The sequence below is a fragment of the Apium graveolens genome, chromosome 4, assembly GCF_009905375.1.
Source record: "Apium graveolens cultivar Ventura chromosome 4, ASM990537v1, whole genome shotgun sequence".
Lineage (NCBI taxonomy): Eukaryota > Viridiplantae > Streptophyta > Magnoliopsida > Apiales > Apiaceae > Apium > Apium graveolens.
The window spans coordinates 295356866-295424934 of NC_133650.1; the positions used below are offsets into that span (position 1 = coordinate 295356866).

Below are 68069 nucleotides of genomic sequence, written 5' to 3' on the forward strand. Positions count from 1 at the left end.
TACAGAAAAATGAGACAATTATGTTAGTTTGAATGCGCATAACTGCTAAGAACCAAAGGCAAGCAATCCTCCACTATTCTACTTCTAGAATTGTTAAAGATTTAAATACAAAAATATTTACTTCTGATTACGCAAGTATTTTCACCTTGACTTGATATTTCGGCATTTAAACTACACTAATATTTTCAGTACAACTTATCATTGTGATACTAGTTGAAATATACTTCTAGTAACTATTATTGTAGAATCCATTACTGTTGTTAAACAATGATTCCTTGGTTGTTTGTTGCACAGTGAGATACACTATTTGATATTAAAATTAATTTTATGGTTATTCCTGGTAAATTTGAACAATAGTTTATTGTTGTATAAAGAATTCCATTTTTACCGAATTCTTATATTCAAGATTGGATGGTTCACATAAGAGGCCGTGGCTAGTCCAGCGTTTGAATATATTACGACATACTTTCTAGAAAAATGTGTTGCCTTCTCTGGTACCCCTGTTTTTGGATGTGCTTCAGCATGCCGGTGTTGCTTCGCGACTGATCATCGAAGTAAACACATGCGTCTTGAGAGATTTCAATCATTTATTAATAATCATAAAAGTCTAAATGAAAGTTTAGTTCTTAATTTTTAAACATAATTTGGTTACAAATTTCTAATGCATTTTCTCTTTGCAATTTACATAGTTTGATTCCGTCAAATTTAAATTATTGCTAAAGTCCATGTTGCTTAATTACCAAAATATTTTAACGAAGAAGTATTGCAAATTATTAAAATCACTTTAATGTTATTAATGAGAACTTTTTAGTTTTATTTGGAAAATCGTAAATGTTTTGAGTCTTTTTAATTGTGTTTTAATATACTTGCGGGACATTTTTTTGCTCATACTTGCATGTTTTAAATTTAATCTTCCAGTTAGGAATAACTTGCGAGATTTAGCTGCCTATTTCAGAAAGAGAAGAGAAATAAATTTTTGGAAGATGGTTGGTTCAGGGTATTCGGGACTAATGTAAGTTTTATTAGTGTAAAGTTGTTGTATATATATTATAGTTGTGTTATCGTATAATTGAGCGTATTATACTTTTTTCGAAGTTATAGTAGTGGGTTAAGTTTTGAGCCTGGAATTGTTGAAAAAGAGTTTCAAAAGAAAGAAAAATATAAATGAAATTTGGAAATCTCTTTTCTAAAACTGTAACCTAAAAAGATTTTGATTTAGTTTGGGGTCGCAAATATTATATTTCAACTGCAAGTAATAGTTTATTATTAAACAATCTATTTTAGTTTGAGGTTTCATCGCGACCACCAAATCCTCTGACCGTGAATTTGGAAATGTTACATTACCAGATTCCTCCGTCAACACTGGGTACAATTTATGTTCGAGACTGTATTTCTCCAACAAATAAAAAATATTTTTTTCTCTAGCTAATTATTTTAAAAAATCTTGATTAGCTAAGGTATGTAGTTTTCAAACAAGGTTAATATAAGATATCTTAACGATTAATATAAGATACTTCCTCCGTCTCTTTTTAGTTGCCACATTACCTTTTTTAGCGGTTAAATTGATTAATTTTTATCAAAAATTAAATATTACTCTTCTTTTATTTAAAAAACTGAAAATAATCCAATCAAATTAGGTTAAATGTAGTTTTTAATAATATTTTTTTTATTTTTTAATTATAAAATATTAATAAACTTCGGTCAAAATCTGATCAAATTGATAGCAAAAAAATCAATTTTAACAATTAAAAAGGCGGATAGAGTATCTAAATGAATAGTGTTAAATATCTCAAATTGGATTCCATTCTTTCCCGAATAACGTAAAACAATACTGAACATATTTTAATTTGGGTGCCATACACACGGGGTTTTTTTATAGAAAAATTATAATCAATAAATATTGACGTAAACATCTTAGAAATATTTTGAAACTAATTCGGGGTTCATGACATTTTCCTATCTCAATATTCTCCTGTACAATTAGGGGCGGATTCAGTAATTATATTTCGGGGGACACCGACCATATTTTGTGAATACACCCTTATATTTTTGAAATTTCGGGGGAAACTTTCATATATTTTTTAAAAAATTAATGTTAAAAAAGATAAAATTTTATTTTATACTAGATCCGCCCCGTGTACAATTGATTATGCCTTTAAAAATGGTGTCGCTTTTTGTTGGTTATCCATCGCGTGAAGCTTGTATGGTGAACGAAACTATTTCGTAGATTCTTTTCTTTCCAGTTTAGACTTAGAACTATTGAGAGTGACGAGTGACTAACTTCTGTGTGGCAGTCTGTAAACAATACGTACTAACAATCAATGGGAGTGCACAATTCAGACAAAAAAAAGTGGGAGTGCACAACAGTTGTCGAGCAAAGCTTCAAGATAGTATTGATGTTTCCATAAAAAATGAGTAAAAAATATAGAGCCTGATAAATGTTCATAAATTAGCAAAAATATTGGTAGAAGTTTAAAATGATAGGTTGATGGTCAAGCTTATTTTCTGACTTTTGAATAGGCGACGCATGTCAAGTTCCGTTAACTGTGCATCATTAATTAAATAAAAATAAATTAAATTATAGGATGATGGCTAACTTTTACCCATCTTTTCAAATTATTGGCTGGAAAAAATATTTTTTTCTATAATTGATATACTTAACATGAATTAAAAAGGAGAAAAATATGATGAATTTAAAGAGTTAAAATGATTAAAATTTTCTTAAATTATCAACATTCCCTAGTTTAAAAATGATAAGTTGATGGCCATATTTTACTCGCGCCTTTTAAAATTGTGGCCGCCATCAAGTGTCGTTTATGCTTTTCTGCAATTTAGACTTCATTTTCTAAAATTTAACGACATATATAGTTAACCATTCTGCAATTTAGACTTCAGTTTCTAAAATTTAACGGCATAAACGGCACTTGACGGCGGCCACAATTTTTTTTTCCGTAGGGAACTCGCAGCCGCTACCATTCGGGTGCGCAATGGGTAAACCCTAAGGCTCACGCAATAGCCCGTAAATCACATGAAACTAGATAAACCGTACTTAAATGAAATGCTCTGGTTCAGGAGGCATAAACATAAATTCCTTCTCACGTGAGATTCGAATATATGACCAAGAAGATAATTATCCCCTCTTTAATCAACTGAGTCAACCTTTGCGGGTCAGTTTTAAAAGATGCAAGTAAAATATGACCACCAACTTATCATTTTTAAACTCGGGCCAACATTTTGATAATTTAAGAAAAGTTTAGGCATATTTTTACTTTTAACTCATAAAAAATAGGGTTAATTCACTTTGCGCTCTCCTACTTTGTTTCAAAAACAAATTTGTACCAGAATTTTGGGAAACTCAATTTACACCCCTATACTTCAACTTGGGATTCATTCTGCACCTTGTTAGATATATTTGATAATGTCATGAATAATATGATTTGTGTTTAGTTTTCAGATCTTACTTAACAGGACAAATCAGTACTTAACTGGAAATCAACATTTATACTGAAGTCAGAACTTAAGTTGTCAGAACTTAAGTTATCAGGAGATATTTATCAGAAGATAATATCAGGACTTAAGGACACTTTCAGATAAGGAAGGCGGCTGATTGAAAGGAAAGAAGATCAAGACAAATGCAAGAAGAGATATGCATGAAGAAGGAATTCTATGAAGAATAGAATACTTGGAAGAAAAGATAACTAGTTGATATATTTTAGGAAGCAGAATTATATTCCATATCAATTAGAGATTATCTTGTAACTGTGTAGTATATAAACACAGATATAGGGTTTACACTATATGTGTTATCATAATCGAAGTTATTATTTATTATAACCCTAGCAGCTCTCGTGATAATTTGTTCATCACTGAGAGAGGACAGTTCCATATTATAACAGAGTTTAATAAAGCTTGTTTTCTGTTACTTGTGTTCTTTGATTCGATTTGATTGTGATAAACACCGTATTCAACCCCCTTCTACAGTGTGTGTGACCTAACAAGTGGTTTCAGAGCAGATCTGTTAACACACAAACAGTTTAAGATCCGGAAACAATCATGTCTGAAGAAGAACAAACTCCAACCAAGCCCACCAAAACTGAAGAACCTCCAAAGACTCAAATCCATAGTCGATATGAGACTATTAGAGTTCCCATACTGAAACCATCTGAATATTCCATATGGAAGGTGAGGATGTCTATGTTTCTGGAAGCTACTGATCCAGAATACCTTGACAGAATCAATGAAGGACCACACAAGCCAACCAAACTCTCTGTTGTAGTTGCAGGTGAACCAGCAAAGTCTGTACCAAAGGAGAAGAGTGATTACACTGCTGAAGATATCTCATCAATTGCTAAGGATGCTAAGATACGACATTTGCTGCATAGTGCCATTGATAATGTAATGTCAAACAGGGTAATCAACTGCAAGACTGCAAAGGAGATATGGGATGCCTTGGAAACAAGATGTCAGGGAATGGATACGATTAAGAAGAACAGGAAGACAATACTCACTCAAGAGTATGAACACTTTGACTCAAAGGCTAATGAGTCATTGACTGATTTATATGATAGATTTGTCAAACTCTTGAATGATTTGTCACTGGTTAATAAGGAGTATGATCTTGAAGATTCAAACCTTAAATTCCTGTTAGCTCTTCTTGAAAGTTGGGATTTGAAGGCCACCACTATAAGAGAAAACTATAATCTTGAAGAAACAACTCTTGATGAAATTTATGGGATGCTCAAGACTCATGAACTTGAGATGGAATAAAGAAACAAGAGAAAAGGAAGGTGTGAATAAAAGTAATGATTATAAGCCTGTTCCTAATGCTCCTAGAAAGAAATGTTATAACTGTGGAATTTCTAACCATCTGGCTTCTTTTTGCAGGAAAAATAAGAACATAAACTCCTTACCTTCAAAGTCAGGAGTTAAGAGTCAGTCTGTTAGATATAGACCACAAAATTCTTGTTTTCATTGTGGTAGTTTATGGCATTCCATTTATACTTGTAAGGAATATCATAGTTTGTACTATGATTATTATCAAATTAAACCTTCTTTAAAGAAAGTTAGCATTGTTCATTCTAGTGTAAGTTCTGATACAAAGTCTGATAGTGTAAAAGCTGATAAGAAAAATGTTAACATAAACTCTGATGCTAAATCCGCTGCAAATATTAACAAACTTAATAAGGCCAAAGGATCCAATCAAGTCTGGGTCCTTAAAACTAATCATTAGTGGTCTTTGTGATTGCAGGGCAACAGGAAAAACATCCTAGTTCTGGACAGTGGATGTTCAGGACATATGACTGGAAATAAAGCCCTGCTATCAGACTTTGTGGAGAAAGCTGGCCCAAGTGTTTCTTATGGAGATGGCAACATGGGAAAAACTTTGGGATATGACAATATCAATCTGGGGAATGTCATCATTGAAAAAGTAGCTCTGGTCTCAGGACTTAAACACAATCTGCTCAGTGTTAATCAAATATGTGACATAGGTTATCATGTAGATTTCTTTGAAGAACACTGTGAAGTTGTAAGCAAATCTACAGATAAAGTTGTTCTGAAAGGATACAGGCATGGTAACATTTATGAAGCCAAGCTTTCAACAAGTACTGATGGTTCTGCAATCTGTCTGTTAAGTAGAGCATCAATTGAAGAAAGCTGGAATTTGCACAAGAAACTCTCTCATTTAAATTTCAACAATATAAATGAATTTGTTGTTAGGAATATGTGTATTAGTTTGATGATAAGTTAAATAAAATACTTAAGTAGAAATCTAGTGTTTGTAGCCTCAACGGATAAGACCATCTTGGCTATCCGTTAAAGGAGTAGCTTTACTTAGCAATAAGTTTAGTATTGTAGCACATTTCATTCTCTGGATTCAAGTTGTAATTCTTAGATGTTGTAGGAAATTATCCGTCATGTTGACTACTAATGGATATGCAAATAGGAGGGCTAATTGTAAATATTTCATGCCTTGTAATTTTGTATAAGTGAAGAAGTATCAACGGATATTGAAGACCTTCAACGGATAAGAAACAAAGCTTCAACGGATGTCTCTAATGCTTCAACGGATAATATCCATCAACGGATAAGTGCTTCAATGGATAAAGACTTCAACTGATAATGCATCAACGGATAAAGCTTCAACGGATAAAGCCTCAACGGATAAGGCATCAACGGATGAAAGCTTCAACGGATGCTTAATTCATTAGCAGTTGATAGTGACAATTCACAAGCTGACAGAGGCACATGGGTTGACAGAGACAAACTGGAATGTGGAAGCCTCTAGGAGGAATCAAGAAGATGCAGCATTTCCATTCTGATGCAAACAAAGAAGTATTCAAAGATCTACAGCCAAGCCTAAATTGCATTTGATAGAGAAATGAAGAAGAAACATGTGAAGAATCTTTTTAATTATATTTTACAGTTTTGTCTTCACTTGTAAACTTGGTGATATATATAAACCAAGTAGCAGCTAGTAATTAGATAAGAATTTTCCTGAGCTGTTTAGAAATATCCAGAGAGAAAATCATCTAGTTTGTACTAGGAAGTAGCTGTGATTTAATTCTTTGAATCACAGATTTTCTGAAATAACACATCTCTGGTGGAACAACAAATCCACCAGAAAAGTTTTTAAGTTCTTTGTGTTCTTTACATTTGTGTTTGAATATATATCTGTCTGTATCAGCTTCAAGCAATTCACACACATTTGTTCACTTAAACACTTAGCCTTAGAAACTACTCAAAACTTGAAAAAGTTTTGAGATTTACATTCAACCCCCCTTCTGTAAATCTCATTGTTAGTCCACTGGGAATAACAATTGGTATCAGAGCAAGCTCTTAACATACAAAGAGTTTAAAGATCTATTCTGCTAACATCATGAGTAAGAAGGATATTGGTGTAAAGATTCCAATCCTGGAAAGAGATAACTATCATCACTGGAAGGTGAAGATGCATTTACATCTTCTCTCTCAAGATGAAAGCTACATCAACTGCATTGAGAATGGTCCTCACATCCCACACAAGGTGACAACAGCTGCTACTGCAACAGTTGCTGTTGGACAGTCTATTCCCAAGCCAAAGGCAGAATGGACTGTTGAAGATATTGAAGAGGTCCACAAGGACAAGAAAGCCATGAACATTCTGTTTAATGGCCTGGATCAAGATATGTTTGACAATGTCATCAACAGCCAAACTGCTAAGGAAATTTGGGATACTGTGCAGCTTATCTGTGAAGGCACTGAGCAAGTTAGAGAAAACAAAATGCAGCTTCTCATTCAACAGTATGAATATTTTCACTTTGAAGAAGGAGAATCATTGAATGATACCTTTAACAGATTTCAGAAACTGTTGAATGGATTGAAGCTGTATGGGAGAGTGTACCAAGTCAAGGACTCCAATTTAAAATTTCTAAGGTCTCTACCAAAGGAATGGAAGCCTATGACTGTTTCTCTAAGAAATTCTCAAGATTATAAGGTCTTCACACTTGAAAGATTATTTGGAATTTTGAAGACATATGAACTTGAGATGGAGCAAGATGAGCTGTTGGAAAAGGGAAAGAGAAAAGGAGGATCAGTTGCACTTGTAGCTGACAGTGAGAAGGTTGAAGCCAGGAATGAGGAAAAGACAATGCCAAGTCTCAAAATTGGCACAAGCAAATCAGAATCAAGCAAGGGTAAAGAGCAAGTAGCTGAGGATGAAGACAATTCCAGTCAGGATGACTCTGATGATATTGATGAACATCTGGCTTTTCTGTCCAGAAGGTTTGCAAAGATGAAGTTCAGGAAAAATTCAAAATTCACTAAGCCAAACAAAAACATGGTGGACAAATCAAAGTTCAAATGTTACAACTGTGGACACTTTGCAAGTGAGTGTAGGAAGCCAACCTCTGATAAAAAGAAATTTGAGCAAGTTGATTACAAAAAGAAGTATTTTGATTTGCTCAAACAAAAGGAAAGAGCTTTTCTCACTCAAGATGATTGGGCAGCAGATGGGGTCAATGAAGATGATGATGTGGAATATGTCAACCTAGCCCTGATGGCTAATTCTGATGAAAATTAAACTAGTTCATCAAGCAACTAGGTAATTACTACTGATCTCTCTCAGCTTTCTAAACATGAATGCAATGAAGCCATAAATGATATGTCCAATGAATTATATCATTTGCGTGTTTCCCTTAAATCACTAGCTAAAGAAAATATTAGGATCAAAGAGAATAATATGTTTTTAAGTGATAGGAATGCTGTGTTAGAGAATCAGGTAATTAAGCTTGAAAAGATTAAACTTAAATGCTTGACTGTTGAGAGTGAACTAGAAGAAGCTGTTAAGAAAGTAGAAATTCTTTCTAAACAGTTAAAAAGTGAGCAAGAGGTAATCAAGGCCTGGAAAACATCTAGGGATGTTAGTGTTCAAATTGCCAAGGTTCAGGGAATTGAATCATTCTGTGAGGATGCCTGGAAGAAAAACAAAAAGGAGTTAGAATTAATTGATGGATTGTCAACGGATGTGGAATCAATGGATGATGAAAGTTATTCATTGAAGGAAGAAAAGGAGCATCCGTTAAAGGCTCATCAATTAAAACAGGCAAGTAATTTTAAAAATAAAAACCTTAATAAGAAGAATGATTCTACTCTCAAGAACTTTGTCAAAGAAGGAGCTAGCACATCCAAAGATGCCAGTAAGGTGAATATAGGACACATGACTTTGGATCAGCTGAAAAATAGGCTTAAGTTGGTTGAGGATATGAAGGAAATTAAAAGAAAATCTAAATGAAATGGGAAGGTAGGGATTAATAAACATAACAATTACACACCTGATAGGTATGCTCCTAGAAAAAGCTGTGTGCATTGTAAAAGTGTTAATCACCTATCTGATAATTGCAAATCTGTTAAAAATTCTCCCATGCCTTCAAATCCCTCTATGCCTAACATGTCTATGTCACCTCTGCATGTCATGCCTGTTATGTCTCATCAGAATCCCCATGCACATTTTGCAAACATGCCATATATTAATAATCCTTATTTTACTGCATTTAGTATGCCTCAAATGCCATGCAATATGCCTATGTGGAATAACATGTTTGCACAATCTATGCCTTATCAAATTCAATCAAATGTGCTAAATGATTCTGTGACTAACCCTACACTTCAACCAACCACATCTGAGATCAAGGTTGACCCAAAGTTACCTAAGTCAAAAGATGTAGGAGGAATGAAGTCTAGGAAAAAGACTAACAAGGCTGGACCCAAGGAAACTTGGGTACCAAAATCAACTTGATTGATTTTGTTGTGTGCAGGGAAAAAGAAGGAATCTATGGTACTTGGACAGTGGCTGTTCAAGACACATGACAGGAGATTTCACCCTGCTCACAGAGTTTAAGGAGAGAGCTGGCCCTAGCATAATCTTTGGAGATGACAGCAAAGGATTCACTATGGGATATGGCTTGATTTCAAAAGAAAATGTCATCATTGATGAAGTTGCATTGGTTGATGGTCTCAAACACAACTTATTAAGCATCAGTCAACTATGTGACAGAGGAAATACTGTTTCCTTCAATTCTGAAGCCTGTACTGTCACAAGTAAAAAGGACAATAAAGTGGTTCTAACTGGAGTTAGAAAAGGGAATGTGTACTTAGCTGACTTCAACTCTACAGATGCAGAATCCATTACTTGTCTTTTCAGCAAAGCAAGTGCAGTTGAAAGTTGGCTATGGCACAAGAAGCTGTCCCATTTGAATTTCAAGACAATGAATGATCTAGTCAAAAAGGACTTAGTTAGAGGAATGCCTCTAGTGGAATTCACAAGGGATGGACTGTGTGATGCTTGTCAGAAAGGAAAGCAAAAGAAAGTATCATTCAGTAAGAAGCTTGAATCTGCAATTGATGAACCATTACAACTGCTACACATGGATCTTTTTGGACCAGTCAATGTATTGTCAATTTCAAGGAAAAGATATTGCCTAGTGATTGTTGATGATTTCTCTAAGTTTTATGGGTCTATTTTCTTGGATCAAAGGATGAAGCTAGTGAAATCATTATCAATCATATCAAGCAAGTCAACAATCATCCTGATTTCAAAGTAAGGAATATTAGGAGTGACAATGGAACTGAGTTCAAGAATTTAACCATGAAGTTGTTCTGTGAAGAAAATGGGATCATGCATGAGTTCTCAGCTCCAAGGACCCCACAATAAAATGGTGTGGTGGAAAGGAAGAACAGATCACTAATTGAAGCTGCAAGGACAATGCTTGAAGAGTCAAAACTCCCAACTTACTTTTGGGCTGAGGCTGTTAACTGAGCATGTTACACTCAGAATATTTCTCTAATCAATCAGGCAAAAGGCATGACTCCCTATCAATTATTCAAGAGAAGAAAACCAACATTAAACTTTCTGCATGTCTTTGGTTGCAAATGTTACATCTTAAGGAATCAATCTGATCACAAAGGAAAGTTTGATGTAAAGGCTGATGAAGGAATATTTGTTGGTTATTCTGCTGGAAAATCATATAGGGTCTACAATCTAAGAACCAACATTGTCATGGAATCTGTGCATGTTGTGTTTGATGATTAAAAGATTGATGGACTAACAGATGAGGGACATCATGAAGGACTCAAATTTGACAACATTGAGATATATTGTGATGATAGTGAAGATGAGAATGATGAAGAAGGCATCTCAAGAAGAATTCAGAATCTGCCTTTGGCTAATGCACAGAATGCTGCATCCGTTGAAAGTCATAATTCAGCTTCCGTTGAAAGAAGCAATGCAGCATCCGTTGAAAGACAAAGTGCATCATCCGTTGAAGTTCATAATGAAGCATCCGTTGATCACAGTCTGTCAACGGATAATCAATTTACTTCATCAGTTGATAGAGCTCCCAATTCCTTTCAAAGGATCAGCAACTCAGGGGGAGTTTCAACCAATCAACATTCTATCTCACATCATGACAATACTGAGGCAACCTCATCTAGAGCTAATCTACCACCTCAAAGGAAATGGACCAAGAATCACCCTTTTGAACTGATCATTGGTGATGCTACATCTAAAGTGCAAACTAGAAGGGCTACTCAAGATGAATGTCTGTATAGTAGCTTTCTATCACAGGAGGAACCTAAGAGAGTGGAAGAAGCTCTATTGCATCCAGATTGAATTTTAGCAATGCAAGAGGAGCTAAACCAATTTGAAAGGAACAAAGTATGGAAGCTGGTACCCAAGCCAAAGAACAAGAGTTCTATTGACACAAAATGGGTATTCAGAAACAAGATGGATGAAAATGGCATTGTCATAAGGAATAAAGCCAGATAGGTTGCTAAAGGCTATTCTCAATAAGAAGGGATAAATTTTGATGAAACATTTGCTCCAGTTGCCAGACTTGAGGCCATCAGAATCTTTCTAGCCTATGCAGCCCATGCCAATTTCAAAGTCTATCAAATGGATGTCAAGAGTGCATTTCTAAATGGGGAATTGGAGGAAGAAGTTTATGTAAGCCAACCTCCAGGATTTGAAGATCCAAACTTTCCAGACTATGTGTATTATCAGTTGAAAGCACTCTATGGACTAAAGCAAGCACCTAGAGCCTGGTATGAGACTTTATCAAAATTCCTTCTAGATAATCACTTCACAAGAGGTACTGTTGACAAAACTCTCTTCCTTAGAAATGTTAATGGCTCTAAAATACTTGTTCAAATTTATGTAGATGATATTATATTTGGATCTACAGATGATAAGCTTTGTAAAAAGTTTGTTAAGTTAATGCAAAGTAAATATGAAATGAGCATGATGAGAGAGCTAACTTTTTTCTTGGTTTACAAGTTAAACAAGTTAGTGATGGAATTTTCATTAGTCAAACTAAATATATTTATGATCTTTTAAAGAAGTTTGACTTAATGGATTGTTCATCTGCAAAAACTCCCATGGCCACTGCCACCAAGCTTGAATTAAACAAGGCTGAAAAGGCTGTGGATATTTCAAGTTATAGAGGCATGGTTGGCTCACTTTTATATTTAACTGCTAGTAGACCTGATATAATGTTTTCTACATGTCTCTGTGCTAGATTTCAAGCTGACCCTAAAGAATCTCACTTAGTGGCTATTAAAAGAATCTTCAGATATCTCAAAGGGGCTCCAAATCTAGGAATTTGGTACCCTAAAGAGTCTGGTTTTGATCTAATTGGCTACTCAGATACAGATTATGCAGGCTGTAAAATAGACAGGAAAAGCACAACTGACACCTGTCAATTTCTAGGGAACAAGCTTGTGTCATGGTTCAGCAAGAAGCAAAATTCCGTTTCTACATCAACAGCTGAAGCTGAGTACATTGCTGCTGGTAGTTGCTGTGTATAGATACTATGGATGAGGAATCAGCTATTTGACTATGGTTTGACTGTTGACAAAATTCCAATATTTTGTGACAACACAAGTGCCATTGCCATTACTGAGAATCCAGTGCAACACTCAAGAACCAAGCACATTGACATCAAGTACCACTTCATTAGGGAACATGTGATGAAAGGTACAGTGGAACTTCATTTTGTTCCAAGTGAAAAGCAGATTGCAGACATATTTACCAAGCCACTTGATGAATCAACATTCACAAGATTAGTAAGTGAGCTAGGTATACTTAATTATTCATAAATTTATGTCCTCTATATAATCTGCTTTGAAGCCTGAAATGAATTTGCTGCAAGAACAAAGTTGGCTTTTTAGTAAAACTTATCTTATCAACGGATATTCCCTATCCGTTGAAAGCCAAAATTGTTCTATCAACGGATGTTCATTATCCGTTGAAAGACAAATACATTTCTGGTAATTTTATCCCTCAACGGATAAAATAGTGTTGATCATCAACGGATAACTATTTACCTTATCCGTTGAAGTGTCACATCAGTTACTTTCAGTAAGTCACAGCCGTTGATTTCTTTACTTAACCGTTGATACAGATATACACTGTTGTATATATTTGTTTTAAAGGCAGTTTAGAATTTCTACAGTTTTATTTATCCTTGAACGGCTGTAATTTACTTAAAAGTATCATTTTATTTACGTTTTAATTCAAGAAAGTATAAAAGCCCATTGAACTCTTATTTTCACTTTACGCTTTCTTGCAATTTTCATTCTCCTTCTCTCCCAAAATTCTCAAGTTTTTCTCTGCAACCTCTACTCACAACAATGGCACCAGTAGTCAAAATTATGTCTCAAACAGGATTTGTTTATGAAAAGAATAATTTCGTAGCCTTGGTTGAAAAGAATGAAGCCCATTCTGATTATCACAAGATGATGGACTTCATCAAACACTGCAAACTGAGCTATGCAATGCTGGAAGCCCCAACCATCTACTGTGAGGTGATTGAGGAGATTTGGACAACTACAGAGTTCAACTCCACATATATGACTATTGCCTTCTCTCTCAAAGGTAAGGATTATTGCATTAACTGTGATGATATACAGTCTTGCTTTAAGTTGCCTGAGAATAATGCCATAACACCACACACTGATAAAGATGTATCTGCTATATTAGATTCCATAGGCTATGCTTTTGATTCTGCTAGTTTAGGTAGCATTAGAAGGAAAGGCCTTAGGAAAGAATGGAGTTTTCTTGGAGATGCCTTTATTAAGGTTTTCTCTGGGAAGATTAGCAATTTTGATGCCATAACTTCATCTCTTGTTAATATGCTTTATATGCTAGTTTCTGATAGGTACTTTAATTTTAGCAACTGTGTCATGCTAGAATTAGGTTCCAGATTAGGTAACAAAGCTAATAGACCACATAACATCTACTATGCTAGATTCTTTATGTTATTGGCTAACCATGTTGCTGAAGGATTGGTTATATCAAATGAGAATAATAAACTCAAATGCCGGGCACAAGAGAAAAGGGTCCTTGCAGACCTTTTGAGAATGAACCTCAACAGCCAGGTGCCATTGGTATATTTGCCAATCATGAATGCACCACAGGTAAGTGAGGTAAACACTTCTATAACTCCTACTATCTCCAACCCCATTGTTTCTTTGTCTTCCAGTGTGGCAATGGGATCTGTGTCTTTGCCCAAACAGGTTCCTACCAAAGCCACCAAAACTAAAGTTTCAAAACTCAAGTCAAAGAAAACTACCTTTGTTGTTTCTCAAAAGACAACAATTGTAACAACTACCATAAACCCTGAAGGGAGTGAACAGGGTGTGAGTGGTGAGGGGAGGGGTGAACATCAAGAAACCCCCCAAGATAAGGTGGGAGAGGTGAGTGGTACCCAAGCCAGCCAAGCCACAGTCTCTCAAAAGACTGTGGTGGTTCAAAAGGAGTCTAACACATCCCTAGTTGCATCCTCCCAAAAGGGTGCAGCTATTGAAAATAGTCCCCAACCAGGGACACAGACCAAAAGAGGGAGGGACACTGAAGCCACACATTCACCAATTAAAGCCTTTTCAAGGAAGAAGAAGGCCAAGACACTAGTTTCCACACAAGGGGCACACACAGCACAGATACATCCACCTGTATCTGAGCCTTCTCAAATTCAGCTTGATGTGATTCCAGCAAATGTGGAGTCACAACCCCATTCGCTCATAATAGAAACACACCAATCATCAAACTCTCCATCACCCTCTATGGATGTGGATATGATATTCACATCAATTCCTGATTCTCCCTCATTAAAACTCAGGGAGGAGCCCCACTCAAAACCTGATGATCATCATCTTTTAGATGATTTGTTGGATCATCAGCCAATTCTTTCAGATGTAGTTGAAGAATCTGTGTTACCTCACTTAAAATCAATTCACACAGACTCAACAATTATGTCACTTTCTATATCTACATCTTTTCCTTCTTCAACGGATATCTCTCATCCGTTGACAAGTGGTTGTTCTTCAACGGATAAGCTTAACAGCAGTTATCCGTTGATACCATCAGTTTCCATTTCAACGGATACTCCCTATCCGTTGATGGTCTCTACACCCATAACAGAAACAATTCCAACTGTAGAGGACATGGCTACTGTACAATCACTTTTAGGTTTGAGGGAAGGGAGTGATCTTTTGAGTGAGAGGCTGGGTTGCTCCCAGGCAAAAGGAGAGGTTGAGAGTCACCATATGCATGCTATTTCTTCCAGCATGTCAAAAGTGAGTGAGGGGAGTGCCACCTTAGAAGGTGATGGTGAGGGTGTGAGGGTGTGTGTGAGCCAGGGGGAGCCCCTGATGCAAGAAAATAGAGAAAATGAGAGAAAGGCAGGTATAAAAGCTATAAGGGTGGATCCAGCCATTGCTAGTGAGTCAATGAAAGTGGATGATGCAGAAAAGGAAAGACAATTTCAGCAACATTACAAAGCTGTAATTGATAACATTTCCTTGGATGCTAACACTTTTACTCATCCTGTTTCAGCCTATCAATTATTGGCTGCTCAGGGCAATGTGGAGGCAGAACAGACATTAAACATTGTACACACTTCAGAATCTCTTTTCAGAGATAAAGCTGCTGTTAACAAGCTGCCTTCTCAAGCTGGTGAGCCATCTGAAGAATTTGGAGTAAATTCTAATGATGATGACTCTGATTCTTTGGATGAGAGCATGAACTTAGGGGGAGTAGCAGGCCCAAGTTCTGTTCCTGATCTTCCTGAATGGGCATGGGCAAAAGCATCAACACCAGGAGAGTTTGGTGTCACTTTGGTTAGACAAGTCATGACAATTTAGAAGGCCCTTCAGGAGACTACAGATGCTGGTACCAAGGCAATTCTTCAAGCTCATCTGGAATCTCTGCATCTCTTGCAGTTGCAGCATTTCAAACAGAATCTAAGTGTGGATGAGCTCAAACAGGACATTGCTGATCTGAAATCCTACAATGCTAAGAAGTTGGATTCAGTCATACCTCATGGTACTATGCAAGATTTGTTGGGGAGACTGAGGAAAGAATCTGATGCTGATAAGAGACTGGCCAGATTGGAAACCAGAGTTCAGATCATTGAAGACTCTATGGTCACTATTCTTCAGAATCAACAAACTCAAACAAATCTACTCATGCAGCTAGCACAAGCACAAGGCTTGACCCCTACCCTTGATGATAACAAAAAGGGGGAGAATAAAGGGGAAGGGGAAGGAGAGCCATCAACAACAGTTCAAATTTCTCAAGTGCTAGTTCCTGCCATCACCACTTCTCCAATTATTCAAATCAAAGGAAAGCTTGATGAAATTGATCTAATCCAGATAGCAGCAGCTGAATTACAAGTCAAAGAGCAAAGGAAGAAGATTGATGAAAAGATGCAACAAATTTTTGGTTCTACAACTTCTCAATCACAATCTGTGAAGCATAGCGCAAAAGTGGAATCAATTATCATGGAGCTCAAGCCAGTAGGGAGGAATAAGGTTGGAGAGACTTCTTCCAAAGATCTGAAACCTATGGTTCTCAAGCCCAACAACAGATCCATTAAGGACTCTACAAAGAATCCTCTGAAAGAAGTGGATTTTCCTCTTCCAAAGGCTGATGAGGACAAGCTTTTGGGTAGAAGCATCTCAAAGCTCAAAAAGACCATGGATGTGGCTGTAAGGAGGAACATGACTATTATCTTCAGAGAGGGAAATAGCATATGTGTGTTGCAAGGACATCCCAAATTCTCAATAGCCAAGAGGGAAGAAACCAGAAGGTTGAAGGAAGAAGCCAAACAGCTAAAGGCTGATAAAAGAGCACAAGCAAAGCTTGAAAAACAACTAAAGTCAAGTCAGGCTAAAGAACAGAAAGAAATTGAAGACAAAAGTGAAGATGAAGCAATGGGGGACATGGTTGATACTGATATGGAGGAAAGAGGTAAGGGGAGAGAAGAATGGCAGATTGGGAACAGAAAGAAGGTCAATGCAAAGAGAAAGATGGTAGATGAGACTGAAGAAACCCAATCAATATCCAAACCACTACCCTCTATTCCTGAACCATTGTGCCTGACCCCTTCATGAACATTCATGGTGAAACAATCATTCCCAAGGAGGAACCAATTGATTGGGACACCATCAAATTGCTCACCTTCCTAACCTCTTCTCCACCATCAAAGAAGCAGAAAAGAAGAATCAAATCAACACCCTCTAAAGCCTCAATCAAATTCACACAGAAGCCTAAGCCTAAGCCTCAAGCCTCTAAGGATGATTATGTTCACATCTGTGACATAAAAGAATTTTCAGACATTAAACTCTATCTGGATGAGCTGGAGGAAGTAAGGGGAATAGCTGTCTACAGACAGCTACCAGAAAGACTAGTGTTCAAATACAAAGGAGATGGGGAAAGAACCTGGCCTCTTTACAGAATTCTGAATGAAGGCTACTCTACCTTGATTAGAGTCTACTCAGCCATACAAAGGGATTCTGGCTTTACCAGGACTGCCAAGACTGAGATTCTCAACAAGATTGCCAACATAAGGAAAACTTGGAGGGAGCCCAATGCTTTACCTAGAACATTACTCATTCAAGAAAGAGGAATTACAATTCACAAATCACCTCATTGGTTGATGGAGTTTAGAGACAACAAAGGAGTCAGAAGATTTTTCAGAATTGAAGATTAGCTCAAGATTGCCAGTAATGAAACTCTCAAGGATATGCAATCTAAGTTGGACATCAATGAAGAAGATGAAGCTGAATTCTACAGACAACTTCAACTTCAAATAGAGAAGAATGACAGGAGGCTAGGAAAGAAAACAAGGAATCAAAGGAAAAGAAACTAATCTGCTCAGGCTAAAGGAGCACCCTTGGAAACAATATAATTCTTCAATTCCATCTCAGCATACACATTTTTGTAGCACTTTTGAATTTCTGCTTTATTACAGTTTATATATTTGTCAAGTGTTTTGTTATCATCAAGCTAAACCCAAATTTATGTCTACAGTTCTAGTAGACATAAATAGGGGGAGATTGTTAGGAATATGTGTATTAGTTTGATGATAAGTTAAACAAAACACTTAAGTAGAAATCTAGTATTTGTAGCCTCAACGGATAAGACCATCTTGGCTATCCGTTGAAGGAGTAGCTTTACTTAGCAATAAGTTTAGTATTGTAGCACATTTCATTCTCTGGATTCAAGTTGTAATTCTTAGATGTTGTAGGAAATTATCAGTCATGTTGACTACTAATGGATATGCAAATAGGAGGGATAATTGTAAATATTTCATGCCTTGTAATTTTGTATAAGTGAAGAAGTATCAACGGATATTGAAGACCTTCAACGGATAAGAAACAAAGCTTCAACGGATGGCTCTAACGCTTCAACGGATAATATCCATCAACGGATAAGTGCTTCAACGGATAAAGACTTCAACTGATAATGCATCAATGGATAAAGCTTCAACGGATAAAGCCTCAACGGATAAGGCATCAACGGATGAAAGCTTCAACGGATGCTTAGTTCATTAGCAGTTGATAGTGATAATTCACAAGCTGACAGAGACACATGGGTTGACAGAGACAAACTGGAATGTGGAAGCCTCTAGGAGAAATCAAGAAGATGCAGCATTTCCATTCTGATGCAAACAAGGAAGTATTCAAAGATCTACAGCCAAGCCTAAATTGCATTTGATAGAGAAATGAAGAAGAAACATGTGAAGAATCTTTTTAATTGTATTTTACAGTTTTGTCTTCACTTGTAAACTTGGTGATATATATAAACCAAGTAGCAGCTAGTAATTAGATAAGAATTTTCCTGAGTTGTTTAGAAATATCCAGAGAGAAAATCATCTAGTTTGTACTAGGAAGCAGCTGTGATTTAATTCTTTGAATCACAGATTTTCTGAAATAACACATCTCTGGTAGAACAACAAATCCACCAGAAAAGTTTTTAAGTTCTTTGTGTTCTTTACATTTTTGTTTGAATATATATCTATCTGTATCAGCTTCAAGCAATTCACACACATTTGTTCACTTAAACACTTAGCCTTAGAAACTACTCAAAACTTGAAAAAGTTTTGAGATTTACATTCAACCCCCCTTCTGTAAATCTCATTGTTAGTCCACTGGGAATAACATTTGTCAAGAAAGATCTTGTGAGAGGTTTGCCAAAATCAGTATTTACTCCTGATGGTCTTTGTGATTCCTGTCAAAAGGCAAAACAAAGAAAATCTTCATTCAAGAGCAAGACCGAATCTTCAATTCTTGAGCCTTATCACCTACTACATGTCGATCTATTTGGTCCAGTGAATGTCATGTCTATTGCAAAACAGAAATATGCTATGATCATAGTGGATGAGTTCACCAGATACACATGGGTGTATTTCTTGCACACAAAAAGTGAAACTGCATCTATATTGATTGATCATGTCAAGCAACTGGATAAATTGGTCAAAGATTCTGTGAAGATCATAAGAAGTGATAATGACACTGAGTTCAAGAATTTGATCATGGAAGAGTTCTGCAAAGACCATGGAATAAAGCAGGAATTTTCTGCTCCTGGAACTCCACTGCAAAATGGAGTTGTTGAAAGAAAGAATAGAACTCTTATTGAAGCTGCACGAACTATGCTTGATGAAGCAAACTTGCCAACCTACTTTTGGGCTGAAGCTGAGCAGACTGCTTGTTTTACTCAGAATGCAACACTCATTAACAAGCATGGCAAAACACCATATGAGATGGTGAAGAAAAAGAAGCCAAATCTGAAGTATTTTCATGTATTTGGATTTTGGATGCAAGTGTTTTGTTCTTAAGACTCATCCTGAACAGCTATCCAAATTTGATCTAAAAGCTGATGAAGGAATTTTTGTTGGATATCCACTTTCCATAAAAGCATTCAAAGTCTACAATTTAAGAACAAGGGTTGTCATGGAATCTATCAATGTCTCTTTTGGTGATAAGAAGATTACAGGAGTTGAAGATTTCAATGATCATGATCAGCTGAGATTTAAGAATGAAGTTTTAAATTCTGATACTGTAAATCCTGACAGTCTAAATCATGTTACTGCAAACTCTGATGAATTAAACTCTGATGTTATTGAAACTGTGGTGACTACGCCAAAGGAATATGCACCTGTGCAGGGGGAGCATACTGAAGATACAACCATATTTCAAGAAGCATCAGAACCTACAACAGGCTCTTCAAGTTCTGATTCATCAAGTTCTGATGGGCCAAGTTCTGATAATTCTGGAAACTCAAGTGCTGATATTTCTGGAAACTCAAATTCTGAAGGATTCAACTCAGACAACATAATTTCAGGGGGAGAATCAGAAAATGTTGATGAAGACATCATGGATCATGGGGGAGAATCCAGTCCTAGAGACAATCTTCCATCTGCAAGGAAGTGGACTAAAGCACATACACCTGACTTAATTATTGGAAATCCTGATGCAGGTGTCAGAACTAGAACAACTACATCAAATGAATGTCTTTATCACTCTTTTCTCTTTCAGACTGAACCAAAGAAAGTGGAAGAAGCTCTTCAAGATGCTGATTGGGTGCAAGCAATGCATGGGGAGTTAAATGAATTTGAAAGAAACAAAGTCTGGACCCTAGTGCCAAGACCAAAGAACAGATATGTTGTTGGTACAAAGTGGGTGTTCAGAAATAAAACTGATAGTGATGGCATAATTACAAGGAATAAAGCAAGGCTGGTTGCAAAAGGATATTCTCAACATGAGGGAATTGATTATGATGAAACATTTGCACCAGTTGCTAGATTGGAAGATTAGCTTATGTTGCTCACAAAAAGTTTACTGTCTTTCAAATGGATGTGAAAAGTGCTTTTCTCAATAGAGAATTGGAAGAGGAAGTATATGTTGAACAATCTCCAGGTTTTGTAGATTCAAAATTTCCTAATCATGTCTACAGACTTGACAAAGCACTTTATGGCCTTAAGCAAGCTCCGAGAGCATAGTATGAGACACTAGCTCAGTTTCTTCTGGAAAGTGGATTTAACAGAGGGACTATTGACAAAACATTGTTTTATCTCAACCATGGAAAGGACTTACTTTTGGTGCAGATATATGTTGATGATATCATTTTTGGTTCTACAAATGACAGACTTTGTAAAAAGTTTGCCAAGCTGATGCAGTCAAGATATCAAATGAGTATGATGAGGGAACTTAGCTATTTTTTGGGCCTTCAAGTCAAGCAGAATGAAGAAGGCACTTTTATTTTTCAATCCAAGTACACCAGAAATTTGCTGAAGAAATTTGGAATGCAAGATTGTTCAAGTGCATCCACTCCCATGGCCGCTGCAACAAAATTAGATAAGGATACTGGTACATCAGTAGATATTACTGATTACAGAGGTATGATTGGCTCATTACTCTATCTAACTGCAAGTAGACCTGATATCATGTATGCTACCTGTCTTTGTGCGAGATTTCAAGCAGATCCAAGAGAACCTCATTTAACAGCTGTGAAAAGAATTTTCAAGTACCTTAAGGGTACAGCTGATTTGGGATTGTGTAATCCTAAAGAATCAGAATTTAAGTTAATAGGTTACTCAGATGCAGATTTTACAGGATGCAAAATTGACAGGAAAAGCATAAGTGGAAGCTGCCAATTTCTTGGAGGCAGATTAGTTTCTTGGTTTAGCAAGAAACAGAAGTCAATTTCTACATCAACTGCAGAAACAGATGACATTGCTGCAGGAACCTGTTATGCACAGATTCTTTGGATGAAGAATCAGTTACTGGATTATGGATTAAAATTTTCTAAAATTCATATTTACTGTGATAATCAAAGTGCTATTGCTATGACAGGTAATCCAGTTCAACACTCAATGACAAAGCACATCAGCATTAGGTACCACTTCATAAGGGAACATGTGGATGAAGGTACAGTAGAATTGCATTTTGTTCCAACAGACCAACAACTAGCAGATATCTTCACAAAATCACTGTGTGAAGCTACTTTTACAAGATTGGTAAATGAACTTGGAATGGTTTCAGGTTCTTTCTCTAAATCTGCTTAGTTTATGTTCTGATATATCAGATTTTATGATCAGTATTTACAGATATTACTATCTTTGTGTATTATGTGCTTAAATTGAAATTTGCTTAAGTGCTGATTGTTGTCTGATATGAATCTCTAAACTCTGATAGTGATATGCATGTCTCTGTGACTATTCAATCCAATGAGGATAATTGTGTTAGATGCTGAACTAATAGTCTTTAATATACTAAAAATCCCATGTTTGAAGTAATTGTTTATATGGAAATCTTTTAACACAAGCAAATTCTGATATTGAGCTTAGTTAAGTTTACTTTGTGTATCTTATTACTAAGTCAAAAACTAGAATAGTGCTTCTTATCTGTTAAGTTCTGATGTTAGTAAATCTGGTGGATGTACTAAGTGCTGATAAGCCTCACTTATCAAAAGAAAAAGAAAAGAAATAAAAATCAGGTACTCCTTTGAGATCTAGAGTAAAAATGTGGAAGGGAAGACCCAAGTGCATTGCTGGTATTAAGTTATATGCATTAGAAAAGCAAAATAAATATTTTCTTGGTGACTTTTCACACTCTATGATTACTGGAGAAATACTATGATAATAGCATAAATTCTGATAAGCAGTCGTGACTCACTTACACTGAGAAGCCACTGATGGAATTTCAAAAGATTCATAAAATGAGCACAAAACAGTTGAGATGGACTCATGCATGAACTCATTCTACAGTAGACTTCAGAATAATGATAGATTTTGAGCAAAGTTCTTAGTTATGCCTTATTTCTAAGATGTACTGAAGTGAATCAGACTTTAATCTTTATCTGATATTTAGCTTACTGCACACACATACACTCCATATGAATGATGAAAATTACTGTGGTGATAAATGTTATTTTAGATGAACAGGTTAAGTGTCAGTTGCATAAATTATGAGAACAAGTTATGATGGAAATTCTGATGATTAAGTTCTGAAGAAAAAAAATCAGTATTTGTGTGAAGAATTACAGAAATAGACATTCACTTTTTGAGTGAAGGAGCCATGTTCTAATGACTGTTAAGTTCTGATATAAGTCTAAGTTCTGATATTAAATCCTGATTCTTTACTTGACTTATTTGTGGTTAAATCTGAAACAGTCATATTTAAAATCAGAATATGTTTGGGTGAGATATAAACAGTCAACATAATTTGGGTCAGTGGTACTCGTAAATGCATAGTAATTTTTACTTGTTTCGTGTGCTCATTAACTCTTGTTTTAAGCTTCCAATGGCTGTCATTATTACTCATCGGTCTAGGGAGATGAGGCTTTACTTCTTTTCGTTTCACATTCCATGCATCCCTTGGTTTTCCCTTGTCTATATATCTGACCAATAATCCTTCAGTAAAAATCAATTCTTTCTTCTCTCAAACAATGAGTCAGTTTGGTTGGTTTTACTACTATGGCTCAGACAAGGTGACTATCTGGAACAATGGAGTTCAAACTCGTTATCCTATAAACAACATTCCTTCTAATCTCTGGATTCAATTTCCAGAACTCATTAAAAATGACTTGTTGACTGTCCAAAGAAATCTTCATCTCCGTTCTCTTCGTCAGCAGGAGAGAATCATTCGTCTTGCTATTCTTTTTATTGAAGATAGGAAGAAGAATTAATTGCTATCCTCCTGTTTCTCTTCACTGTCAGCTTTGTCAGACTTTTAGACTAGGACTAAGGCTGTTGATGTTAGAGATTTTAGACTAGGGCAATCTTGTAATTTTCTGCATGTAATTTAAGTTTCATGAAATGTATTCGTTTGATATATTAATGAAATTTTACTTTATTGCAAGATTTTGTCTCTGAGTCATTTCATATTCTGAGGACCTTTTAAATTCTGATACTAATCATATTCTGATGACCTTTTAAATTCTGATAATAATCAAGTTCTGATGCTGACGTGGCAGTATTTATTTACTTGGTTTATTTTTGGTCATTACATCAACGGTCATATTTTTTTTGAATATTGGTTTATGAGAGATAAAGCAGTAATAATCATTTATTTAATGGGATTACTTGGTTAGTGGGATGGTTTTTCTCCTTGAAAAACTGCATGTGATAAGTAATAATTGCTTATTTACCGTGCCCATTAATTTTTGCCTTAACTACTGCATGTCTGACAGGTGTAAAGGTCTATTCCACTACATATTAATTGCTGTCACGTGGGGTGTCTAAGTAAAAGAGATAAAAGACTTTTAAATCTTTTATTTTCATTCTTATTCTACTCTTTCTCTTTTCTTATTCTCTCTCATATTTTCTGACGGTTTCTTTACAGACATTTTATCAAACACCTTACAGGCAATTTTATTTCTCACTTATTTCTCATGGCACCCAAGGATTTAATTGTTGATGGAGCCAAGTTTGTACCAAACAACTATGCTGCAATCTTGAACAAGGCTGAAGCTCCATCAGATTTGCACTTTGTGCAAGATTTCTTAGCAAATAGTGAGATTGGGTATGCTTTGACCTAACCTCAAGCTATTTCAAGCCAACAAGTACTGACGTTTTGGCGGACTGGGCATTTTGATGATGGTGGTGCTACTGGTACTCCAAGCATCGTATTTAAAGTAAATGATGTTGAGCATGTGGTTACTATTGGAGCAGTTCGTAAAGCTCTTCACTTACCAGAAGGCTGTACATTCTCAACAGTGGAGGACCTTGTTCTACAGCAGCTCATGGCCAGTTTGGGCTATGAGAGCAGTTTGGGAAGGCTTGGACAATTGAAAAGAGCAAATATCAGAAAGGAATGAAGCTTTTTCTTCGATTGTATCACTAAGGCATTCGCCAATAAGTGCTCCAACTTTGATGCCATTCCGATCATGAGTCAACAAATCGGGTATGCTCTTATTCATCACACTCACTTTGACTTTGCAAGTGCTGTGCTAGGTTTCATAGGGGATAGGATGACAGAGGATAGGAATGTAGTATACTTTGCTAGATTCTGTCAGCTTATATATTCTTTTTATTGTGCTGATGAGCCCCAACCTACCACTAATTTAATTCCACCCTTTAAGCTTGCAAAAAGGGCTTTTAATGACTTGTAAATGCTGACATGAAGAAACAGGTGGTTAGACCCTTACAGATACCTCAGTTGGTGAAATAGATACTGGTAAATGCTGATCCTCAAATCTACACATCTGTTTACCCTGATGTTCAACCCACCAACACATCCCAGCCACCACAACACCTATCAGGCCATACCATATCTACCCAAATACCTCAACCTTCTCAACCTCAACCTACTCAACCCTCAATCAGGACATATTTCAAACCATCACAGTCATCTCAACCTCAATCTTCAGCACATCCTGTGCAGCCTTCTTCTCCTAGAGCAACAACATCAAGATCTAAGAAAGTTTCACAGCAGAAAAGAAGGAGGATCATCTTGAGAGATGAATCAGATGATGAGGCACAGGTTCAACCTACAGAATCTGTTGTTTCTGCAGCTGAGAAAGTCTCTTCTCAGAAAGATACAGAGACTGGGAGTTCTAAGTCCCTGAAAAAGCCTAGAACAATTAATTCTGATGATACAGCTCCTACAGTCTCCTCAAAAGCTAAAAGATTTAAAACATTAGCAAAAAGGCCTGCAGATTCTAGTAAAGGAATGGAAGCAGCAGCTAAGGATGGGGGTCAGGAATCTCTGATCTCACAAGACCCTGTTGAAGCTCACAATTCTCCAAGTGCTGATCCAGACCTTCATGCAACTCATCACTCTCCACTTCATGAGCCAAAAACAACTCATATTCCCACACCTCCAGTATCTCCAGTACATGCTTTTGACAACTTGATTTTCTTCAGATTAAATCCTTGTAATTATCTGATACCCTGACGAGATCTCTGTCACTTGATTAAATCCACAATCTTGATTTATATCACTGAGGCATGATCAATTTCTTGAACTTCTTCCAGTGAATTAATTCCTCAAGTCTGTAGATGAACCTTGTTTCTGAATCCTTTGACAGATGTTACTTTGCGAGATCTTTTTTACGGTAGATCCACTATTTACTTATTACATTCTTATTTGAGTTGAGTTAAATCCTCGAATATACAAATAGGCTATGACATATGCCTTACAAAACCCCAAGAATAAGGTTGTAGAGTTGAGTGAATCCCAGCCTAGCCACACTGCAGTTTCCCCACAAACTGCAGTGCTTAAAAAGGACAAAAGCTCATTTCTAGCTGCATCCTCCCAAAAGGATGTAGCTATTGAACAAAGCTCTCAACCAAGAGCACATGCCAAGAGGGTTAGGGACACAAGTTCACCCCAAACTTATGCCAGAAAGAAGAAATCAAAAACCTTTGGGGATGCACAGGGTACACACACTGTGCAAACTGGTGCTAAAGACACAGTCACTGCACCTTCACAAATTCAGCTTGATATGGCTCCAATAAATGTGGAGTCGCAGCCAAAATCTCTAGTTATAGAAACACCTCAAACACCAAACTCACCAACAAATTCTCTGGATGTGGATATGATACACACATCAATTCATGATTCCCCTTCTTTAACTCTGTTGGGGAAGCCAAAATCTAGTGCAAGTGAGCATCATATTTTAGATGATTTGTTGGCTCACTTGCCAATTCTTTCAGGAACTGTTGTGTCATCTGTGCCTAAAATATCTTCAATCAACACAGAGTCAACAATAGTTTCTATTCCCAGCTCATTCATTTCTACTCTCTCGACGGATATTGCTCATTCGTCGAGTAGTGATTGTATCCCGACGGATAAGCCTAACAGCAGTTATCCGTCGGATAGCAAAACCACTCACTCGATGGATATCACTCATCCGTCGAGTATCTCTGCACAGCTTCACACTTCAATTATTTCAAGTGCTGAAGATTTAGTGGTTGTACAGTCACTATTAGGATTGAGAGAGAAGAGTGTTTTGAGTGAGAGTCTGGGTTGCTTCCAGGAAAAAGGAGAGAAAATGAAAATCTGCAATCCATTTCTTCAGGATTGCCAAAAGGGAGTAAGAAGAGTCCCACCTTAGTAGGTGAAGGTGAGGGTGTGAGGGTGGGGAGCCAGGGTGAGACCCTGATGCAACAAAAGAGAGAAAATGAGAGAAATATAGGTACTGGAGCAATAAGGATGGATGTCATTGCTAGTGAGTCAATGAATGCCCAGGATGCAGACAGGGAAGGACCATCTCAGCATCCTAAAGCTGTTATAGATTCTACTTCTCTTGATGATTAGGCATTTACTCACCCTGTTCCAGCTTATCAAATTCTAGCTGAACAGGGCAATGACAATGCAGAAAGGATGCTCAATCTGGTGCATACCACCCAGTCTATGCAAAGGGCTAAGGATGCCATCACATCTTTGCCTTCTACAGCTGGTGATGTGGACTATGAGACTGAGGGTTCAGCTGATTTCTTTGGAGATGGGAGTGGGGATAGTGAATATGAAGCAATGGACATAGGGGGAGAAGTAGGCTCAAGCTCAAGGTCAGGTATGCCATCATGGGCATTCTCAAAGAACTGTGATGAGCACTACTTCAAGACAACCCTGATCCAGTTAATCAATCAGACAGATACTGATCTTCAAACCACTACCAATGCAAGCACCAAGAAGCTCCTTCAGGCACATCTTGCATCCCTGCAACTTTAGCAAATACAAGGCCTCCAGCATGGTAGAGATGTGGATTCTATGAAGGGTGATATTGAGGAGATGAAGAAGGCTATTTCAGACATGATAGATTCTAAACTTCCAGAAGCTATAATGCTTGACATCAAGAGGCAATTAAGGAAAAATTCTGATCTGTCAACCAAGATAGATGTCTCGGATACAAGAATGTCAGCCATGGAAGCATCTTTGACTGCCATTCATCTCCATCAAGCCCAACAGACTAATCTACTTCAAAAACTGGTGGCATCTCAAACCCCCTCCACAGCTCAACTTGATGATAAAAAAAAGGGGGAGAAAGGACCAAGTGAGGGGGAGAAGCTTCAGATACAAATCAGTAAAGTAATTGTGCCTTCAATTACTATCTCAAAACCACCAGTCACAGATGGTATAGATCTGATTCAAGCAGCAGCAGCCAACTTAAAAGTTGATGAAAAAGAAAAGTTAAGTTTGGTCAATTGGGAGAAGATTGATGAGGAGATACAGAAGAAGTTTGAACTTGTCAAGGATCCAGTTAAGTCAGCCATCCATCACTCTCAAGTCAAGCAAATTAGTGTGAATGAGATGAGCATGAACTATCTGGAAAGAGGACAATCTTCCTGCATCAAGTCTCCAAAGGCTGAAATGATTCTTAAACCAAGGGCAAACTACTCAAAATCATCCTTGAAGAACCCCTTGGACACTGTGTATGAGACACCCAAGCCTGATGAGAAGAAACTTCTGTCAAGATCAATTGTCTTCTATAAAGATCCAGCTGATTCAGCTTCTAAAAGGAGGATTGCTAAGATTTTCAGAAATGGGAAAGAAATTTGTGTGGTGGCTGGACACCCTCAATTTGCTCAAGCAAAGAGAGAAGAAAAAGCTAGATTGAAGCAAGAAAAGAAGCAGGCTGCTCTAGATGCTAAAAAGGCTAAACAGAAGAGAGAGCAGATTGCTATCTTGGCCAAGCTACATGCTGTAAATTCATCACAACAAATTCCCTCTCAACCATCTGAAGCTACTGAATCAAGGATGCAAGTTGAAGAACGGAAGAAATCTCCAAGAAAGAAAGAATTGGCTAAAAGAACTAAAAGGAGACTGGATATTGTTGACAAGGAATTGGAAGATCAATTTTCTAATGAATCCACACCAGCTACAACTCAAGCAACAAAGCCCTCTGTGGTATTTGAAGACATAAGGGTGGTGGATCCCTACAGGAATATTCATGGTGAACCTATTGTGTCCAAGGATGAGCCAATAGAATGGGAGAACATACCAATTCCAGACTTCAATCTACCAATCCTTAGCAAGCCAAAAAGGACAAAGTCAAGAGCAGTCAAGAAAGTAAAGCTGTCACCTCTCAAATCCAAATCTATAGTCAAAGTTCAGCCCAAAGTCAATAGGGGAGACTATCTGTACTTGTGTGACATCAAAGAATTTTCTGACCTAAATCTCTATCTGGATGAACTAGATGAAGTAAGAGGTATTGATGCATACAGAAACCTACCTGAAAGGTTAGTGTTCAAGTACAAAGGAGGAAAGGAGATTTAGTGGCCACTTCACAGAATTCTTCAAGAAAGCCAAGTTGTACTGATTAAAGTTTACTCATCCTTCAAGAAGAACTTTGGGTTCAATGTCACTGCAAGTAGACTAGTATTGAAGAAGATTGAAGAACTAAGGAGTGTTAGAGCTAAAGATGCACTCCCAAAGACTCTAATCATCCCTTACACAGGGAGAAGAGTGCATCTAAGGCCCTACTGGCTGATGGAGTTCATTGATGACAAAGGTGTGAGAAGATTCTTTAGATTGGAAGACCAATTGAGTATCTCTAGCAATGAGACTCTTCTGGAAATGCAAGAAAAGCTAAATCTCTCAGAATCTAATGAACTAGAATTCCACAGGCAGCTCCAAAATCAGATTGAAGAAAATAACAGAAAGCTTGGAAGAAGATCCAGACCTTCAAGGAACTAGATAAATCTGCTCAGGCTAGAGGAGCATCTTGAAAAATGACTGTGAGAAAAACTTTGTATATTTTGTTAATTGAAGCACTTTTCAGTATTATCTACCTTCTTTTAAAGTTGTATGTTTAGGGTGTTTTGTTATCATCAAGTATCTCTTAATTTATGGCTACAATTCCAGTAGACATAAATTGGGGGAGATTGTTGTGCATATGTTGTGTACTTGATGATTTCATGAACACAACACCTCAGTAGATTTTACTTAGTGAAATAATGTAGCACTCGATGGATAAGAATTATAGTCCCGACGGATAACTCATATAGTCCCGACGGATGATGACCTATAATCCATCGAGTGAGTAGCTTATGTAATAATGAGTCTGTAGCACATTTCTGCATACACCTTTGTATAGATTCTGTAGTAGCATATAAGTCATGTTGACTTTAACTAGATATGCAGAATAGGTTGATTAATTATACATAAATGATGTCTTGTAATTCTGCATAAATGAAATGAAGTCAAGTGCCAAAATAGCTACCGGCGGATGATTAACAAAGCCATCGACGGATGATCAAATGGCTATCAACGGATGATCAATATAGTAGTCGATAGATGATCAATAAAGCCATCAACAGATGATCATAAACTCGACGGATGATCATATACTCATTGGATAAAGAATTCAAATATCCGTTGACAGTGACAACATAGTCACATGCGTCGAAGTGTATGCAAAAGGAATGAGGAAGCCTATTAACTGGATAATAGAGAACAAAGTAGCAAAGTATTAGACTCGATGGTTTTTATGACGATCATGTCTTTTGACTTTATAATCTTGGTAATATATAAACCAAGAAGTAGCAAATAGAAATAGAAATCTGGGAACACAACAAGAGAAACATTTGTAAGCAGAATTATTAGCATATCTTTGAATTCTCAGTAGTTCAATATTTGTAAGCAGCTGTGAGCATTACTGCACTCAGGGTTCTCTCGATATATAATATATATCTCTGGTGCAATCATTCAAATCCACCAGAAAGTTTTTAAAGACTCTTATTTTTAAATACTTGTGTTTTAATTTACTTAAGTTTTATTCCGCATTGTGCTAATCAATACACTTATTTATATTTGAGTTAGAAAATTTTATTGCAAGAAAAAGTTTCAAGAATTCCATTCAACTCCCCTTCTGTAATTCTTGTCATATTGTTAAGGGACTAACACTATTAGATAAATTTTGTGAGTTATATAAGACACATGGCCACTACACGGATAATAGATAATCTCTTATATATTATCTCGAAAGACAACTCAATAAGAACACTTGAATCAATACTTTCCAAGGTAAACACTCTGCTGCGACACACAACCAGCACAACAATGTAGTTAACCTAATTTTTGGTGGACGTGAGTCCTCACAACCTCTCGAGCAGCCAATTTGCACCAATTATAGTGGTTTTATAGACTCTATCACCTTTTCACATCGAGAACATGATGGAATTAATTCAGACCACAATGAAGCCTTTGTAGTGTCTTTGAAAATGGAAAACGGTGAAGCAAAACAAATGTTCAATGATAACGGATTTTCATAATTATTCTATATAATAATAATAATAATAATAATAATAATAATCACAATCCAAATTTCATATAATACATACATATATATATATATAATCGATACATAATTCAAATTTCATATAATACAAATTATATTTAAATATCGAAATGATTTATTGAAAGGAGTATTTTGATTGACCATGAGTTTCAACTAATAAAAAGAGTATTATTTGACTACAGATTCTACTTTTTTCAAAAAAAAAATACATAAAATTTTATCAAGATAAATCGATGTAGAGGTTTAAAAATATGTAGTCGAGATAGAGACCAGATTTCGTATATAATTTGTTTTTTTTTTTGAAAAAAATGCTAACTTTCATTAAGCAACATCGTGCAAAAGAGTCTCCAACAACAAATCTGGAGGAGACGTTAATATGTTCGGGAAATCTAGCGAACAAGGTAAACGAGCCATCAAGTGGGCTACTTTATTCGCCTGCCTTTTAACAAATTGAATTGAAAACCCTGATCTAGCCAGTAAAGTCGTGCGACAATCTTCCAAAATATGGCCAACTTCCAAATGATTCTCCTGGGAATGATTAATAGCTTGCACACAGAGGAGAGAGTCTGATTCTATACAGACCACTTGATTCGACATCGAACACAACCAATGCAAACCTTCCTGAATAGCCAGAGCTTCTGCTTCTAAAATTGTGCTCACCATCTATAAACAAATGGCCTTTCCTCCCACAAAAATTCCATGATGGTCACGAAGAACAAGACCTACGGTAAACAAGTCTGATCCCAGCTTTATAGATGCATCAACATTCAACTTCAGACAACCCTCACGAGGAGGTTTCCATTTTTGAAGTGACTTGTTACTAGCCCTAACACTGAGCACCTGATTTTGGGCTTTAAGATGCTTTGCCTTCTTCCAATCTGAGATAGACTTAGAACTCCAGTCTATAGCCACCCGTCCTGTAACCACCTTGTTATCCCATACCCTTCTGTTTCTAAAAAACCACATTCCCCACAAAACCTTGGCCACCACTTCAATTTCCTCCCTCGAAGCACTACTAATCTTTTGTATAAGCCAGTCAGGGACAAAATCCACCGTCTGCATATCGTAAGTTAAACCTGCATAATGCCAACAACTAGAAGCAAACAGACAATCGAAAAAAACATGCCCCAGGTGTTCAATATCTGCCATACACATAGGGCAAGTTATTGGTAGCCGAACTCCCTTTGCACTCAATCTTCTTCGAACAGGGATGTTATTTCTACAAAATCTCCACAAGAAAATTTTGATCTTGTGAGGAAGATTCAGTCTCCACAACTTGCTCCAGCCATTAGATTGATAGACACTACCAGGTCCTATATTAGAATCATGCCAAAGCTGATAACCTGTCTTCACTGTATATTGACCATTTGTCGTTCGAGACCATGCTAAACGATCAACTGTAGGATTTTGTGGGATACGCACTGCCAAGATCAGACGAGCATCATCCTCTGTAAAAAAGGACATAACTTTATCCGCCTCCCAACTCCTATCATCTGTTCTGAAAAAACTTGATACCTGCACTTGATTACAGCCATAGTCTATACTTTGAGACACACAAAAATCATCCTTATTCTGTAACCATGGGTCCCTTATTGCATTGATGTCCCTACCGTCTCCAAGAATCCATCTATATCCCTTACAAATGTTTCTCCTTGCTGTCATGATCCCCGACCATATGTAGCTAGATCCTGGACTCACAGAGGCATGAAGAAAATGAGAATCTGGGTAATAACGTGCTTTGTAAACACGAGCAACCAATGAATGAGGCTTTTTTATAAAATTCCAGCAGTGTTTCCCCAATAGTGCTATATTGAAACTGTAAAGATTCCTAAAACCCATACCACCTCTACTCTTCGATGAACTCATAGAATCCCAAGAGAGCCAGCTTATTCCTCGTCTATCACTAGAGCTAGTACACCACCAATACTTATTTAACATCCTCTCAAGCTCCTGACATAGAGATTTTGGAAGCAAAAAACACGACATGCAATACGAGGGAATAGACTGAGCCACGTTTCTAATCAAAATTGATTTACATGCTTGAGAAATAGCTTTCGACTTCCAACCTTGTAATCTTTTACATACTTTATCTTTGACAAAACCAAACACCCTTTTCTTTGAACGACCTACAAAAGAAGGGAGGCCTAAGTATTTTCCATCCTGAAGCTCATTCGATACTCCTAAAATCCCAGCTAAAGTTCCCCTCTCAGACTGTGGGACATTTGAACTAAACAAAATTGCAGACTTCTGAAAATTCACAGATTGACCCGACAGAGCCTCATAATCGTTCAAGAGAGACTTGACAACAGTGGTTTCAGCAAGATTGGCACAAAAGAACAGAAAACTGTCATCTGCAAAAAGCAGATGAGTAATAATTGGAGCTGTATTGCTAACCTGAGACCCATGAATGTTGCCCTCCATAGCAGCTTTATCAAGAGAGTTAGACAGACCTTCCACACACAAGAGAAACAAATACGGGGACAAAGGGTCCCCCTGTTGTAGACCCCGTGATGGACATACAGGACCTACAGAAGTGCCATTGAAACAAAAATCATATGACACCGTGGTTACACAAAGCATGATCCACTGAATCCATTTTCTGCAAAAACCCATGGCCTGCATTCGAGCTTTCAAATATGACCAGTTTACCCTGTCGTAGGCTTTAGAAATGTCCAGTTTCAAAGCAATCTCCCCATCCCTGCCTCGACTCTTCCTACGCATATGGTGAACAACTTCAAAAGCTACTAACACATTGTCGGCTATACTCCTTCCCGGTACAAAGGCTGATTGGTTTTCTGATATAACATTTGGTAATAGAACTTTCAATCGATTTGAGAGCACCTTCGCTAAGACCTTATATAGAACGTTACATAAAGCAATTGGTCGTAAGTCCTTCATACAACGAGCATTTTCCTTTTTAGGAATGAGAACCACATTGGTCTCATTAAGGTTTGCTGGAAAAGAGACTGAGTCTAACCAGCACTTGCAACTCTCGTAAACTTCTCGCCCCAATATAGACCAAAATTGCTGGAAAAAAGCAGGGTTTAATCCATCAGGACCCGAGGTTTTATCCGGGTGCATCTGCTTGATAGCAACTGAAAATTCTTCGAAAGTCATCTCAGCCACTAACATGTGATTTTGCTCCTCTGTTATACGCCTTTCAGATTCATCCAGCTGAAGTATCTCAGCATTATGCCCACTAGTGAACACTACAGTATAATAATCCTTTACCACTTGACACATATCCTCATGATTACTTACTTCCTCCCCTGAATCCGTCTCAAGAAACGGAAGATAATTAGCTTTCTTTCTAGCTGATGCACTCGCGTGAAAAAACTTTGTATTAGCGTCTCCCTCTGTAAGCCAGAAATTTTTAGCCCTCTGCTTCCAATACACTTCCTCGTGGCACAACAAATCATTTAACTTTTCCTTCTCCATAAAATAATTACTGATTCCATCCTCATCTACACGATCAACCAGAAGCCTTATCACCTCTTTCTGACGTCTGATCTTATCTCGGAACTTGTGGAAAAAGTTCCTCCCCCAGCGAGCCATGAAGCTTGAGACAGAAACAAGCTTTGGAATTATATTAACAGTGGGCAGTTCAAGCCAAAAATCTGAAACCTTCTTACGAAAATTCGGTTCCTGGAGCCATGTGTTCTCGAACTTAAAACGAAACTGCTTCTTTGAAAAGGATGTACTGAGCAAGTCTAGAAAAATTGGATCATGGTCAGATACCGACACATGGTAGACTAGCAACTTGCAAAGAGGAAAAAGATTCCACCACTGTTGAGTAGCAAAAGCTCTATCCAATCTCTCCCGAACCCAATCGCTTTTCCCATGACTCTTTTCCCATGTATATTTACCACCACTAAGATCAAGCTCCGAAAGAAAACAGTCATCAATTGCAGCTCTAAAACCATCCATTAAACTTTGAGGATGAGGCAGATTACCCCATTTATCCGACGAATAAAGTAAATCATTGAAATCACCTATGATGCACCAAGGAATTTGAGAAACTCCTGCTAACCTGCGAATTAGATCCCAAGAGTGTTTACGACGTTCTCTCTCCGGGAAGCCATAAAAACAAGATAGCCTCCAGATAGCTGCATTATTTTCAATAAAATTAACATCAACATGGTTTTGAGAATATCCTACCACTTCACAAGCCACATTGTGTTTCCAAAAAATCGCCAAACCACCACTACGACCTACTCTATCAACTGAAAAACACTGAGAGAAGCCATACTTAACACGAAGCTCCTCGATTTTATTTGCAAAAGAAATAGTCTCTGAAAGAAATAAGAAATCGGGATTACGTGACTTTAACAGGTCACTAAGAACACGAATTGTTCGAGGGCTCCCTAACCCCCGACAATTCCAACTGAGGATATTCATTTGGGCTGGCTAGCTTGCTTTGCAAGCTAAGCCAAAAATTCAGGAGAAGAATCTGCACAATCACCTTTAGAAAGATTAAATTATGATAATAAAATCATGTTGTCACCTTCAGTTTCCATATACTCAGTGTTATCCAGCCCACGTCTTCTTTTTCTTTCCTCCACATTAAGCCCATTTAGCTCCCCAATATCAGGCCCAATAAGTGAGTCGGTTTTTATGTTTGCCGCCAACACATTTGAAAACTCAATCTGTTGAGATTTCTCCGCACCAATATGAGCCTTTCCCCTGAAATCTCGCCCTTGATTACCTCCCCTCATCCTATCTGCAGAAACTGATTCCGAGAAGTGCTGATTGTAGTTAGCATTCCCTGAATTTACGCCCCACTCAACGTCACGTTCATCTGTGAGCCACCTACTCCGTTCTTGCCCCGCCGCCTTGCGTGGTGGAGCTCTGAGCCAGTTCCCCCACTCCTTGACAATTTCACTTGAACTCCTATCCATCTTTTTTTACAAAACCTCTCAGTGTGAGTTATCATGCCACAAATGAAACATAACTCGCCCAATCTTTCATATTTGCATTGCACAATGCATTCAGAACCATTCTTTCGACATATCTTCTTCTTCCTTTTTAGTGGCTTTCTGACATCCACTAAAATCTTCAGCCTCATGCATTCACGCCATATGCTTGAGTTATTGTTGGGATCATACATAACAAACGTACCAAAAAAATCACCAAGCTGTTTACCAACTTGTTCAGTCATGAGGCTCCCAGGTAAACCATACAACTGAATCCAGAATGGAATGTTATACAAAGATACCTCCAAAGGATCCTCTCCCGTACCTATTGTATTAGTGATTAACATAGCTCCATCAAAAGACCAAGGACCACCATTCAATATCCACTGCATATCATCTATATGATAAAACTGGAACAGGAAAAGACCAGATTTCAGATCCTTAATGTTGATGCCCTTTGCTGGCCTCCACACGTCCGCTAGCTTCGATTTCATGGCCTTTGAGTTGACATTCTTCTCCGTCAAGAAGCGTCCAACAAGACAAAGTTCAAACTTGTTTATATTGTCCTCCACCCCCTCGTCAAAAACCAATTTCTCATTCTCCTCGTCCTCGATATCCATCCCTTCCATTTGCCTATTGATAGCCTCCATACCTCAGAAAAGAAAACACTCTTACAGATCTTTACAAAGAAAAGAAGAGAAAAACACAGCTCTCACAATTACATGGAGAGAAAAGAAAGTATAATATGGTGATTAACTGTCAGTTATTTAACTTATTACCATTTCTTATTTAATAGGTATAAAAATTATATCTCGATACTTTTTTAAAAAATTTATAAAATTTGCAAACAAGTATGGGCGATATTATGATGTCTGCTGTATATAATTTGTTTTTAAATATTGGGATGATTTATGAAATGGGTATTTCGATTAACTGTGAGTCCTGACTAATGAAAAGAGTATAATTCACCTATATTCGTGGGATATCTCGTAACAAAATGATATTAAGAGAAGGTTGATATATGCACCCCATTTAATTTAATGAGCAATGCTAGATTTTTTAAATATTTTTTCTGAATTTTTCCCAAATTATGTGGCATGACACATGAATTTTTATTTGGGGCGTATACTTACATACACTTCATCCTGTATTATTATCAAAGAAAGTTACTATTTATACATGAAACATCATCATTTAGGAAAAAATGGGACACCTAGCATTTCTTTTAATTTATAAATTAGGTGAAAAAACCGCGTTTCGCGCGGTTCGAATAAATCATCAAAAAATATTTTTTAAGAACTTTGGGTGAGTTAATTAACTAATTATTAACGAAAAAAATTTAAATACTTGGCACACTGAAAGATATTTATTTTACTTTTTCTTTAGTCTCATGTTTGCCATTTTATTGATTGAGATTTCTCATGCCCTATATCTCTAGTTGCATTTCTGTTACTGGAAAAATCAATAGGCAATTATTTATTTTCAATTAAGTCTTTTTATCTTCCATCTTCTTATAAGTCTGACCCATCATCATATGCATACACAATTATTTAGCTCATTTTGCTATTTAAATTTCTCTGCTCAACTTTTTGCAGTACAAATTTCTATGATCAACTTTTAATTTTAACGTGACTATACATGAAGTTTACTTCTTCATATATGTTCCATAAAAAAGTTCTAAACTTATCATCTCCATTATCATTATATTGGTATTCTTTTACCATGACATTACATTGATAGTTCTAACTAAAGATTTTGTAAATACACTCGGAATAAAGAAACAAAACAATATTTTTTTATAAATACACTAATGATATTGGATAAGTCCATAATTACTCTTAGTCATTTGTTAGCATGAAATTAGTGAAATAAAAAGCACTTAAAATAAGATTATTAAATTATATATTTAGAAAACTTTATACAAATTGAAGAAGCAAATTTAATGATTGTTTTTAGATGAGATAAAAACTTCCCTTAGTGAGAACCTCATAATAAGCTAATATAAAAAAGTGGATGTTGGTTTGAGATCACATGACATATAAATTAATGACGATAGAGCATCAAAGGTAACGACTTGCAAAATTGCACAAGTACACAATATACCGTACACAAAATATTTAACAAAATGAGATTCAACAATTACTAGATTATTTAACCATTGCACTCACACACATGACACATATAATATATCTATTCCCACTTTTTATGAAATATAGGTAAAATACCAAGAATTTCATTTAAGCGCTAACATCTAAACATTTAGCAAGTTAAATGATGAAGTTCACTATTTACTGAATAGAGCATCAAAGATTTTTACTATTGATATGCACTCTCCACATAAAATATTCTCATCTTTTCTTGACACTCTTATTCACCATGAACATACGGTGTCATGGCTTTTTCTTCACATGTTGAGTAATGTTATCCACCTCGATGAAAAATGACATCTCCTGACCAATCATTTTGACAGAAACTGTACACCACCATCGAACAGAATAAGAAAATAAACTCAAGCACTCACATAAAAAGACTATGCTTAACAATTAATTAGGATTATAAACGAACCGAGTCGAGTCGAGTTTTTTCTTAACGAGTTCGAGTTTGAATTTTTTCTTAACGAGTCGAGTCGAGTTCGAAAAGTTCAACGATCAGATTTTCATGTTCGAATTCGAGTTCGTTAACAACCGAGTCGAGTTCGAGTTGTTCACGAACTTTTCGAGTCGAACTCGAGTCGAGTTCGAGTTGAGTACTCGAGTTCGAGTTGGTCATTAATTTTTTAATATTTTTTGGTCTTTTTCACAATCAGAGTTCAAAAAAGGCCCAACTCAAATAAAATAAAATTTAAGTCCAGTCCAATTAGGAAGACCCGGGAGAGAATAGAGCATGCTCATGTATATATTTAATTTTTTGTGTGCATATTACTTATCGAGTCGAGTTCGAGTTGAGTTTAACGAGTCGCGTCGATCTCAAGTCAAACAACAGATACGACCGTGTAAAAAAATCGGCAGCAATAGCTCATATTGACCACTTCTAGCGTTGTCCATGTAATGTAGACAAATGAGAAAAAAAAATTGTGCATGTAAAACTTTCAGCAAATCATGGCTTTATATAAGTGAATTCACAAGTATTTGATAAGCCACACATTATAAAAAGTCTTTTCATGGGTTTTTATTAAATACCTGGGTTGATGAACATGCTATGTCATTATTAAGGAAGTTATTCATCTTTTGGCCTTTCTTCATCAGTTTTATTTTACTTATCTGAGAGTTTAAAAACACACAAGCTCTCGTAAATGAGATCCTACTATATAGATATAAAAATAGGTAAGTGAGATCCTACTATATAGATATAATAAATATATATACATATATATTTTTCATTAAAATTAATACCAAATTTTTTTTGTTAGACATAAAAATGAGATCCGAGTACGCCATATACGTATAATCGAAAAAGGAAAGCTTCTCTCTGTTTGGTTACATTTCAGTTAACAGGAAGCCCAGCTGTACACTCTGTATCCCATGGCCACCAAAGTTTATATCGTGTTAGTAATCTCTCTAATACAATCTATTTCTTTCATAATGTTTGTTATTAATTTTAGTTATTTTACATAATTATTATCTCAGTAGAATCAAAAGCAATCCTATACATTACTATAATTCCACTAATCCCAAGCATCGATTAGCTTTACATATCTCTCTGTGGTTAAATTGCGTGTGATCTTTCATTTAATTTTATTTATCTGTTTGATATTTGCTCAATACATCTTGTGTTTTGACATAATTACAAAATTGAGACATGATTAAAATGGTTAATTAGGGTTAGTGGTTTAGATGTCTACATTTCGTTGATCGCGCTGTCTATGTTGTCAAACTTGTGTGTAGGAAATATTTTTGTGTAGATTTTAGTCGATTTCTGAAGAAACGCTTATCTTTCAGAATTGTATGACCTAATTTGTCTAATTTGGGATTCATCATTTATTTAGTTGTTATTGGTGAACTCAGACGACTGTGATACTTTTTCTATGTTTATAATTGAATGTGTAAATGTTTTGAGGTGCGTATTTCAGTTATATCCATTATCGTTCTTTCCTTGATGTTCACTTATGGATACATTAATTGGAGCTCATATGAGATGCCTTGATTATGTATGTATCCATCCTTTATATCTTTGGTTGCAATGGTATTCTTTAGTTGTTTACCTTATATTATGACTGATAAAATACCTGATTATGCGTGTTTCGGTTTCTTATCACATAAACAACATTATGTTTCTGGTGAAAGAACATATGGTATTAATCTTGTTAATGACATAAGGTTCATTGTGTATTGCTGAATTTTTTTGTCTTTTGGCAGATACTATTCTATGTATGGACATGTTGAGAAACTCGCAGAAGAGATAAGGAAAGGAGCCGCATCTGTCGAGGGAGTTGAGGCCGCACTATGGCAGGTAATTGCTTTTTCTGTTTACCAGTCACAAAGTCACAAAATCCAGTAAACGTCCAAATCGGAGTGGTAAAGCATGAAGTTTCAGAAAATATGTTTGCTGACATATTCTGAAGCCTTCTTGTCATGCTTTATTTCGGCCATATCTTGCTAGTGTGCCTTCCTTTGCTAGGTTATTGTTTAGACTTTGTCATAGATAGTAGAGACTCTAATGTTCTTCAGATTCCATTATAATTTTTGTGATGACAGGTCCCGGAGACACTGTCAGACGAGGTGCTTGCGAAAATGAGCGCTCCTCCAAAAAGTGATGTACCACACATTACAGCTGATCAACTTGCTGAGGCTGATGGGTTTATTTTTGGCTTCCCCACGAGATACGGAATGATGGCTGCCCAATTTAAAGCATTTCTTGATGCAACTGGAGGGCTGTGGAGAACTCAGCAGCTTGCTGGCAAGCCTGCTGGGATCTTCTATAGCACAGGATCCCAAGGAGGTGGACAAGAAACTACCGCGTAAGAATTTAGTTTACTGTTAACAAGGTCCCAACTTTTCAGAACCTAAAATAAGGCTTTTTCTGCTTGTTTTTCTACAGCTTAACTGCCATTACTCAGCTGGTTCACCATGGAATGATTTTTGTACCCATTGGATACACATTTGGTGCTGGCATGTTTGAAATGGAGAAAGTGAAAGGTGGAAGTCCGTATGGCGCTGGAACTTTTGCTGGTGATGGTTCCAGACAGCCATCAGAGCTCGAGTTGGAGCAGGCTTTCCACCAAGGTAAATACATTGCAGCCATCACCAAGAAGCTCAAGCAAGCTGCCTAATTGCTACTCTAATCAGATGTTTCTGCAAGTAATTATGGTATAGTGTGTCAAGATTCTGTTTCTCTACCTATGCAAGAATCTAAACTTTCTTTATTGGAATGGATTTTGAGTGCTTTACTCTCTTACAGTGGTAATATGGTATTGGTTTTCTAGTTCCTTTTTTATTAGATGTACATTTTATATTACTCTTTACTAATTACTAATGTTATTTGAGAACAAATGCTTAATGTTCTTTTAAATATACTATCCACATTATGGAAGCAAAATGAGATGATTTGTACAAACGATTAGACTAGCAGGTGAAAGTCCTCTCTGTTCTCTATTGTGTCTTCACTACAGGTCTTCTGATTGTAACGAAAAAGATGATTGTCGTCAAGAAAGAATAATTAATTGTAAAGAGGTATTCAAGGCAAGCATGACAACCATTCTGGAACTAAAATGTAGACACTTGTGTGGACTGACGCATATACTCTGTAACATACTTATAAAAACTGAATGGACGGGACACTTTTGATAAACTAACAAAAACTGTGGGAAGTAGAGCTAATGTTTGTAATATCCCGTAATTTTTTAGAATTCGATTAATAAAAGAATAATAGAATAAAAGGGATTAAAATTATATAAGGACTAGGATTTAAAATTGAATTAGACTAATGAGCCTAAAATTTGGATCCAATTCTAATATGGATAACTTGTAGGTTAAGATATAGGGTTTTGTATCGTTATAAATACACCATATTCGTATTCCTTGTTTTTATTAATAAGAATTCGTAGGGCTCTTCTCAGCAAAAATCAGCAGTCTTGTAAAATTCGTAGAAAATTCATCGTAAGTCGGAATTCAGTGATTCTGGACTTTTCGGAGAGGTCTTTTCGTTATCTTCAACTTTCGTGTTTCGTATTTTCTAATATAACGTCGTTTAGTAGGTCAAAAAGGCTATATTCAGATCTGGTCAGATTTTAAAGTAAGTTTTCGATCGATCTTGCTAGTGTTTTCAAAATTGTATGTTATGCGTTTATATTTGATTATCAAAATATGGGCTAAGTGATGATATTTTTGAATGTATTATGTGTTACAAGTATACGTATTGTTGTATATATGTGGTGTGTAGACGATAATTTTAGATCTCTGATTTGTGCCATGGTTTGTGAAAATATCGAATAAGAATTTAGGACCGCAGTCACCGGATTGTAGTGACAGTTTTATGAAAATTTAGGACCGTTATCACCGGGTTGTAGTGGTCGTGGCGTGGGTTATGGATTTTGAATTATTGTTGTTTATGTGCTATGTGTATCGAATAAGAATAAGAATATGTATCAAAAGTGTTTGTTTCTTATATCGTATCATATTAATTATCGTATTTTTTTAATATGTGTATGTGTTACTTGGCCTACTAGTTGGATCGATTATTTTCTTGCTGGGCTGTATAGCTCATTACTTACAATTTCAGGTTTCGTCCGAGATTCGAGTTGTATAGCATTGGAGTTCGAGGACCTTAGTTTTGGAGTAGATTGACTTTTGGACCGTTTCCGTTAGCTGCGCTTTTGTAATAGTGAACTCTGTAATTGAATTTTCGATTAGTAAATTGTATTTTTTTTTAGTTTTGATTTAGAATTAATGGTCCGGATGAGCGGGCTGCAACAGTTGGTATCCAGAGCAGGCTGTCTTTTGGAGTGTATTAGGTATGTGACTAGTACATTCCCTAGGATTCGATCTTGTGGACCATAGTTTGACCTTTGGTAGATCAGGGGGTAGATGTGGTAGATGTGTCTCGAACTTTAGGATTGTTGTGAATTTGGGGACCAAATTCTTTTTAAGGAGGGTAGTATGTAATATCCCGTAATTTTTTAGAATTCGATTAATAAAAGAATAATAGAATAAAAGGGATTAAAATTATATAAGGACTAGGATTTAAAATTGAATTAGACTAATGAGCCTAAAATTTGGATCCAATTCTAATATGGATAACTTGTAGGTTAAGATATAGGGTTTTGTATCGTTATAAATACACCATATTCGTATTCCTTGTTTTTATTAATAAGAATTCGTAGGGCTCTTCTCAGCAAAAATCAGCAGTCTTGTAAAATTCGTAGAAAATTCATCGTAAGTCGGAATTCAGTGATTCTGGACTTTTCGGAGAGGTCTTTTCGTTATCTTCAACTTTCGTGTTTCGTATTTTCTAATATAACGTCGTTTAGTAGGTCAAAAAGGCTATATTCAGATCTGGTCAGATTTTAAAGTAAGTTTTCGATCGATCTTGCTAGTGTTTTCAAAATTGTATGTTATGCGTTTATATTTGATTATCAAAATATGGGCTAAGTGATGATATTTTTGAATGTATTATGTGTTACAAGTATACGTATTGTTGTATATATGTGGTGTGTAGACGATAATTTTAGATCTCTGATTTGTGCCATGGTTTGTGAAAATATCGAATAAGAATTTAGGACCGCAGTCACCGGATTGTAGTGACAGTTTTATGAAAATTTAGGACCGTTATCACCGGGTTGTAGTGGTCGTGGCGTGGGTTATGGATTTTGAATTATTGTTGTTTATGTGCTATGTGTATCGAATAAGAATAAGAATATGTATCAAAAGTGTTTGTTTCTTATATCGTATCATATTAATTATCGTATTTTTTTAATATGTGTATGTGTTACTTGGCCTACTAGTTGGATCGATTATTTTCTTGCTGGGCTGTATAGCTCATTACTTACAATTTCAGGTTTCGTCCGAGATTCGAGTTGTATAGCATTGGAGTTCGAGGACCTTAGTTTTGGAGTAGATTGACTTTTGGACCGTTTCCGTTAGCTGCGCTTTTGTAATAGTGAACTCTGTAATTGAATTTTCGATTAGTAAATTGTATTTTTTTTTAGTTTTGATTTAGAATTAATGGTCCGGATGAGCGGGTCGCTACAATGTTACATCTCATTTTCTTCTCTACTCGGAATGTTTAGTTTGGTTTGAAATGGATGACAATCCCTGTAATCTCTGCCCAATACTTGGTATATTTGGTTTGGTTTTGTCTTCGATGAGAATGGTTTATGCATATTTGACTGCATATACCGGATCGGATTTGAATCTAGAAAAACCAAATAGAACTGTCCAAAAGAAATACATATCCTGGTGAATCTAGCACAAGGTATTGTGGCACACTTTAAAAGAATGAATGAATAAAAAGATGGATATGATCATCTGAGCACCGACCCATGTCCATGTGGTCCAGTGGGTATCAACACAGGCTTTTGGTGCTAGTGACGTGCTGTGAAGCCTCACACAACTCATTTGGTAAAGTAGTGTGGGAAGGGCAGTGGCCATAGGCCCTCTGGTTCAGTGAACAAAAGTTCTATAAAAAGAAAGATAAAGAAAAGAAAACTGTTCTCTTCTCTTCTCTTTTTCCTTGTGGATTTATGCTAATAACTACATGATGTTATGTTTGGTAAAGTGACCCCATATTTTTGGAAATTTAACCAAGGCCCTAAAAGCCTAAGCAATTTCAAAGTAAAAAAATTCACCTTTTCTTTAAGAAAGGGTCTACTTGTGCCCAAGAAATAAACAAGGAATGGCAAAGAAAAATAAAGCCATAAAGGGTGCTTAAAAAGACCTTTTTTCTTTCATAAGTAAACTTGCCAGTAAAGATTTCACTTTTGTTTAATAATTTGAGTTCTTGAGCCCTGAACATATAATTGATAAACGACAAGTGATGCAAAGAGTTAGAATAGCTATCTTTTGTTATACCAGATAATTAACCATGAATAATGGTGCAAACGGCTTAGTGGAACACCTTGAACTTGAACCCGTTTTTATATAACAAGAACTTTGGATGACAGAAAGAGTTTGTTAATAAGGAAACCCTAGTGTGTAAGTTGGTAGTGTGTTTGTTTAGGTTAACTATAAGTATGAAATAATATTGGACAATAATGTAGACTTGAAGATAAGACTATTAACAATAATTAACACCCTGCCTGAGACTGAGAGTAGCTAGGCGTTCCATGCCATGGCATGCATTTTTAAAAATAGTATAGTAGATTATGGCCGGTTATAATAATTTTGTAGACTATAGAGTTATGATTGACACAATGATATTTAGATAGCTTTGTATAGCATTCATTTATGCGATGCTTGGGAGTAAAGTAATTAAATTGATTTAACTCGTTTGTGTTTAGACTAAATATGCTGTACTCCTGCCAGAATTGGATGATGAATGATGACAACCTGAGGTGCCAGTTGATGACATATTCGTGACCATTGTCCTGTTTGTGCATCCGGCGCCTTCTAGAAAAGTTAGTTTCGAAGTCAAATAATTATCTTATTCACATTTTGGAACGCTTTTTAGTAAATAACGTCAATATATTTATTGTAACCATCACTCCGTATTTTGGTACATGCCCCGTCCTTTTTTATTTATGACATTTGACTTTTGTCCTATAAAATTGACCAAAATTATAATATTTTATAATGAATATATAATCTACTTTAATATATAATTTTTAGTTTTTTAAAATAATAATAAAATAATATTTAATCTTTGATAAAAAATTGTTCAATTTAACTCGTAACAATTAAAAAGAAACGGAGGTAATACTTTGATGTTTCTCTATTAATAAATGGTATTGTACAAATTCTAAACATTCTTGAATAAAAATGATAAACCGTAAAATATATAAGAACACAAAAGAAGAAGAATAAGGACATAAAAGAACTATTGAAAATGTTGAATAAGGAATTACAATTCACAGCGGTAGATTCAGGTTGTATATGTACAAAATCAATCTAACAGAATAATAAACTTTAGGCGGAAATACTCAAATACACCAAGTGAAAAGAATATTTTGTCATTATAATAAGAAAAGACAATTATATCCCAATCAAGACTCATATTATATTAATATTCTTCCCCTAAAATTGGATGAGAATCCTTAACATTCAATCTGGAGAGAATTACATCTCTAGGCAATCCTTTAGGGAAGATGTCTGCTAGTTGGGATTTGTTAGGAACATATGTTAGAAAATTAGGATTTTAGAGCTTAATTTAATTATGTTCTTGATGTTAATCCTAAAATCTAATTATTGGAAATTGTTCAATGATATTTGAACTTAAATTTTCATGTATGGTTTTAAGAATTTTCTTAATGAAATCCATATGAAATGAGAGTTGAAAATAACTTGGAAAAGCTTGGAAAAATTTGAGAATGTTTGTCCCACATTGAAATAAATAAAGGAGGGTGTATGCTTTATATGGTATTACCCACATGAGTAGTATACAACTACTAAGGTGTGTGATGGTCCATTGTGTTGTTAAATGCTTCACGCGCGCGCACACACACACGCGCGCCCCGTCCCGCCCCGCCACGCCACGCACCGGACCGGGTCGGGTCGAAGGGCGATTTGGGCGAATGTCTCGGCGTCTCGCGTACGCGAGGCAACCAGGGCGAGGATTTTATTTATTTGAGAATTATTTTAATTCGAATTTATTTATCGGTGACTGGATTGATTATTGGGCTGGGTACCTGCAAATAATCTGATCTGTAACAAGTTCTGATATCAGAATCAGAACTGATGAATAAAATCATAAAATCAGAACTTAACAAGTTCTGATATCAGATATCAGAATCAGAACTTAAGTACTGATGAATCAAATCAGAACTTAACTTAAGTTCTGATAATAATGTGGGTGTTAATGTGAAAAGCTGTTACAAATAATTTAAATTCAAAAGCTGATCAGTTTTGATTTTTTCATTAATGAATTCAAATCTGATCAGTTTTGATTTTTTCATTAATGAAGCAGTTTAATTCAGACATTAAGTGTGTTGACAGTTTCATTTTTCCTCTCCTATAAATAGAGGCTAAACTGAATGAATAAAAAAAAACAACACACTACATTCTCTTTTCTTCTCTTCAACCTCTCTGCATTTCTCTCCCACAAGTTCTGAAGTGCTGATATTTTCCGGCGACTGAGGTGCTGGTCGAAGTGGAGCTTTTGTTGCTGCTGTTAACATAAACTCCGAGCTGTTTTATCCTGGTGGAGATATTGTGCGCATCCCAAACGCAGCAGGTAGGGGCAATATTCTCTTCAAGAGCAGCCAGGACTTCGAGCAAGGCCTGGTGACTCAGCTGTGATCATTTTCTTGGCATTTTGTATTTGTGAACCTGTATTTCATTCACTGTTAAAAGCTATGGTTTCGGGTACATCTTTCTTTCTCTCCTCGTTATTTCAGTTACTGATTTTGTTTACCTGCATGTTTTGTTTTGTTAACTGTGGTCTTGGCCTAAACTTGCTAAATTCTTTATACACTTGCTTCTATGTTGCTATATTTGTTAGTGAGATTTTCAACATTCTTGAAGAAAATAGTAGTTATATAGAATTTAGCATAATGGTTAACGAAAGTGAGGTTATCGTTGGTGGTGGTAGCAGTTCGGGTGCAACTGCTGGGGCCATTGATTGGACCACCTATAGTTTCCCACAAGCTGTTGAACTAACCGGTTTACCGGAGAAATTCAACGGTGGCATTGGCTTTTCTCGCTGGCAGAAAAGGATGAAGTTGTGGTTGACTATAAAGGGTCTGTGGCCGGTTGTGGAATATGAGAAACCAGTAGTGGATCAAGAGAAGGCTGACACAGTTAAGGCTTTTGCGAAGTGGGCTGAGAAGGATGGAGTGGCTAGAGCGGCCATTCTGGCGGCACTAACAAACACTTTGTTTGATGTCTATTCTTCTGATGCCTACTCTGCAAAACTCTTATGGGAGAAGCTGGACCAGACACATAATACTGACTCACAAGGTCTAGAAAAATATTCTGTGGCAAGGTTCCTCGAGTTCAAGCTGGTGGACAATAAGTCTATGACTGAGCAGGTGCATGAATTCGAGATGATAGTGCATGCTTTGAAGGAGTCTGGAATGAATCTCCCGGAGAAGTTCAAGGTGATGAGTGTGATTGAAAAACTCCCGAAGTCTTGGGAAGAGTTCTCTCTCTCCCTGAAAAGACAGAAAGGAGAGATCACCTGGACCAACCTTATGCTGGACATCTCGGTGCAAGAACAACACAAGTCCAAACAGGGACATGTGATGCCAACTGAACACGGTACCTCGAAGGTAAACATAGCAACTGTAGGACAAAAGAGGAAGGCTTTTGCTAAGAAAGCTAATAGTAATAAACCTAAGAGTGACAAGGACAAGGCCAAGAAACCCAAGGCAAACAAACCGTGCTGGTCTTGTGGGCAGGTTGGGCACTGGAGTAAGGACTGCCCTACGAAGAAAGCGAAGAAAACCGAGGTAGCGCAAGCAAATGTTGTGCTTGGAACCGCAAGTGGGCCTGTAGTGAACATGGTCGTTGGTGAGGCTACGGCTTCTGAAACCGACGCTGACCGGTATGTATCCTACAACCCTGTGATATTTTCTACCTATCTGTCAAATGAATGGTTGATAGATACTGGAGCTAATGTACATATTTGTGCTGATATTAGTTTATTTGTATCTTATCAACAGAGTCATAGCCTGACTGTGAAGATGGGGAATGCTAGTGTTGCTCAAGTACATGGAGTTGGAAACGTGGATCTGAAGTTCCCTTCGGGACGTATTCTATCTCTGACGAGAGTGCATCATGTTCCCAACATGCGTAGAAATATAATAAGTGGAAGCTCTTTAGTTTCTAGTGGTTTTGAAATTTCGTTCAAGTATAATAAAGTAGTTCTTATTCACACTGGTACATTCTTTGGCAAGGGTTACTTGTCAAATGGTTTATTTGTTATTAATGCGGATCCCGTTTTGGGAAATTTGAATAATAATGTTATTCCTACTGTTAACTGTATTGAGTCCTCAAATATATGGCATGCTAGACTAGGTCATTTAAACTTTGGTGCTCTTAAGAACATGATGAACTTAGAGTTGATTCCAAAATATACCATAGAAAAGAATTCTAAATGTCAAGTATGTGTGTCTGCTAAACAGATAAGGAAACCTTTTCATAACGTTGTTAGGGATCTTGTTAGATTTAGTACACACTGATATTTATGAATTTGGTGGTGTGTTGACCAAGGACCAGTTTAGATACTTCATTACTTTTATAGATGATAGTAGTAGATACTGTTATGTTTATTTACTTAGACATAAGGATGAAGCACTTAGTAAATTCATTATATATAAAACTGAAGTAGAAAAACAAACTAGTAAGTTACTTAAAAGATTGAGATCTGATAGAGGTGGTGAGTATACGAGTAATGCTTTTAATGAATTTTGTGCAAACAATGGTATAGTTCATGAAGTTACTCCACCATACACACCTGAGTCTAATGGGGTTGCTGAGCGAAAGAACAGAATATTTAAAGATATGATTAATAGTATGCTTATTAACTCTGGGTTGCCTAAATACATGTGGGGAGAGGCTCTAAATACGGCTTGCCATATTTTGAATAGAGTCCCTCTGAAACACATGGATAAAACACCCTTGGAGTTATGGAAAGGCAGGATGACTAGTCTTAAGTATCTTCGTGTGTGGGGGTGCCTTGCTAAGGTGCTTGTTCCTGAACACAAGAGAAAGAAACTAGGTCCAAAGATTGTTGACTGTATCTTTCTGGGCTATCTTGAAACCACTACAGCTATGAGATTTTTAGTGTTAAAATCTGACATAGATGGTATAGTGGCAAACACGATAGTTGAATTTCGAGATGCGACATTCTTTGAGGATGTCTACCCTATGAAGACTGGAATACCTGAAATGACTTCTGAGGAAGATCCTACTCACACATCAAGTTCTATTCCTGATCATGTGGAAAAGATGACAAATGTGGGGGCGGAACCTAGTAGTAGCTCTAGTCCTAAGGAACTAGAGGAACCAAGGAGGAGTAAGCGTGCAAAGGTAGTCAAGGATTTTGGAGGTGATTTCATCACTTACAATATCGAGGACGAACCTTTAACTTTCCGGCAAGCTATGGATTCTTCTGAGTCAAGGCACTGGAAGGGCGCTGTCAAGAGTGAAATTGACTCTATTGTTTCTAATGGAACATGGGAGTTGGTTGATCTTCCTCCTGGGTGTTCTACTATTGGGTGCAAATGGGTCTTTAAAAGGAAGTTGAACCCTGACGGCTCAATAGATAAGTACAAAGCTAGACTGGTAGCTAAGGGTTTTAAGCAAAAGGAAGGAATTGATTATTTTGATACATACTCTCCGGTTGCAAGAATGGTAACAATCCGAATGCTTATAGCATTGGCTTCAGTCCATGGTCTTATCATCCATCAGATGGATGTAAAGACGGCTTTTCTTCATGGTGAACTTGAAGAAGAGATTTATATGGATCAGCCTGATGGATTTGTTGCATCAGGCAATGAAAGGAAAGTATGTAAGTTGATCAAGTCCATCTATGGCTTGAAATAAGCTCCCAGAGATTGGCATAAAAAGTTTGATGAAACTATATTGCCTTTCAGTTATAAGATTAATGAAAGTGATAAGTGTGTCTACACTAAAGTTAAAGGTAATGAGTGTATTATTTTGTGCCTATATGTGGATGACATTTTATTGTTTGGAACTAATATTGAGATTATTAACGAGACTAAAGAATTCTTGAAAAGACAATTTGAAATGAAGGATATGGGTGAGGCAAGTGTGATTCTTGGAATCAAACTGGTTCAGTCCACTGAAGGAATAACCTTGACTCAATCTCATTATATAGAGAAATCTATACTTGAGAAATATGGTTATTCACAGTGTAGAATCGCTAGTACACCTTATGATTCGAAAGTTGTCCTTGTCAAGAATACTTCAGGAGTGCTTGTGTCTCAGTTAAGGTATTCTCAGATTATTGGGAGCTTGCAGTATCTTGCTAACTGTACTAGACCAGATATTTCATATTCTTTGTCTAAATTGGCTAGATATACAAGCTGTCCAAACAGAACTCATTGGGATGCTCTTGATAGAGTACTTAGATATCTAAAAGGCACAATATACCTTAGTTTACACTACAGGAGATTTCCTGGTGTGCTTGAAGGGTACAGTGATGCAAGTTGGATAGCTAAGAAGTCTGGTTCCAATGGAGTGACTGGATACGTGTTCACCTTGGCTGGTGGAGCAATATCCTGGAAGTCAAGCAGACAGACTATTGTTACTCGGTCTACTTTTGAGGCTGAGTTGTGTACACTTGACGCCACAGGGACGGAGGCTGAATGGTTACACGGACTTATGTCTGCAATACCTGTAGTAAGCAGACCGCTTCCTGCTATTGCTATTCACTGTGATAGTCGAACAACTATCGACAAGATTAGCAGTAAAAAACATAATGCTAAAACTAAGAGACACATCCAAGTTAGACTCAAGTCTATAAGGGGTTTAGTGACTGATAGGATCATAGCTATAGAGTTCATAGGAACTCAGAATAATATAGCTGATCCTCTTACTAAAGGACTGGAACCTGCAGTGGTCCTTAAGTCAAGGTTGGGGATGGGACTGTCAACCCATCATAATTCATCAACAGTGGGAACCCAATACACATGAGAGGAGATCCCTCGAAGTGTATTCAATGGGTAATAACAAGCTATAAGGATGAGTTGGTAGTACCTTTGCTATATAGATGATACTATAGTATCTGAGTCTATCCCCTGTAAACCTAGAAGGTACTGACACTGCCAGAAAAGCAAGAGTGTTAAAACTCTGAATGGGATCAAGTCATTTGACGAGATAGAGGCAGTATATCTCTGGAGATGCCCAGCTAAGCGAATGTAATTGTGTGGTCGCAATTAGAGGATAGGGTTAATCCTTGAAGCATTCGACGAACAGGATCGAGACATGACCATTAATGTCTCAAAGCCGTAGATTGGCACCATAACCTTTGACTTGTCGTCGTCTATGGAATATGGTTATACTAAACGGATTAAGATTCAAGGTGAAACATTCCATCTGAGTCTGATAGCCATTGAAGTAGAGGAATTAGGAGGGTTCAAACTCGGAAGGGTACCGACTCTGAAAAACAAGTCATGAAGGGAAATTGATCGCATTTCTGTATGGATTTGTGGGGGATTGTTAGAAAATTAGGATTTTAGAGCTTAATTTAATTATGTTCTTGATGTTAATCCTAAAATCTAATGATTGGAAATTGTTCAATGATATTTGAACTTAAATTTTCATGTATGGTTTTAAGAATTTTCTTAATGAAATCCATATGAAATGAGAGTTAAAAGTAGCTTGGAAAAGCTTGGAAAAATTTGAGAATGTTTGTCCCACATTGAAATAAATAAAGGAGGGTGTGTGCTTTATATGGTATTACCCACATGAGTAGTATACAACTACTAAGGTGTGTGATGATCCATTGTGTTGTTATGTGCTTCACGCGCACACACACACACACACGCGCGCCCCGCCCCGCCACGCACCGCACCGGACCGGACCGGGTCGGGTCGAAGGGCGATTTGGGTGAATGTCTCGGCGTCTCACGTACGCGAGGCGACCTGGGCGAGGATTTTATTTATTTGAGAATTATTTTAATTCGAATTTATTTATCGGTGACTGGATTGATTATTGGGCTGGGTACTGAAATAGGCTAAGTCACTTTGTTAGTCTAAATATATTGAACCTGCAAATAATCTGATCTGTAACAAGTTCTGATATCAGAATCAGAACTTAAGAACTGATGAATAAAATCAGAACTTAACAAGTTCTGATATCAGAATCAGAACTTAAGTACTGATGAATCAAATCAGAACTTAACTTAAGTTCTGATAATAATGTGGGTGTTAATGTGAAAAGCTGTTACAAATAATTTAAATTCAAAAGCTGATCAGTTTTGATTTTTTCATTAATGAATTCAAATCTGATCAGTTTTGATTTTTTCATTAATGAAGCAGTTTAATTCAGACATTAAGTGTGTTGACAGTTTCATTTTTTCTCTCCTATAAATAGAGGCTAAACTGAATGAATAAAAAAAACAACACACTACATTCTCTTTTCTTCTCTTCAACCTCTCTGCATTTCTCTCCCACAAGTTTTGAAGTGCTGATATTTTCCGGCGACTGAGGTGCTGGTCGAAGTGGAGCTTTTGTTGCTGCTGTTAACATAAACTCCGAGCTGTTTTATCCTGGTGGAGATATTGTGCGCATCCCAAACGCAGCAGGTAGGGGCAATATTCTCTTCAAGAGCAGCCAGGACTTCGAGCAAGGCCTGGTGACTCAGCTGTGATCATTTTCTTGGCATTTTGTATCTGTGAACCTGTATTTCATTCACTGTTAAAAGCTATGGTTTCGGGTACATCTTTCTTTCTCTCCTCGTTATTTCAGTTACTGATTTTGTTTACCTGCATGTTTTGTTTTGTTAACTGTGGTCTTGGCCTAAACTTGCTACTTGCTTCTATGTTGCTATATTTGTTAGTGAGATTTTCAACAACATAAACATGAGTGATAACTTGTGCTTGAATCTTTTTTCTGATAATATGACAATCTATAGCAAAGTGTTTTGTCTTAGGATAAAATACAAGATCAGCAGCTATATCAAGAGTATATCAAGAGCTACTTGATTGTCACAATGAATGATAGTTGAAGTAGATTTAGAAACCACCTTTTATTTTCTAGAAAACCAAGTTACCAAGCAATCACCCAGCATAAGGCATACTCTAGTCACACTTCTAAATTTATTTAAGCAAGCAACTCAATCATTATCACAATAGGCAACAAGAGTAAAAGATGGTTCAAATGGAAAGAAAAGACCTTGAAAAGAAGTACTTTTAAGGTATCTTAAAACTTTCAAAACAACAACCAAGCGAGGAAATCTTGGAGAGTGTAAAAACTGGTTAAGATGATTAATATCAAGCCTGGAATTAGTGAGGTATAATAGTTTGCCAATGAATTTTCTATACAGAGTAACATTAACATTAGTTAGTAAATTTCCATCTTCATCAAACAACTTAGTAGCGTCAAAGACTTAGCATATAATAATCCAGCTTCTGACAACAAGTCATGATCAAACTTTTGTTGATGTAAATAGATACCATTATCATTTCTATGAACCTCCAAGCTCAGAAAATACTTGATCAGTTGCAATTCTTCAATGGTAAAAGTAGAGTGAAGAACTGATTTGATGTTAAGAACCAAGGTAAAATCTATCCATGTAAGAAGAATATCAACTACATATACCAAAGCTATAAGAAAGCTTGTTTGTTCTTCAATACAAAAAGAGAACAACCAGCAATGGTCTGTTGGAAACCCAATTGGACTAACAAAGATCCTATTTTCTTAAACCATTGCCTGGAAGCTTGTTTGAGAACATATATTAACTTATTCAATTTACAAACCAGCCCAGAACCAAAAGCATGCCGACCTTTAGGTAATTTCATTTAAACTCACTCTGGTAAATCCCCATGTAAAAATGTATTACCGATATCAAGCTGATATTTGTGCCATTTTCTAGCAGAAACAATAGCTAGAAGAGTCCTTACTGTGATCATCTTAGCTACATGGGCAAATATATTGTGATAATCCTTATCTTCCACCTGGGTAAACCCCTTTGCTACCAATCTGGCCTTAAACTTGTCAAGTGCCCCATCATCCAAATATTTGAGTTTATAAACCCATTTACAACCTACAATCTTCTTGCCTGCAGTTGGAAAAACTAAAGTCCAAGTATCATTGGATTCCAGGGATGTCAAATCCTTTGATATGGCATCTACCCACCTAGGATCTGTCAGGCCTGGTTATAAGTATAAGGTTCTTTGAAGAAATAATCTGATGGAAAAGCATAGACATATACTATGGTGGGAGGTGAAGAATAATGACCAAATTATTATTTAGAAATATCAATAGGACACTGTAAATGAACAAAATTTGCTTGAGAAAGGTTTGGGTGAGACTAATGATGAGAAGTAGTAGATACTAAAAAATCTTTCATCTAATTTGGTTTGATTTTATTTTTGAGGAAAATTTGAGCTGGAACAATAATGTCAGCTGAAGAATCAGGAGTAGAATGTAATGGATAAGGTAAATTTATGATAGAAGAACTATCAACATGATCTTCAATAGGATTTATAATAAAAGGAAAATCATTAACAGAAAAACCAACTTATAATGGAGAATCATTATCAGTATCAAGAAGAAGAGGTGTGTAAGGAAAACAAGAAGAAGGAACATGTATTTTATTAGGAAAAATATCTTCATAAAAAACATGTCTGAAAGTGTGTGTTTGCTTAGTGACATGATTAAACAGTTTAAATCCTTTCTGTAGTAAAGGATAATGTTAGGAATATGTGTATTAGTTTGATGATAAGTTAAGCAAAATACTTAAGTAGAAATCTAGTGTTTGTAGCCTCAACGGATAAGACCATCTTGGCTATCCGTTGAAGGAGTAGCCTTACTTAGCAATAAGTTTGGTATTGTAGCACATTTCACTCTCTGGTTTCAAGCTGTAATTCTTAGATGTTGTTAGGAAATAATCAGTCATGTTGACTACTAATGGATGTACAAATAGGAGGGCTAATTATAAATATTTCATGCCTTGTAATTTTGTATAAGTGAAGAAGTGTCAACGGATATTGAAGACCTTCAACGGATAAGAAACAAAGCTTCAACGGATGTCTCTAATACTTCAACGGATAATATCCATCAACGGATAAGTGCTTCAATGGATAAAGCTTCAACTGCTAGAGCATCAACGGATAAAGCCATCAACGGATGAAAGCTTCAACGGATGCTCAGTCTCATAGCAGTTGATAGTGACAGTTAACAAAGCTGACAGAGGCACATGGATTGATAGAGATGTGGTAGCCTATTTCAGGAACAGCAGAAAAAGCAGCCGTTTTTAGTCTGGTTCAAAATGGAAAGTCAACAGATAATTCCATATTACACTGGATAAAAATAGAATAGAAACAAGTGGAGAACTATTTTCTTATTGTACTTTATCTTTGTCTTCACTTGTAAACTTGGTGATATATAAACTAAGTAGTAGCTAGTAATTAGATGTGAATTTTCCCTAAGTTGTTTAGAAATATCAAGAGAGAAAATCATCTAGTTTGTACTAGGAAGCAGCTGTGATTTAATTTCGAATCACAGATTTTTTGAAATAACACATCTCTGGTGGAACAACAAATCCACCAGAAAAGTTTTTAAGTTCTTTGTGTTCATTACATTTGTGTTTGAATATATATCTGTCTGCATCAGCTCCAAGCAATTCACACACATTTGATCACTCAAACACTTAGCCTTACAAACTGCTCAAAACTTGAAAAAGTTTTGAGATTTACATTCAACCCCCCTTCTGTAAATCTCATTGTTAGTCCACTGGGAATAACAATTGGTATCAAAGCAAGCTCTTAACATATAAAGAGTTTAAAGATCTATTCTGCTAACATCATGAGTGCACAGAAGAACTCTCCTGTTACCATCATGAATAGGAAGGATATTGGTGTAAAGATTCCAGTCCTGGAAAAGGATAATTATCATCAGTGGAAAGTGAAGATGCATTTACATCTTCTTTCTCAAGATGAAAGCTACATCAACTGTATTGAAAATGGTCCTCACATCCCTCACAAGATAGCCACAGCTGCTACTGCAACAGTTGCTGTTGGACAGTCTATTCCCAAGCCAAGAGCAGAATGGACTATTGAAGACATGGAAGAAATCTGCAAGGATAAGAGAGCCATGAACATTTTGTTTAATGGCTTAGATCAAGATATGTTTGACAATGTCATCAATTGCCAAACTGCAAAGGAAGTTTGGGACACTGTACAAATCATCTGTGAAGGTACTGAGCAGGTCAGAGAGAACAAAATACAGCTTCTTATTCAACAGTATGAATATTTTTACTTTGAAGAAGGTGAATCATTAAATGATACCTTCAACAGGTTTCAGAAACTGTTGAATGGATTGAAGCTGTATGGTAGAGTGTACCAAGTCAAGGATTCCAACTTAAAATTTCTTAGGTCTCTGCCAAAGGAATGGAAGCCCATGACTGTCTCTTTGAGAAACTCTCAAGATTATAAGAACTTCACACTTGAAAGATTATATGGAATTTTGAAGACTTATGAACTTGAAATGGAGCAGGATGAGCTGTTGGAAAAGGGAAAGAGAAAAGGAGGAACAGTTGCTCTTGTAGCTGACTGTGAGAAGATGGAAGCCAGGAATGAGGAGAAGACAATGCCAAGTCTCAAAGTTGGCACAAGCAAATAAGATGCAAGCAAGGGTAAAGAGCAAGTTGCTGAGGATGAAGACAATTCCAGTCAGGATGAATCTGATGATATTGAAGAACATTTGGCCTTTCTGTCCAGGAGGTTTGCAAAGATGAAGTTCAGGAAAAACACAAAGTTCACTAAGCCAAACAAAAACATGGTGGACAAATCAAAGTTCAAATGTTACAACTGTGGCATTAGTGGACACTTTGCAAGTGAGTGTAGGAAGCCAAATTCTGAGAAAAAGAAATTTGAGCAAGTTGATTACAAAAAGAAGTATTTTGATTTGCTCAAACAAAAGGAAAGAGCATTTCTCACTCAAGATGATTGGGCAACAGATGGGGCAAACGAAGATGATAATGTGGAATATGTCAACCTAGCCCTGATGGCTAATTCTGATGAAAATGAAACTAGTTCATCAAGCAACCAGGTAATTACTACTGATCTCTCTCAGCTCTCTAAACATGAATGCAATGAAGCCATAAATAATATGACCAATGAATTATATCATTTGTGTGTTTCCCTTAAATCTCTAGCAAAAGAAAACACTAGGATCAAGGAGAATAATGTGTTTTTAAGTGATAGGAATGCTGTGTTAGAGGATCAGGTAATTGAGCTTGAAAAGATAAAACTTAAATGCCTGACTGTTGAGAGTGAACTAGCAGAAGCTGTTAAGAAAGTGGAAATTCTTTCTAAACAGTTAGAAAGTGAGCAAGAGGTAATCAAGGCCTGGAAAACATCTAGGGATGTTAGTGTTCAGATTGCAAAGGTCCAGGGAATTGAATCATTCTGTGAGGATGCCTGGAAGAAAAACAAAAAGAAGTTAGAATTAATTGATGGATTGTCAACGGATGTGGAATCAACGGATGATGAAAGTTATCCGTTGAAGGAAGAAAAGGAGCATCTGTTGAAGGCTCATCAATTAAAACAGGCAAGTTCTTTTAAAAATAAAAATCTAAATAAAAAGAATGATTCAACTCTCAAGAACTTTGTCAAAGAAGGAGCTAGCACATCCAGAGATGTTAGTAAGGTGAATATAGGACATATGACTTTAGATCAGCTAAAAGATCGACTTAAGTTGGTTGAGGATAAGAAGGAAACTAAAAGAAAATCTAAAAGAAATGGGAAGGTAGGGATTAATAAACACAACAATTACACACCTGATAAGTATGCTCCTAGAAAAAGCTGTGTGCATTGTAAAAGTGTTAATCACCTATCTGATAATTGCAAATCTGTTAAAAATACTCCCATGCCTTCAAATCCCTCCATACCTAACATGTCTATGTCATCTCTGCATGCTATGCCTGTTATGTCTCACCAGAATCCCCATGCACATTTTGCAAACATGCCATACATTAACAATCCTTATTTTACTGCATTTAGTATGCCTCAAATGCCATACAGTATGCCTATGTGGAATAACATGCTTGCACAACATATGCCTTATCAAATTCAATCAAATGTGTTAAATGATTCTGTGACTAACCCTACACTTCAACCAACCACATCTGAGACCAAGGTTGACCCAAAGTTACCTAAGTCAAAAGATGCAGGAGGAATGAAGTCTAGGAAAAAGACTAACAAGGGTGGACCCAAGGAAACTTGGGTACCAAAATCAACTTGATTGATTTTGTTGTGTGCAGGGACAAAGAAGGAATCTATGGTACTTGGACAGTGGTTGTTCAAGACACATGACAGGAGATTTCACCCTGCTCACAGAGTTTAAGGAGAGAGCTGGCCCTAGCATAACCTTTGGAGATGACAGCAAAGGATTCATTATGGGATATGGCTTGATTTCAAGAGAAAATGTCATCATTGATGAAGTTGCATTGGTTGATGGTCTCAAACACAATTTATTGAGCATCAGTCAACTATGTGACAGAGGGAATACTGTTTCCTTCAATTCTGAAGCCTGTATTGTCACAAGTAAAAAGGACAATAAAGTGGTTCTAACTGGAGTTAGAAAAGGGAATGTGTACTTAGCTGATTTCAACTCTACAGATGCAGAATCCATTACTTGTCTTCTCAGCAAAGCAAGCTCAGTTGAAAGTTGGCTATGGCACAAGAAGCTGTCTCATTTGAATTTCAAGACAATTAATGATCTAGTCAAAAAGGACTTAGTTAGAGGAATGCCTCTAGTGGAATTCACAAGGGATGGACTGTGTGATGCTTGTCAGAAAGGAAAGCAAAAGAAAGTATCATTCAGTAAGAAACTTGAATCTGCAATTGATGAACCACTACAACTTCTACACATGGATCTTTTTGGACCAGTCAATGTATTGTCAATTTCAAGGAAAAGATACTGCCTAGTGATTGTAGATGATTTCTCAAAGTTTTCATGGGTTTATTTTCTTGGATCAAAGGATGAAGCTAGTGAAATCATCATCAATCATATCAAGCAAGTCAACAATCATCCTGATTTCAAAGTAAGGAATATTAGGAGTGACAATGGAACTGAGTTCAAGAATTCAACCATGAAGATGTTCTGTGAAGAAAATGGGATCATGCATGAGTTCTCAGCTCCAAGAACTCCACAACAAAATGGTGTGGTGGAAAGGAAGAACAGATCACTAATTGAAGTTGCAAGGACAATGCTTGAGGAGTCAAAACTCCCAACTTATTTTTGGGCTGAGGCTATTAACTGTGCATGTTACACTCAGAATATTTCTCTAATCAATCAAGCAAAATGCATGACTCCCTATCAATTATTCAAGAGAAGAAAACCAACTTTAAACTTTCTACATGTCTTTGGTTGCAAATGCTACATCTTAAGGAATCAATCTGATCATAAAGGAAAGTTTGATGCAAAGGCTGATGAAGGAATATTTGTTGGTTATTCTGCTGGAAAATCATATAGGGTCTACAATCTAAGAACCAACATTGTCATGGAATCTGTACATGTTGTGTTTGATGATAAAAAGATTGATGGACTAACAGATGAGGGACATCATGAAGGACTCAAATTTGACAATATTGAGATATATTGTGATGATAGTGAAGATGAGAATGATGAAGAAGGCATCTCAAGAGAAACCAGAGTCTGCCTTTGGATAATGCACAGAATGCTGCATCCGTTGAAAGTCATAATTCAGCTTCCGTTGAAAGAAGCAATGCAACATCCGTTGAAAGACAAAGTGCATCATCCGTTGAAGTTCATAAAGAAGCATCCATTGATCACAGTCTGTCAACGGATAATCAATTCACCTCATCAGTTGATAGAAGTCCCAATTCCTTTCAAAGGATCAGCAACTCAGGGGGAGTTTCAACAAATCAACATTCTATCTCACATCATGACAATACTGAGGCAACCTCATCAAGGGCTAATCTACCACCTCAAAGGAAATGGACCAAGAATCATCCTTTTGAACTGATCATTGGTGATGCTACATCAAAAGTACAAACTAGAAGGGCTACTCAAGATGAATGTCTGTATGGTAGTTTTCTATCACAGGACGAACCTAAGCGAGTGGAAGAAGCTCTTTTGGATCCAGATTGGATTTTAGCAATGCATGAAGAGCTAAATCAATTTGAGAGGAACAAAGTATGGAAGCTGGTACCCAAGTTAAAGAACAAGAGCTCTATTGACACAAAATGGGTATTCAGAAACAAGATGGATGAAAATGGCATTGTCATAAGGAATAAAGCCAGATTGGTTGCCAAAGGCTATTCTCAACAAGAGGGAATAGATTTTGATGAAACATTTGCTCCAGTTGCCAGACTTGAAGCCATCAGAATCTTTCTAGCCTATGCAGCTAATGCCAATTTCAAAGTCTATCAGATGGATGTCAAGAGTGCATTTCTAAATGGAGAATTGGAAGAAGAAGTTTATGTAAGCCAACCTCCAGGTTTTGAAGATCCAAATTTTCCAGACCATGTGTATTATCTGTTGAAAGCACTCTATGGACTAAAGCAAGCACCTAGAGCCTGGTATGAGACTTTGTCAAAGTTCCTTCTAGATAATCACTTCACAAGAGGTACTGTTGACAAAACTCTCTTCTTTAGAAATGTTAATGGCTCTAAGATACTTGTACAAATTTATGTAGACGATATTATATTTGGATCTACAGATGATAAACTTTGTAAAAAGTTTGCTAAATTAATGCAAAGTAAATATGAAATGAGCATGATGGGAGAGCTAACTTACTTTCTTGGTTTACAAGTTAAACAAGTTAGTGGTGGAATTTTCATTAGTCAAACTAAATATATTTATGATCTTTTAAAGAAGTTTGCCTTAATGGATTGTTCACCTGCAAAAACTCCCATGGCCACTGCCACTAAGCTTGAATTAAACAAGGCTGAAAAGTCTGTAGATATTACAAGTTATAGAGGCATGGTTGGCTCACTTTTATATTTAACTGCTAGTAGACCTGATATTATGTTTTCTACTTATCTCTGTGCTAGATTTCAAGCTGACCCTAAAGAATCTCACTTAGTGGCTATTAAAAGAATTTTCAGATATCTCAAGGGGACTCCAAATCTAGGAATTTGGTACCCTAGAGAGTCTGGTTTTGATCTAATTGGCTACTCAGATGCAGATTATGCAAGTTGCAAAATAGACAGGAAAAGCACAACAGGCACCTGTCAATTTCTAGGGAACAAGCTTGTATCATGGTTCAGCAAGAAGCAGAATTCTGTTTCCACATCAACAGCTGAAGCTGAGTACATTGCAGCTGGTAGTTGCTGTGCACAAATACTATGGATGAGGAACCAGTTATTTGACTATGGTATAACTGTTGACAAAATTCTAATATTTTGTGACAACACAAGTGCCATTGCCATTACTGAAAATCCAGTGTAGCACTCAAGAACCAAGCACATTGATATCAAGTACCACTTCATTAGGGAACATGTGATGAAAGGTACAGTGGAACTTCATTTTGTTCCAAGTGAAAAGCAGATTGCAGACATATTTACCAAGCCACTTGATGAATCAACATTCACAAGATTAGTAAGTGAGTTAGGTATGTTTAACTATTCATAATCTATGTCATCTATGTAATCTGTCTTGTAGCCTGAAATGAATTTGCTGCAAGAACAAAGTTGGCTTTAATCAAGACTTATTCTGTCAACGGATATTCCCTATCCGTTGAAAGCCAAAATTGTTCTATCAACGGATATTCGTCATCCGTTGAAAGACAAATACATTTCTGGTAATTTTATCCTTCAACGAATAAAATGGTGTTGTTCATCAACGGATAACTATTTACCTTATCCGTTGATGTGTCACGTCAATAAGTCACAGCCGTTGATTCTTTTACTCAACCGTTGATACAGATATACAGTGTTGTATGTATTTATATTTACGGTAGTTTTCAGAATTTCTACAGTTTTATTTATTCCTGAACGGCTGTCACTTACTTAAAAGTATCATTTAATTATTTTATTTATGTTTTAATTCAAGAAAGTATAAAAGCCCAATTGAATTCTTATTTTCACTTTACGCTTTCTTGCAATTATCATTCTCTTTCTCTCTCAATTCTCAAGTTTTTCTCTGCAACCTCTACTCACAACAATGGCACCAGTAGTCAAAATTATGTCTCAAATAGGATTTGTTTATGAAAAGAATAATTTCATAGTCTTGGTTGAAAAGAATGAAGCCCATTCTGATTATCACAAGATGATGGACTTCATCAAGAACTGCAAACTGAGCTATACAATGCTGGAAGCCCCAACCATCTACTGTGAAGTGATTGAGGAAATTTGGACAACTGCAGAGTTCAACTCCACAGATATGACTATTGCCTTCTCTCTCAAAGGTAAGTGTTATGGATAAAAAGCTAAGGTTATTATTTGCTGTATTTATTACTAAGATTCGGGAGCTCAAGGCCTTTAATGGCTGCTCTCGTGTATCGTAGCTTAATTCTGCCTTTACGAGATGCCTACGTATCTCTGTGAATTAGAGAATCAAGCCAAAAAACGTAGTTCTGATTTGTGGGGTGAGGCCCCTTATATAGATGTGGGAGTCCTTGAATTGGACTTGGTATAGGAGACTTGGTGGACAAGCCTCTGAATTAGGATAGACTTAGGAGTCCTAGGAAGTAGGAAGCTGATTCCTTATCCTTTTAGGTCCCCTTGAGGCTAATCTATAAGGATTTATATCCTTATCAGGACTCTTCTCAATAGCTGATTTTTCCCTTATTAATTAATTACGAAATTAATTAATAATTAGGGCTTTTGGGCCTTTTTTATTCCATCAGGCCTGATCTGGTTCATCAGGCTTAACCTTTCTGGTCTGAGTATCATATATCTTTTTATTGGGCCTAGCAGCCCACAGCTGGTACAATTAATGCAGTATTTAATTATACAATCATAATTTATTTATCCCTATCAGTAAGGACTATTGCATTAATTGTGATGATATACAATCTTGCTTTAAGTTGCCTGCGAATAATGCCATGACACCACATACTGATAAAGATGTCTCTGCAATGCTATATTCCATAGGCTATGCTTTTGATTCTGCTAGTTTAGGTAGTATTAGAAGGAAAGGCCTTAGGAAAGAATGGAGTTTTCTTGGAGATGCCTTTATTAAGGTTTTCTCTGGGAAGATTAGCAATTTTGATGCTATCACTTCATCTCTTGTTAATATGCTATATATGCTAGTTTCTGATAGGTACTTTAATTTTAGCAACTGTGTTATGCTAGAATTAGGTTCCAGATTAGGCAACAAAGCTAATAGACCACATAACATCTACTTTGCTAGATTCTTTATATATTGGCTAACCATGTTGCTGAAGGTTTGGTTATATCCAATGAGAATAATAAACTCAAATGCTGGGCACAAGAAAAAAGGGTCCTTGCAGACCTTTTGAGAATGAACCTCAACAGTCAGGTGCCATTGGTATACTTGCCAATCATGAATGCACCACAGGTAAGTGAGGTAAATGTTTCTATAACTCCTACTATTTCCAACCCCAATGTTTCTTTGCCTTCTAGTGTGGCTATGGAACCTGTGTCTTTGTCCAAACAGGCTCCTACCAAAGCCACCAAATCTAAAGTTTCCAAAGTCAAGTCAAAGAAACCTACCTCTGTTGTTTCTCAAAAGACAACAGTTGTAACAACTACCATAAACCCTGAAGGGAGTGAACAGGGTGTGAGTGGTGAGGGGAGGGGTGAACATCAAAAAGCCCCCAGGATAAGGTGGGAGAGGTGAGTGGTACCCAAACCAGCCAAGCCACAGTCTCTCAAAAGACTGTGGTGGTTCAAAAGGAGTCCAACACATCCCTAGTTGCATCCTCCCAAAAGGATGTAACTATTGAAAATAGTCCCCAACCAGGGACACAGAACAAAAGAGGAAGGGACACTGAAGCTACACATTCACCAATTAAAGCCTTTTCAAGGAAGAAGAAGGCCAAAACCCTAGTTTCCACACAAGGGACACACACAGCACAGATACATCCACCAGTATCTGTGCCTTCTCAAATTCAGCTTGATGTGATTCCAGCAAATGTGGAATCACAACCCCATTCTCTTAATATAGAAACACACCATTCATCAAGCTCTCCAACACCCTCTCTGGATGTGGACATGATATTCACATCAATTCCTGATTCTCCCTCATTAAAACTCAGGGAGGAGCCCCACTCAAAACCTGATGATCATCATCCTTTTGATGATTTGTTGGATCATCAGCCAATTCTTTCGGATGTAGTTGAAGATTCTGTGTTACCTCACCTAAAATCAATCCACACAGATTCAACAATTATGTCACTTTCTATCTCCACATCATTTCCTTCTTCAACGGATATCTCTCATCCGTTGACAAGTGGTTGTTCTTCAACGGATAAGCTTAACAGCAGTTATCCGTTGATACCATCAGTTTCTACTTCAACGGATACTCCCTATCCGTTGATGGCCTCTACACACTTAACAGAAACAATTCCAACTGTAGAGGACATGGCAACTGTACAATCACTTTTAGGCTTGAGGGAAGGGAGTGATTTTTTGAGTGAGAGGCTGGGTTGCTCCCAGGAAAAAGGAGAGGTTGAGAATCACCAAATGCATGCTATTTCTTCCAGCATGGCAAAAGTAAGTGAGAGGAGTGCCACCTTAGAAGGTGAAGGTGAGGGTGTGAGGGTGTGTGTGAGCCAGGGGGAGCCCCTGATGCAAGAACAGAGAGAAATTGAGAGAAAGGCAGGTACAGAAGCTATAAGGGTGGATCCAGCCATTGCTAGTGAGTCAATGAAAGTGGATGATGCAGATAAGGAAAGACAATTTCAGCAACATTACAAAGCTGTCATTGATAACATTTCCTTGGATGCTGACACTTTTACTCACCCTGTTTCAGCCTTTCAATTTTTGGCTGCTCAGGGCAATGTGGAGGCAGAACAGACACTACACATTGTACACACTTCAGAATCTCTTCTCAGAGACAAAGCTGCTATCAACAGGCTGCCTTCTCAAGCTGGTGAGCCATCTGAAGAATTTGGAGTAAATTCTAATGATGATGACTCTAATTCTTTGAATGAGAGCATGAACTTAGGGGGAGTAGAAGGCCCAAGTTCTGCTCCTGCTCTTCCTGAATGGGCACTGGCCAAATCACCAACACCAGGAGAATTTGGTGTCACTTTGATCAGACAAGTCATGACAATACAGAAGGCCTTTCAGGAGACTCAAGATGCTGGTACCAAGGCAATTCTTCAAGCTCATCTGGAATCTCTGCATCTCTTGCAGTTGCAGCATTACCAGCAAAATCTAAGTGTGGATGAGCTCAAGCAGGACATTGCAGATCTGAAATCCTACAATGCTGAGAAATTGGATTCAGTTATACCCTATGGTACTATGCAAGATTTGTTGGGGAGACTGAGGAAAGCATCTGATGCTGACAAGAGGCTGGCCAGATTGGAAGATAGGGTTCAAATCATTGAAGACTCTATGGTCACCATTCTTCAGAATCAACAAACTCAAATAAATCTACTTATGCAGCTGGCAAAAGCACAAGGCTTGACCCCTACCCTTGATGATAACAAAAAGGGGAGAATAAAGGAGAAGGGGAAGGAGAGCCATCTACAACAGTTCAGATTTCTCAAGTGCTAGTTCCTGTCATCACAACTTCTCCACCAATTCAAGTCAAAGGAAAGCTAGATGGAATTGATCTAATCCAGATAGCAGCAGCTGAATTGCAAGTCAAAGAGCAAAGGAAGAAGATTGATGAAAAGATGCAACTAATATTTGGTTCTACAACTTCTCAATCACAATCTGTGAAGCATAGCACAAAAGTGGAATCAATTATTATGGAACTCAAGCCAGTAGGGAGGCATAAGGATGGAGAAACTTCTTCCAAAGATCTGCAACCTATGGTTCTCAAGCCCAACAACAGCTTCAACAAGAACTCTACAAAGAACCCTCTAAGCCTTGCTCAAATGAAAGGAGTGGATTTTCCTCTTCCAAAGCCTGATGAATACAAGCTTTTGGGTAGAAGTATCATAAAGCTCAAAGAGAACATGGATGAGGCTGTAAGGAGGAACATGGATGTTATCTTTAGAGAGGGAAAGAACATCTATGTGATGCAAGGACATCCCAAATTCTCAATAGCCAAGAGGGAAGAAACCAAGAGGTTGAAGGAAGAAGCCAAACAGCTAAAGGCTAACAAAAGAGCACAAGCAAAGCTTGAAAAATAGCTAAAGTTAAGTCAGGCTGAAGAACAGAAAGAATTTGAAGACAAAGGTGAAGATAGAGCTATGGGGGACATGGTTGGTACTGAGATGGAGGAAAGAAGTAAGGAAGAATGGCAGAAAGGGAATAGAAAGAAGGTCAATGCAAAGAGAAAGATGGTAGATGAGACTGAAGAAAACCAATCAATATCCAAACCACTACCCTCTATTCCTGAACCCATTGTGCCTGACCCCTTCATAAACATTCATGGTGAACCAATCATTCCTAAGGAGGAACCAATTGATTGGGACACCATCAAATTGCCCACCTTCCTAACCTCTTTTACACCATCAAAGAAGCAGAAAAGAAGAATCAAATCAACACCCCCTAAAGCCTCAATCAAATTCACACAGAAGCCTAAGCCTAAACCTCAAACCTCTAAAGATGATTATGTTCACATCTGTGACATAAAATAATTTTCAGACATTGAACTCTATCTGGATGAGCTGGAGGATGTAAGGGGAATAGCTGCCTACAGACAGCTACCAGAAAGACTAGTGTTCAAATACAAAGGAGCTGGGGAAAGAACATGGCCTCTTCACAGAATTCTGAATGAAGGCTACTCTACCTTGATTAGAGTCTACTCAGCCATACAAAAGGATTCTGGCTTTACCAGGACTGCCAGGACTGAGATTCTCAACAAGATTGCCAACATAAGGAAAACTTGGAGGGAGCCCAATGCCTTGCCTAGAACTTTACTCATTCAAGAGATAGGTATTACAATTCACAAATCACCTCATTGGTTGATGGAGTTCAGAGACAACAAAGGAGTCAGAAGATTTTTCAGAATTGAAGATCAGCTAAAGATTGCCAGTAATGAAACTCCCAAGGATATGCAATCTAAGTTAGATATCAATGAAGAAGATGAAGCTGAATTCTACAGACAACTTCAACTTCAAATAGAGGAGAATGACAGGAGGCTAGGAAAGAAAACCAGGGATCAAAGGAAAAGAAAGTAATTTGCTCAGGCTAAAGGAGCACCCTTGGAAATAATGTATTTCTTCAATTTCATCTCAGCATATACACTTTTGTAGCACTTTTGA

At 36.8% G+C, this 68069-nt stretch overlaps 2 protein-coding genes across 2 annotated transcripts; one reads left to right on the forward strand and one right to left on the reverse strand.

Moving 5' to 3' along the window:
- Positions 1-31723: 31723 nt before the first annotated feature.
- On the reverse strand, positions 31724-36623 carry LOC141719854 (uncharacterized). Its single transcript, XM_074522220.1, has 3 exons — positions 36042-36623; positions 35565-35958; positions 31724-35352 (listed from the first exon to the last, which is right to left on the reverse strand). The coding sequence occupies exons 1-3, from the start codon at positions 36621-36623 to the stop codon at positions 31724-31726; spliced, it is 4605 nt and encodes a 1534-aa protein (XP_074378321.1).
- A 2639-nt stretch (positions 36624-39262) lies between these two features.
- On the forward strand, positions 39263-41409 carry LOC141721258 (putative NAD(P)H dehydrogenase (quinone) FQR1-like 1). The gene is made up of 4 exons (XM_074524084.1): positions 39263-39517; positions 40329-40422; positions 40668-40930; positions 41011-41409. The coding sequence occupies exons 1-4, from the start codon at positions 39495-39497 to the stop codon at positions 41240-41242; spliced, it is 612 nt and encodes a 203-aa protein (XP_074380185.1). The 5' UTR covers positions 39263-39494; the 3' UTR covers positions 41243-41409.
- The last annotated feature ends 26660 nt before the right edge of the window (positions 41410-68069 follow it).

Bases quoted from the DNA above. Each gene is read 5' to 3' on its own strand.
- LOC141721258 (XM_074524084.1), top strand. From the start codon at position 39,495: ATGGCCACCAAAGTTTATATCGT. The intron at 39,518-40,328 runs GTTAGTAATCTC...GTCTTTTGGCAG, and splicing joins GCCACCAAAGTTTATATCGT to ATACTATTCTATGTATGGAC. The intron at 40,423-40,667 runs GTAATTGCTTTT...TTGTGATGACAG, and splicing joins TTGAGGCCGCACTATGGCAG to GTCCCGGAGACACTGTCAGA.
- LOC141719854 (XM_074522220.1), bottom strand. From the start codon at position 36,623: ATGGAGGCTATCAATAGGCAAATGGAAGGGATGGATATCGAGGACGAG. The intron at 35,959-36,041 runs GTGCAATGCAAA...TTGTAAAAAAAG, and splicing joins AGAATGGTTCTGAATGCATT to ATGGATAGGAGTTCAAGTGA. The intron at 35,353-35,564 runs GTGACAACATGA...TATTTCTTTCAG, and splicing joins TGAGTATATGGAAACTGAAG to AGACTATTTCTTTTGCAAAT.